At 37.6% G+C, this 72,089-nt stretch overlaps 1 long non-coding RNA gene and 1 other non-coding gene across 2 annotated transcripts; one reads left to right on the plus strand and one right to left on the minus strand.

The window, feature by feature from the left end:
• Positions 1 to 10,888: 10,888 nt before the first annotated feature.
• Positions 10,889 to 10,995, minus strand: LOC127098945 (small nucleolar RNA R71). Its single transcript, XR_007793628.1, has one exon. It is a non-coding gene; the product is annotated as a small nucleolar RNA R71 (small nucleolar RNA).
• Positions 10,996 to 35,903: 24,908 nt separating this feature from the next.
• LOC127093520 (uncharacterized) lies at positions 35,904 to 37,160 on the plus strand. The gene is made up of 3 exons (XR_007792562.1): positions 35,904 to 36,384; positions 36,463 to 36,586; positions 36,757 to 37,160. It is a non-coding gene; the product is annotated as an uncharacterized LOC127093520 (long non-coding RNA).
• Positions 37,161 to 72,089: the final 34,929 nt, after the last annotated feature.

Below are 72,089 nucleotides of genomic sequence, written 5' to 3' on the forward strand. Positions count from 1 at the left end.
CTGAGCAATCAACGTCGTCTTTGAATCTTCTGGAAAATTGGGTGGAAGCATTGGGCGAAACCACAAATCAACCAACCTAAACCTGCAAATGGCATTGGCAACGGTACAATTTCAAAAAATTCCCAATTTGGGCATTAAGACAAAAACAAAGATGAAAGTACACTGTTCAGATTACCAGTTCCGGATTATAGCATAAAACAGGCTAAACTCGTTTCTGAGCAGCAAAAGCGCTTCTGGAAACTTTCTCCTTTCGAACCTTTGGGCACCAATTGAAGCCCTAATTCGGAGCATAAATAGAGAGGCGAAGAAATCAGTAAGGGGACGAAATAAAAGGGAGGCGGAAGTGAAAAGATGGGAAATCCAGAAAAAACCTAATCCTAAAATCAAAGACAAACCTATTTGGGAGAGGGAAAGAGCGGGGTTGAGCTTCGTCATTACCGTCTTCACCGCCGGAGGTGAGCTCTCTTTTGCTTCAGCCTTTGTTTTTTTGTACGATTCAAGAGCGGGTGAGAGAAGTGGAGAGCGGCGGTGAGTGAGAGAGATGAGTGAGAGAACGAGAGAGGAGGACGATCGAGCTACTGTTTTGCGTCCTCATTTTTTTTCTTTTCTTGTTTATTTATTCAATGCTTTATTCTTTCTTTTTTTTAACAGACTTTTAAATAATGTTTAGAGTTTTTATGTAGGTCATTAACTATGATTTTATTAGTTTAGGATTTAGTTAATTGTTCTTTTAATATTCCCAACCTCTAAAATCCAACAGCCAGGCGGCTGGATTTTTTTGGGGTAACCCAACAGTCCCTTTTTTTTATTATTATTATCATTTTGGTTTTATTTTCCTTAATTTTCTTTGTTCCAATCTTTTCTTGATTTATAAAGCCCATTTGACATTGTAAAATGACAGCTAACCATTCGTGGCCTAGTGGTGATGGAGATAGCTCATTGCCTCTTTGGTCCTGGGTTCGATACCTGGGCATGTTATTTTGGTTTTTCAGCATTTTTTGTGACTTTCTCATATTTCCCTTTATCCTCACATTTAATTACTACTTAACTAATATGTTTCTTTTGTTTATTCATTTTTTATTCTTAATGTAACTTAGGTGATTATTCTTTCTTTGAGATTTATGTGAATTATTTATTTTTTATGTGTGAGTCATGTCACAATCATGATAAATCATCTCAATCTCATTGATAAAAAAAATACTCATTCAAAACCATTTTAAAACTAAAAATCATTTCTTTTCTCGATTCAATATCGAGCCCTTTTTCACACCCTTGTAAGTCGATTGCTTTTTTAAGCATCGCCGTCAACCTCACATAGCTTACTCTTGGGCTTTCTTACAATGAGCCGGTTCTCTTGCACTTACACTCATGCATTGCGTTATTTGTTGTTTGGGTCCGATTTATTTGTTTCATGATTTTTTTTAATCCCCATTTGACAAAATGTACCCCACTCCCCCGATGTGTAATAATCTTGTACTATTTTATTTCTCTATTGCTTGTCTGTTTAGTTAGATACTAACACAAGAATAAAACCAATCATTTCTAGAAAATACAAAAAAATATGACTCGATCCAACGTCGAGTATTTTTCTCAATAGACAAATCAACTCATTTCTCCCTCCTATTCCATTCCATTTCTTTCAAACTTTCATCAAACGCTTGATTCGACGTCAAGCCATTTTCTCTAATAAAAAACTCAAAAATATTAATCCCTATCTAAACACTTTTTCAATAAAGATGGAAGTGGAACGTGGTGTATACCACGCACTCCTGAGACTAGGATTCGAGATGTATATCTCGCCAATCCTAGCTCTCGCCATCATCCAAGTTTATCCACTTTGGTTTTCTCTCAAACACTCATTCAAATTTCTCAAACGTCCATCAATACTTGATCTAGGTCAAGTCATTTTCACAACAAAACTCAAAACACCTGATTCTTATTTAAACACTTTTCTCAATAAAGGTGGAAATGGAACATGGTGTATACCATGCACTCCTGAGGTTAAGATTCGAGACGTATGCCTCGCCAATCTTAACTCTCGCCATCGCCTAAAATTGTCAATGCGGTTTCTTCAAACCCTTTCTCAATCAAATTCCAAAATACTTAATTCCTATCTTAAACTCTTTCAATAAATATGGAAATGGAACATGGTGTATACCATGCACTCCTGAGGCTAGGATTCGAGATGTATATCTCGCTCATCCAAGTTCTCGCCATCACTCAAAATACATCCAACCAATCAAACTTTTTTCTCGCCGCCGTGCGATTAATCCAAAACCTTTTTCATAAATGAAAGATATATTGTCTTAAGTGATACAAAACAATGTTTCGGCCACGATTGTTGAGTAGAGATAAATGACGCTTTTCCGAATGTAGATTTATAAATCCGTTCGATGTGTGGTATGCGTCCACTCCTCATCTGTTTTGGGTAAAACAATGTTTTCGTCGATTAATACAGTATAGCTTTCGCTAAAATCGACCAACAAACAAACATTTTTCTACCCAGAACTACGTAAGCCTTGATTTCTCTTTTGAGATACGTAGGAGCAGGATTTGTAAATCTTGTCAGGCCCATTAATAAAAAACTTAAGTTTAGTCCTTCGTCAAAAATCCAAAACATTTCTTCTCTCTTATATTCATTCTTTCCCACCTAATAACTTGAAAAGCCTAACATTTCAAACTAACATTAACGCACACAACTAACCTAATGGTTCCCGTTGAGTACAACGGACGTGAGGGGTGCTAATACTTTCCCCTTGCGTAATCGACTCCCGAACCCTGATATTGGTTGCGATGACCATATCTTATCCTTTCATTTGTCTTGGGTTTTATCGATATTTCCCCTTTCCTTTTTAGGAATAAATAAAGTTCGGTGGCGACTCTGTTCAGTCCATCATTGCGAGCGTGCGATCGCGCTTCGCTTAAAGTCGTATCCCCATTTTATTCGAGGTGCGACAAGCACTTTGGAAGGAAGTTAATCCTGCCGCCATTTTCTTTTCCGCATTGCAATTTACTCAGCCCTCCGATTGGACCAGGTTTTTATTTCTTGTCTTTACTTTATTTATTTCCCGCACTCGCCTTTACTTTATTTATTTCCCGCACTCGCCTTTACTTTATTTATTTCCCCCACTCGCTTTTACTTTATTTATTTCCCGCACTCGCCTTTACTTTATTTATTTCCCGCACTCGCTTTTACTTTGTTTATTTCCTGCACTCGCTTTTACTTTATTTATTTACCGCACTCGCTTTTACTTTATTTATTTCTCGCACTCGCTTTAAATTATTTACTTTCCGCACTCGCACTACTTTTATTTATTTTAATGCACTTTTACTTTACCATGTCTAGCTAAATTTATAAGGTTAGAATGTAAGGATCATAATTGAACCGATAATCCGTACAATTGTTCGTAGAAACACTTAAGGGCTATTTTAACTTTCAACTTAAGTTTTCCCGTACTTCAATTCTGTTGGGTAAGATCGAAAGCCGTCCAACGTCTATTTAAACTTAATTGTTTTTTAACTATTTCAAAAACAGCGAAAGCGCTTTGTCTAGTTCATTAGGAGTTTTTAACATTAAGAAGAAAACAGATTTTAAAACTATTTTCGGACGCGTTTATAAGTTTAGAGTCTGGTTCGTAAGAACCTCTTTTGGTTAACAAGTCCAGGTTATAATACTTTTCAACTTAGTCAAGATACTATATTTCTTAAAAATAGGTTTACTACTCTAACGCATTGCGCGCCTTTTTATAAGTGACAATAAGAGGGTTTGATTAGGGAGTACAACTCGGTTCTGAATACGCGAAAGCGACAGTTCCTGTTAAATTAGTTCTTTTCAAAGTAGGAAACATTGCCCATAAGTAGCTCTATTAGCAAGTACTTGGATTATCCATTGATTACGTGAATTACATTCGACCCTGTCTTTATCAATTATAAATCTATTTCAACACTTTACTTTTCATTGCACACTACAAAAACACTTATTTCGATTGCCTTTGATAAACACCATAACGATAGATAACGATAGATTGACACTTGGTCTCTGTGGATTCGATAATCTTTTATATTACTCTGACGCGTTCGTATACTTGCGAAAAGCAAGCATCACCAGCCTGTTAACACAGCCTTCCAAGCCTTGTTATCAAGAGATTTTAGGAAAGCTACCAATCGAGGTTTCCAATAGTCATAGTTAGATCCATCCAAAACTGGTGGCTTGTGAACAGATCCTCCATCTCTCTCCATAGTACCAAAAAGTATTTTCCCTAGATCTCACCCAGAACCAGAGCAGGATGCCTGCTCTGATACCAATTGAAATTCTGGTATCAGATATGAGATGTCGAAGGTAATGTCATGACACTAATATCTGAGTAAAACAAGTAGGATAAAGATAAAGAATGGTAGTGCAAAAGACACAAGCAATTGTTAACCCAGTTCGGTGCAACTCACCTACGTCTGGGGGCTACCAAGCCAAGAAGGAAATCCACTAAATAGAATCAGTTCAAAGACTCTCAGTACACTTCAACAAGTTACAGTCTTTCTCACCTAATCTCTACCCGTGCAATTTCTACCTAAGCACTCTCAGATATGAGAACCCACTCACTCCCCCCCAATCACACCTGTGATTTTAAACAACAATTCCTTGTGAAAAGAAGACACTTTTCAATAACACACACTTGATCTTATTTAGCAGTTTCAATCAAGTAGACACACGCTTGATCTTCCTTAACAACTTTGATCAAGTAGACACACACTTGATCTTGCTTCACAGCTTTGATCAAGTAGACACACACTCTTGCTTACAAGCTTAGAGTGACAAATTACAACCACAAATCAGACCAATACAATCATCTATGGATGAATTGAATGGCTTACAAGTCTCACGACTAAACAAGACACAGACCCTTATGTTCTCTCAATATTTCGCTCAATATTGGTTGTGTATCAAATCAGGTTTTCCAAGTCCTATTTATAGAAGCATTCAGCTGGGCTTGGACATCTTGAAAACCCTAAAACTATTTTCCAATTAAATCTTCTCATAACAGCTGGTTAGATCTCCTTGGAAAATAAGTAAATCAGGTTGTAATCAATGATTGAATGCGCCTGCAAATCAGATATTCAATCATACATAGATTGCCATTAAATGCGCAATCACATAACACCTAACATTCATACTGAATGTTCTGAGTACAAGATGTCATGACGTCGGGTCTGACATCCTGGAACAATCCTACATAATTCCATTTATAATTTTCAGCAGGTACATAAATATCTTATGTTAAGACATCACATACAACATCTTGTGAACACTCTTTGTTTTACCAAAATTGTTGCCAACACTTAGAACCAACAAACTCCCCTTTTGGAAATTTTTGGCTAAAACATATATTTGTCCTTTTTGTTCACAAGAAAAACTATCAGTAGTTAAACAACAGTTTAAACAGTAGCAGAAGCAAACACAAAATTACTAGTTATAGAAGCAACTAGTAAAACACACAAATGCACAAGGGTACTTCTTCTCCCCATAAGTTTGTTCACTAAAGACATCTCCTTTGACAGCACCTGAAACAATCAGAATACCATTCTGCCATCTGCTTCAACATCACCTGTGCACCACATCTCCAGACAGCTCCACATCTTTAACTGCTCCACATAATCACTTCTCCCCCATTTTAGTCAAAATTGACCAAAGGTGACCAATTAGACAAAATAAATGTCAATTAGCATAGCAGAGAATGTCACAACAAATGTCATAACATATAACATGTTAAAACATAATTGTTAGGAGATACAAACCATCATTATACACAACTGTGATAGCTGAGATAATGAAAAATCCATGGAACTCATTAAGAGCCCAAATATTACATAAAGGCATCAGTAAGGACTGTCACAAATTACACACACTTCAACAAACCAATAAAACATTCAAGCTTCCAAAACAGCCAACTCATCATCCAGAACAGCTCACAGAACACACAGTGTTCAAAGCAGGGGGACCCATTACCATTTAATCTGAGGAAGAAGTATCATCTTCACCTTCAGAATCAGAGCTGTCACTAGATTGAGCATTAGACCTCTCACTTGAGGTATTGGCATCTGAATCTTTGGTCTCACCAGCCTTCTCCATCTCTTCCTTCTCTAGGCTACTAATAAGAACCTCCAAAGCCTCTTTTGTTGCCTTGGCAACCCTAATACCATTATCCAGTTCTTTACAAGTTTCCTTTAGTTGATCAATCAAGCTACCTTAAGAGGCAGGCTCCTTTTTGGCAGATATCATGACAACATCATTGACATGGCTTCCTTCAAACAACTTGTAGTGAATGGATAGTGGAGGCTTTCTTCTGCTAGGAATGTCACTTGTGTTGAGAATTTCTGGTTGCTGGCTCAAGATAATCCCACAGATGATAGATGGAAAGGCAATGGGCAGCTTCACTGCATTTGTGGAGGCATGTCTGACAATTTGATCAAACATAAACCTTCCAAAGTCAAAGTTTATCCTGGTTCCAATAGCATGAATGATTCTTCCAAGTCCAATAGAGATGGTTGAGATATGATTAGTAGGCACCCAGTTGGCTGAACCAATCTTATGTAAGATGATTCTTACTAGGCCACTCCTTCATTTGGCCAACTTTAATAGTCCTACAGACTTCATTGTATGTAGACTCTAAATCCACGCCTCCTTCAGTTCCTCTCCCTAGGAACTTGTTGATTATGGTTAGGGAGAATCTCACACATCTTCCTCTTACAAAAACCTTGCAGAATTCCTTACTGCTATTTTCAGAAATATCCTCAGGGTTATTCATAACAAATTCTTTTACTAACCCCTCATAACATTGGGGCAGAGCAACCATAGTCTTCATCAGTCCAGCAGCCTTAATCAATTCCATGACTTCCTTCACCTTTACAGCCTCCTTTCCCAGCTCCCTTTCAACAACAACCCTCCTTTGAATGACAAACATCCACTTGGAAGCCTCATCTTCTAGATGGAAAGAGATGTTATCTAAGTGTACAACTGCAACTTTGCCTGGGGACTTTTTAACAGCCTGCCTTTTAGCAGGGGAGATGTCTGGGACATCGTCTTCGACATCCTCTTCAGAGTCAGAACTCTCTGTCTTTCCTCTTCCTAACCTCCACTTTACTCCATGATTTGGAGGGTCCTACACCAGCAGTCTTCTTCCTAGTCCTGGCTGTCATCATTTCAGCCACGGTCTTCCCTTTTCTGGTCTTCAATTTCCTAGTAGCACTTGGTTTTACATGATGAACCAAGGTGTCATCCTCTTCCTCTGAACTCTCTTCCTCCAGATTAATAACATTCTCAACAGGCTCATGAGAACCATCTACTAGTTTCTTACTAGGCAAGGTTTTACCTAGAGAGCATAATCCTTCAGCAGCCCCTTCTTTCTCTGATCTAGATGAGTCATCATCTTTCTCAGCTTGGGGTTCCACCTTAGGTGAGGGGTCCCTTCTAGACAGAGGGGTAGAAACACCCTTGACTGCATGCCCTTCATTTAGAATCCTAGTTACTAGGTTCCTAATGGCACGATCTGTATAGTGCATGTCATCTTTATGAGGAGATTTATCATGAATGTTACCTTGATTTCTTCCAGCTGTGGAAGAAGGGCCAGAAACGTCGTCTGGAATAACAGAGAGAAGGATAACCTCCATAATGTCTTCATCTAGAAACTCCATGGAGGGAGTCCTTCCTTTGTGAGTGGGTTTTGATCCTGATGATGAGGGATGTTGTGACATTTTGTTGGACTTTTGAAAAAAAACTCTTTGCCCTAGTAGAGGATTTCTGAGAAGTTGGACGAAGATAGAAATGGTAATGTTGAAGTAGCGTGTGGAAATGGCATAGATACTAGTTCCAGTACTAGGTAATGATTTATCATTAATGTGGCTCTTTCTTTTAAGTGGGCAGACAATATTTTTATTACCTTTTCCACTCCACTTTAGTTGATATAACTTCACAAGAATCCAAATCCTCAATTTCCCTCTTAAACATTCAAACTGATCCAAAACCCTTACAAATTTGTCAGTTAATTGCATCTCACGCTTTAGTGCTCTGATTTTATCTTCCATAAATTTTCTACTGAAGTGATGGCAGAAGTCCATGTGCTTTATCCAGCTGTGCTTAATAGGATTTTTGGACATAGTTGTAGCACACAAGTTGTTATAGTACAATGTCATGACATCATGTGTGACATTGTATTCAGTCAACATTAGTTTCAACCAACCCTGTTGAGAATAGCTACTACCAGCTGCTATATATTCAGCACAGACACCATTTTTATCTTTCAAATATGTAGGAGCAGGTGTCATCCCAATCTTCTTAACATTGTTCTTGGCACTTTTGCTTTGAGATAGACACATAGACCCTTCTATCTGCTTTACTTGTAGCTCAAGTCCAACAAGGTTCTTTCCAACTTCAGAATGCATATGACTAGCAACATGTTCAACCATCTAATCCAACCTCCTATCTATTTGAGCCATCATGACCTTTTCTCCTTTGGATGTGATGTCAAGTCTGAATTTCTGGTGTGACATCCTTGTCTGACATTTCCCATAGACTTTCAATTTCGGAGTTCCTCTAGAAGATCTAATCATCTTCACCCCTTTCTCTAAGGTACACTTTGAGGAGTAACCAATTTGAGAGCTCCATATGTAACAATTGTCTTTGGTCCTGACTCCTTTCATGATCACTTCACTTTCTTTGTTGGTAATCAGACATTCAGTTTTAGTGAAGTTAACATTTAGACCTTTGTCACATAGTTGACTGATGCTTATTAGATTTGCAGTCAAGCCCTTAACCAGTAGGACCTTGTCAAGTTTAGGAACTCCAAGGCAATCTAGCTTTCCTATCCCCTTGATTTCCCCCTTTGCTCCATCACCAAAAGTCACATAGCTTATGGCATGAGGATGAAGGCCAGTTAGCAGGTCTTTGTTTCCAGTCATGTGTCTGGAGCACCCACTGTCAAAATACCAATCTTCTTTGGCTGAAACTCTGAAGATAGCGTGAGCTATTAGACTTGTAACATTAGTCTTAGGAACTCATTTCTTCTTGTTGACAGGCCTGTGATGTTTGGGTCTTGGCTGGTAATGAGTCTGATGATGACCAGGGCTAGGGTAACCATGCAGCTTATAGCAGAAGGGCTTCAGGTGACCAAATTTCCCATAGTAATGGCATCTCCATCTTTGGTGTTTCCCTTTCTGTTGTCTTCTCTTCTGATATTGTGACATATGATGTGACATCACAGGTTTGCTTTTACTATGGCTGCACTTAGGTTTGGCTTTAGGTTTGCAACCAGTGTAACTGCACTCAGACTTAGATTCATTATACCCAATGTCAGATATGTCTTATGTTATTTGTCCAGTTTGGAGAATCTTGTCTAAGGAGTCAGATCCATTGTTTAACATTCTTACATACTTGGTCATCTCTTCTAGTTTAGAATTCAAGAACATATCTTCAGTTTTTAACTTGGAGATGGTTTCCACATGGTCTGCCTTCTCATTCTCCAGCTGTACTATCTTCTGGTTTTCAACTTGTTGACTTTCATCTAGCTTGGCATTCAAAACCACTGCTTCTGTTTTTAATTTGGAGATGGTTTTCAAGTGTTCTACCTTCTCATTCTCAAGTTGAGTTATTACTTTCTTCTGGCTTTCAACCTGTTTACACACCTCTACATTTTTGTGACACAACTTTCTGTAGGTAGCGGCCAACTCTTTAAAGGTTACTTCATCATCACTTGAGTCTTCATCAGAACCCCATCTTCCAGTCAAGGCAGTTACCAGATTTGCAGATTCTTCTGTTTCACTCTCATCAGACCAAGTGGCAGCAAGACTCATCTTCTGCTTCTTGAGGTAGGTTCCACATTCAGTTCTAATGTGTCCATACCCATCACATTCATAACACTGTACTTCTTTTCCTTCATTGGGCTTATCATCTGACCTTGCTCTTCTTCCAGCATTGTTGGATTTACTGATGTCAGATGAGATGTTCTTGACATTAGCCTTAGATCTTACATCCAACTTTTTCAACAGTCTGTTGAACTGTCTTCCCAGCATTGCTACATCATTGGCCAAATCTTCATCAACATCCTGACTATTTTCCTCTTTTGTGTTTGACATGAAGGTCATGCTTTTGGTTTTCTTTTCAAAACCATCATTCAATCCCATCTCAAATGTTTGGAGGGAACCAGTTAGCTCATTAACTCTCATGTTGGAGATGTCTTGAGACTCTTCTATGGCAATCACCTTCATAGCAAATCTCTTAGGGAGTGAACTGAGTATTTTTCTTACCAATTTTCCATCTCACATCTTTGGCGCCGTTGCCGGGGACCAATTTCGTTAAATTTCATTTTCCTGTTGTTATATCGTTTAGACTTAGGTTATTTCCCGCCAGTCAATGCGAAGAACTCGCAGCACCGGAAGTTTAAGTTTAGTATACCCTCTGGCGGAACCTGAACGTTACGCTCGCGCATGTTTATTCTTTCATAGAGTTAAGAGAGCTATGGCCGAAGATCAAAACCAAAGACCTCTTAAGGACTTCGCTCAACCATCTAATGAAGAACCTAGTTCTAGTATAGTAAACCCAACTATCCCAGCCAATAATTTTGAACTTAAACCATCCCTATTGCAACTAGTGCAACAAAGACAATTTGCGGGTCTCGCTACCGAGAACCCTAACCAACATTTAAAAATATTTCTTCAATTAGCAGATACTTTTAAAACCAATGGAGCTTCTCCTGAGGCAATACGTTTAAGATTATTTCCTTTTTCCCTCAGAGATAAAGCCCTATCATGGTTAGATTCCCTTCCACCCAATTCCATTACGACTTGGGATAACCTTAGGAGAGTTTTTCTTGCTAGATATTTTCCCCCGAGTAAGACCGCCGTTCTTCAAAACTATATAACCAGATTTACCCAAAACCAAGGAGAATCGTTGTTCGAAGCTTGGGAGAGATATAAAGAGTTGTTACGAGCATGCCCACATCATGGTTTAGAAAATTGGTTAATCATTCAAACCTTCTATAATGGACTTCACTATAACACAAAGATGACCGTCGATGCTGCCGCAGGCGGTGCTCTGATGAATAAACCTTATCCTGAAGCTAGCGCCCTCATTGAAGATATGGCTCAAAACCATCAATCATAGGGAGTCGAACGAGCGACAGTTGAGAAGAAGGAAGCCCAAGGAGGAGTGCATGAACTAAGCTCTATAGACATGATGCAAGCTAAAATGGACGCATTAGCCTTAAAAGTCGAGCATATGTACACAAACCCGAATACTGTAGCTGCAGTTTCGTCGGATTGTGAGATATGTGGAACCCAAGGACACCAATCCGCTGAATGCAGTCTATTGAACGAAACCCACTCCGAGCAAGTGAACTACACCCAAGGGAACCCATATTCAAATACCTATAACCCTGGATGGAGGAATCACCCGAACTTCTCCTATAAAAACAATAACCCTATTCAAAATAATGCACCTCCGAGACCTAGTTATCAAGCCCTTAGATCAAATCAACCTATGCAACCTGTACCACCAAAGCCGAGCCTTGAGAAAATTATGGAAAATTTTATCACCGCTCAAACCCAACAAAACAAGGAGTTCATGAACCAAAACATTCATGTTAACGAATTGATTACTCAGTTAGGAACCAAGGTTGACCAAATAGTTACTCATACCAAGATGCTTGAAACCCAGATCTCTCAGGTAGCTTTAAACCAAGCCCCTCAGACTACACCTGGAGAACAATTCCCTGGACAACCTCAACAAAATCCGAGAGGACAAGCCAATGCCATTACCCTACAAAGTGGGAACGCTTATGATGAGCCACCAAACCCAAGATTGAGTGAACCCGAAACTTCTAAGGAATATACCAAATCCCCAGACAAAGTAAAGGAACCAGAAGAATCTGAAAACCAGGAAGGTCGAGAGAAAGGAGAAGAACCTAAAGATAAAATTTACGTACCGCCCCCACCATATAAACCACCTATACCATATCCGCAAAGACTGAAACAAACCCAAATCAATAAACAGTATCAAAAATTTATTAAAGTTATAGAAAAACTTCATGTAGAAATCCCTTTCACAGAAGCCATCACCCAAATACCTTCTTATGCAAAGTTTCTTAAAGACATCCTTACCAACAAACGTAGACTTGACGATCCGAAGCCTTTGGAATGTAATGCTATTTCCGAGGATAAATTAGCAAAGAAAGATAAAGATCCTGGAAATTTATCCATTCCTTGTCTTCTGGGTAATCATGTCATCGAAAAAGCTTTTCTAGACTTAGGAGCTAGTGTAAGCTCAATGCCTCTAGCAGTTTGTGAGAGATTAAACTTAGGAGAATTACAACCTACTAAAATGTCACTTCAGTTAGCCGATAGATCTGTCAAATATCCGATAGGCATTTTAGAAGATGTCCCTGTTAGGATAGGTCAACTATTTATCCCTACTGATTTTGTTGTCATGGACATCAAAGAGGACAATGATATACCAATCCTTCTAGGTAGACCATTCTTATCGACTGCAGGAGCCATAATAGATGTCAAGAAAGGAAAGTTGACATTTGAGGTAGGTGACGAGAAAATAGAATTTATACTTTTAAAATTTCTTATGGCACCTGTGATGGGAGACTCGTGTTATGCCTTAGATACCATTGATGAATGTGTTAGAGAATTAGAACAAAAAGAAATTATAAAAACAATTAAGTTACCATCAACCCCCATAAAGGAAGATGATGACTTTAAAGAATCCTACGTCGATGATAACCTTTACGAATGTTTATCCCTTACTCCAGATCCTATGCCATGCCCTAAGAAACCAACCTTAGAACTTAAGGAACTGCCTAAGAACCTGAAATATGAGTTCCTCGATGAAAAGATGAACCGTCCAGTTATAGTTGTGGGTGTAAGCCCTAGAGGCCAATACATTTTGGTACTTGTATCGAATAATAAAAGGCATTCTCTTTATTATGGTTGATTAATAAAGTCCCTGGAATAGATAGTCCGTTTAATGTATTAAGTGTGACTTAATCATGAGAACACATTAAACATAAGGACACTATTCCTAAAGTATCCGTAGTCGAGCTTTAGTGTGAAGTGGGATAACATTAAAGCATTAAGACTATTATGTTTGTAGACTGATGATCACATCTCATGGATCATGGATAAAGAGTTATCAAGTCTTAAACATAGGTATGAATATTAGGAGTAATATTTATACCGGATTGACCCGCTATGAGAATACTATATAGAACGTTATGCAAAGTGTCATAAGTTATTCTCATGGTGATAATAGTGTATTCCACTCTTCGACCTGAAACCACTATGGATCCTAGGTGTAGAGTCGAGTGCTTTATTGCTGATCCAACGTTGTCCGTAACTGGATAACCATAAAGACAGTTGATGGGTACTCCACGAAGCATGCTGAGGGACATGAGTGACCTAGATGGAATTTGCCCATCCTGCATAACAGGATAAATGTCTATGGGCCCAATATTGAACTGGACAAGGATGACACGGTCTATGCCTTGTGTTCAATATAGACATAAGGGCAAAAGGGTAATTATACACATAAGTATTATCACAGAAGGTTTTGTCAGATCACATGACATTTTCGTGTCTTGGGTAGCAGTGATGTGTTGCTAGATACCTCTCACTGTTTATTATGTTAAATACGTGATTTAATATAATTGCCAACGTCACGAAAACCTACAGGGTCACACACAAAGGACGGATTGATGAGAGATAGAGTAACTAAGGAATACCGTAAGGTACGGTGCCCTTAAGTGAGTTATGGAACATCGTAAGGTACGGTGTACTTGAGTAGAATACGAAATATGGTAAGATACCATGGGCTTAAGTGATTTTGGGCATATTATAAGATATGGGCCAAAATACACTTAAGTGGGCTTTTAGCTTGAAGTCCACACAAGTGGTTCTATAAATAGAACCCTTGTGCAGAAGCAATTTTGGCGGTTGCATTCTTTTCGTTTTCTCTCTCTCTCTCTCCCTCTTACTCAAAGCCTTCATTCGTACCAGCTAGCACTGAGATTGAAGGAACCCGTTCGTGTGGACTGAGTAGAGACGTTGTCATCGTTCAACGTTCGTGATCGTTTAGTGGATCTGCATCAAAGGGTTTGATCGTCACAAGAGATCTGCATCAAAGGGTTTTGATCGTCAGAAGAGATCTTCACCAAAGGTTTCAACCGTCATAAAAGAGGTAAATATTCTATCACTGATCATGACCATTCGTAAGGATCTCTAAAGGAGAAATTTTAATTTCCGCTGCGCTTTGGGTCGCAATTCTCCTTCAATAGTCAGTGCTACCTTGAGCCAAGAGGAAACAAACCAACTTTTAGACGTTTTACGAAGACATCCCTCAGCCTTAGGATATAGTATCTCTGGCCTAAAAGGTATAAGCCCATCTGTATGCATGCATCGGATTTCGCTAGAAGAAGATTCGAAACCCTCTAGGGAGCATCAGAGAAGAATAAACCCTATAATGAGTGATGTTGTTAAAAAGGAAGTTCTTAAGTTACTTGAGGCAGGTATAATCTACCAGATCTCGGATAGTAAGTGGGTGAGCCCTGTGTATGTAGTACCTAAAAAGGGAGGCATCACAGTCGTGCAAAACGATAAAGGCGAACATGTAGCAAAACGTTTAGAAGGAGGATGGCGGATGTGTATAGATTATAGAAAATTAAATAAAGCAACTAGGAAGGACCATTTCCCTTTACCATTTATAGACCAGATGTTGGAGCGTCTAGCCAGACACTCTTACTTCTGTTATCTAGATGGATACTCTGGATTCTTCCAAATACCTATTCACCCTGAAGATCAAGAAAAAACTACCTTTACATGCCCTTATGGAACTTTTGCCTACAGACGAATGCCATTCGGCCTCTGTAACGCCCCAGCTACTTTCCAACACTGCATGATGTCAATCTTCGCAGATTACCTTGATGGGATCATGGAAGTGTTTATGGACGATTTCTCGGTTTGTGGATTCGATTTCCACAATTGTCTTGCTAACCTTGAGAAAATCCTGGAGAGATGCGTGGAGGTGAACCTCGTGCTAAATTGGGAAAAATGTCATTTCATGGTAACCGAAGGAATAGTTTTAGGACATATAGTTTCCGAAAAAGGTATAGAGGTAGATAAAGCTAAAATAGAAGTTATAGAAAACCTAAAACCCCCAAAAACCATCAGAGAAGTCCGAAGCTTTCTTGGACACGCTGGATTCTACCGGCGTTTTATTAAGGACTTCTCCAAAATAACTAAACCGTTAACCGGACTTTTAATGAAAGATGTTGAATTCATTTTTGATGAAAAATGTAATGACGCATTTAATCTTTTAAAGCAAACACTAATCTCAGCACCCATTATGAAACCGCCCGATTGGTCGGAACCTTATGAGATAATGTGCGATGCTAGTGATTACGCAGTTGGAGCCGTTCTAGGACAAAGGAAAGATAAAAAATTACATGCCATTTATTATGCCAGTAGAACCCTAGATGTTGCCCAACTTAACTACGCAACAACCGAAAAAGAATTACTCGTTGTAGTTTTCGCTATAGACAAATTTAGATCTTATCTAGTAGGAGCAAAAATTATTGTTTACACCGATCATGCTGCCATTCATTACCTATTGAATAAAAAAGATGCCAAGCCCAGGTTACTCCGATGGATTCTATTACTACAAGAGTTTGATTTAGATATAAGAGATAAAAAAGGCACTGAAAATATAGCTTAGTTAGAACATTCCCATAACTAAACCGTTTCATTTATATGGGCACTGAAAATATAGGCGAAATCATCATTTATGGATACCATCCTTAGGAAACAGGTATATCTTAGTAGCTGTAGACTATGTGTCTAAGTGGATTGAAGTTATAGCTGCACCCACAAACGACACTAGGGTAGTAATCAAACTATTTAAAAACTATATATTCCCTAGATTTGGAACACCACGTTTAGTCATAAGCGATGGAGGATCACACTTTATATCGAGAATATTTGACAAACTTTTAAGAAAATATGGAGTTAGGCATAGAGTAGCAACACCGTACCACCCACAAACTAGTGGCCAAGTAGAAGTATCTAATAGGGAGATAAAACAAATCCTAGAGAAAACTATTTCTATTTCTAGGAGAGACTGGTCTCAGAAGCTTCAAGAAGCATTATGGGCCTATAGAACCGCTTTCAAAACCCCTACAGGAACTACTCCCTACCAACTAGTTTATGGAAAATCCTGTCACTTACCTTTTGAGTTAGAGCATAAAGCCTATTGGGCCATTAAAACTTTGAATTTAGACTACCTAGCCGCCGGAGAAAAGCATACCCTAGACATTCATAAATTAGAAGAACTTAGGCAATCTGCCTACGAGAATGCAAAAATATATAAAGAGAGGACAAAAGCCTATCACGACAAAAGAATAGTAAAGAAAAACTTCAATGTAGGCGATTCTGTTCTCCTTTTCAACACTAGGTTACGACTCTTCCCTGGAAAGCTACGTTCAAGATGGATTGGTCCTTTCGAAGTATCCAAGATTCTGAGATCAGGAGCCGTAGAAATCAAGAACCAAACTTGTATTCCATTCATTGTAAATGGACAAAGACTGAAGCTCTACGAAGGAGGAGACATTCCAGCATACTACTCAAGCCACACCCTGATTAATCCACCAATTCCTACTACTACAAGTGTATAAATTCTAATCGTCAAGCTAATGACGTTAAACAAGCGCTGCGTGGGAGGCAACCCATGGTTTTTCTTTTCATTTTACTTTTTTTCGCATTTATTTACATTTATTTTTATTTTTATTTTTATTTTATCTTATTTTGCATTGAGACTAAGATTTGAATGGTTTGCATTTTCAGGATCACTTTCCTAACTTTTACAGGATGCAGGGTTTTGATGACATGCATGTTGCCTATAGAGACAATGCTCAGAGGGAGCGCTACATTGCTTTGTATCAGCGCCCTATGGCACCCACACGTTACCCTGATCAGCACTGTATGGAGGCACTGGGTATCGAGCCGAGTATCCGATTCCTTAGCCACCAGCTTCACTGGGATGAATTTGCTGAAGACTTGAGCAACACATATAGGAACCTGACTTTGGAGTTCCTGAGTTCATTCGACTATGGCCCATATTCTGGACCAGATGGGTATGCTGCTTTCAGGCTTTTTGGAGTTGAGTACTCCTTCAGCCAGAAAGAGTTTGACGACTTATTGGGCTTCCAGACCACTCCTGATGCTATCCCGGAGACACCTATGGGATATTTCCTGGGTAAGGAAGTGGAGAAGTTTTGGAGTGATATATCAGGTGGCGGAAGCCAGGATCCATCTATGCAGTTATCTTATGTCATACATAACCCAGCCTTCAGATATTTTCAGATGATATTAGCACATTCCTTCCTAGGAAGACAGGATGCAGAGACACTACTGAGTGAAGAGGAGATCTTCCTATTATATTGTGCATCCCAGTCTCGCCCAGTAGCATGTGGGAACTTTTTATTGAACAACCTCAGCGTATCTCTAGATCCACCGAAGGAGTCATCCATGTTGGTGGAATCATCACACAAATTGTTGTTGCTTTAGGTCTGTCTCGCAAGCTGTTGCATCTTCGGACCTACTGTGGATACACTACCATGGACATCGATTTCTGTTTGACCAGAGGATTGATGAGGAGAGGTTCTTTCCATCCATGTCAGTTCCGATTGCTAGTCGACAATGAGGCTATCCATTATTTCACGCTGCCAGACCCTATGATGACCAGTGTGCATGATCCAGCGAATTGGAGTTGTGCTCTAGAGGGCCAGGGAGAGACCGTTGAGGCACCGAGATCACCACCCACTCCTGATTACACGCCTACACCACCATCTCCTATAATCACTGTTTTCTCTAATAATCATTCATTGCAGACACCCGACATATGCACCCAGATTGCTGAGTGTCGTAGAGAGATTGCAGAGCTTAAACAGGAAGTGGCGGACCTAACTTTACAGATGGGAGTGTCTGATCTTACCCATGCTACTGAAGCCGATTGTCTATATCAGGAGATCGCAGAGCTCAGGCAGGAGATAGCCGTGCTCCGTGGATCCACTCAGGCAGACGACACCCCTAATACCTGATCTCACCATTTCATTTTATTTCTCTTTTATATATTTATCGTATTTGCATAATCTATTTTATTTTATCGCATTTAGAATATTATATAAACTTCTACTACACATTAGTATTTCTATTTTTTATCTATATATATTTTATTTGCATTTTTAATTTTTCAGTTATTTATTTATTTATATTTAATTTCTGGTTTTGTTTTTGTTTCAGTTTCACTTCTTATTTTCGTTTTTACTTTTATAAAATTATGCAAGTCAAAGAAACTAGGAGAATCACAAGACAAATGCTATCCAGACCCCTCAAAGCCAAAAGACAAGAGAAGCCCAAACCAAAGGACCAAAATCTGGCCCAACCAGGTTTTGCCTTGTGGCGCCCGCCATAGGACCTGTGGCACCCGCCACAGCGACTGTAAATGGTCGGGGCAGACCCCTTTTTTTCACCATTTTTGCAACTTACAACCTCCCAAACCCATTTTTTCACCTTGGAAAAAATTCCTTGTGTTGGTGTAAGCCCTAGAGGCCAATACTTTTGGTACTTGTATCGAATTATTTATTAATAATTAAAGGCATTTTCTTTATTATGGTTGATTAATAAAGTCCCTAGAATAGATAGTCCGTTTAATGTATTAAGTGTGACTTAATCATGAGAACACATTAAACATAAGGACACTATTCTTAAAGTATCCGTAGTCGAGCTTTAATGTGAAGTGGGATAACATTAAAGCATTAAGACTATTATGTTTGTAGACTGATGATCACATCTCATGGATCATGGATAAAGAGTTATCAAGTCTTAAACATAGGTATGAATATTAGGAGTAATATTTATACCGGATTGACCCGCTATGAGAATACTATATAGAAAGTTATGCAAAGTGTCATAAGTTATTCTCATGGTGATGATAGTGTATACCACTCTTCGACCTGAAACCACTATGGATCCTAGATGTAGAGTTGAGTGCTTTATTACTGATCAAACGTTATCCGTAACTGGATGACCATAAAGACAGTTGATGGGTACTCCACGAAGCATGCTGAGGGACATGAGTGTCCTAGATGGAATTTGCCAATCCTGCGTAACAGGATAAATGTCTATGGGCCCAATATTGAACTGGACAAGGGTGACACGGTCTATACCTTGTGTTCAATATAGACATAAGGGCAAAGGGGTAATTATGCACATAATTATTATCACAGGAGGTTTTGTCAGATCACATGACATTTTCGTGACTTGGGTAGCAGTGATGTGTTGCTAGATACCGCTCACTGTTTATTATGTTAAATGCATGATTTAATATAATTGCCAACGCCGCGAAAACCTATAGGGTCACACACAAAGGACGGATTGATGAGAGATAGAATAATTGAGGAACATCGTAAGGTACGGTGTACTTAAGCAGAATACGAAATATGGTAAGGTACCAAATACTTAAGTGATTTTGGCATATTATGAGATATAGGCCAAAATGCACTTAAGTGGGCTTTTTGGCTTGAAGCCCACACAAGTGGTTCTATAAATAGAGCTCTTGTGCAGAAGCTTTGTAAGGAAATTCATACTCCAGACAACACAACTGAAGAGTTGGAATTTCGTATCTCTCTCTCTCTCACTCAAAGCCTTCACTCACAAACAGCTAGCACTGCGATTGAAGGAATTCGTTCGTGTGGACTGAGTAGAGACGTTGTCATCGTTCAACGTTCGTGATCGCCCCGTGGATCTGTATCAAAGGTTGATCATTGTCAGAGATCTGCACCAAAGGTTTGAATCTCCACAAGAGGTAACGATTCTATCACTGATCATGCTCATTCGTAAGGATCATTAAAGGAGAAATTTTATATTCCGCTGTGCCTTGGATGGCAATTCTCCTTCAGTGGTATCAGAGCCACTTACGAAACCATGAATCTGATAACTGTTTTTGTTCTGTAATAATATGATTAAAACAGAATGAATCAAAGGTTAAATTGAGATCGATCAAGTTACATATATGTGATATATGTAACCCTGATGCAAAATACATTATATATGATATAGTGTTCTTGTTTCATTCATTCAAAAACCTCGATGATTGTTTTCCTTTGAGCGATCAATGATCATTTGCTTCTTGATCCGACATTAGTATGGTGAAGCAATGACATGTTGATCAATCATACTGAATTAACAATCGAGACGTATTTGACGGTCTGAAATTGGTGCATCAGGGTTAGTGACGACACAAGGGTTGTGTTGTTAGAGAGTTATGCGATTGGGGTTTGATTGCACAAGAGTTGTGCGTCCTAAACACTTTTCCGAACAGTGTTAACCGGTTAACGCGTATGGTTAACCGGTTAACGTAATACGAAATAATTTTTTTTAATTTTTGGAACAGTGTTAACCGGTTAACGCATATGGTTAACCGGTTAACGGAATGCGAAATAAAATTTTTGAGATTTTCAAACAGTGTTAACCGGTTAACGCATTTGGTTAACCGGTTAACGCAAGGCAGAAAAGAGTTTTCTAAATGTTTTCAAACAGTGTTAACCGGTTAACGCATATGGTTAACCGGTTAACGCAAGGAAAAATTCACCGGTTCGGCTAGAAAAAGTGCTTTGAAGTATCAAGTGTTGATACGAAAAACGACGTCAATTTTTAAATGAATTGTTCATTAAAATTTTCGAGCGGGGCGCTGCCCCTTAGACCCCGCAAGGGGCGCTGCCCCACCGTCCGCTGACCGGGCAGCGGAACACCCGTTCCCGCTGTCCGGGCAGCGGACCCCCGGCTAACTCTGCGTAGTGTGATCGGTCGTCGAAATTTAATTTGATTTTATTAATTAAACGAATTAATAATAATAATAATAATAAAGTTTTTATTATTGTCTTGTGGTGATCGGTTATGGCCTTAGTTTTCCTTTGTTTTGTTTTGGATTTTAAAATACGACCTGCGTGTCGTGCCTCTCTCTTAATCTCCCAAATGTAACTTCTTTTCTCATCTCACTCCCTCGTATGTAAAACGAGTTTCTTTCATGTAATGTAATGATATGAAGAAAGCAAAGAAGTCAGTGCCAAAGGAAGACAACCTTGAAGATCTTGCTTGGAGAAGCTTAGATCGTTATAGGTTAGCTTAGGTTCTCTCATTGGCTTGGGAGAACAATTGCGCTAGGGGCCATAACTGTTTCATTCTGTTTATATGTATGTTGATGCATGTGTATGTATGTTGATGCATGTGAGAGACGGTTTATATGATAAACAAGCCGGGTGAGATCAGTAAAATTGCAATTCCCTCAAAACTAAATATTAAGTTTTAAGCTTTCCAAGTTTTAACACTCATCAAGACTAGTAATGGATAATGTAGGTTTCGCCTACGCGAGGTGCATGATCTATATATTGGTAAGGTGCGATGGGATAATTGTAATATCCAACTGTTAAAACAATGGGTCAAACTTAACTAAACAAATTATGAGAATATTATATATGTTGGCTTTCCAAGTTTTAGCACTCATCAAGATTGGTATAGGATATGTAGGTTTCGCCTACGCGAGGTGCATGTTTTGTATTAGTTAAGGTGCGATGGGATAATTGTAATATCCAACTGCTAAAACGATGAGTCAAACTTGATTATAATTTTCTTATATATGTTTAGAAGCAAGAGTTGGGAATAATCCATATGATGGATTGGAATAAGGAGTTATTCACCCAACTGAAATTTTCGAGAGTTGTATAAGATACAATTGGAAGGAGTTCCTACCTAAATAACCTAGTTTTGTGTAATCCGCCTACGCGGACTTAGAACGAAGTGAAATATGGATCTCGACCCACTAGAAAATCTTCCAACGGGATTTTCCGAATCAGATGATGAGGGTCATTTGTTTTGAGTAAAATAGTGGGAGCATGTTTAATTAAAGGCCTGATTAAATATGTCAATGATACTTATATTTTCTTTAATCCTTATGTAGATTACCATGACAGCAAACACCTCTAACAACATCCTGCGATCAATCCTTGATAAGGAAAAATTGTCTGGGACAAATTTTCTGGATTGGCACCGAAACCTGAGGATTGTCCTCAAACATGATAAAAAGCTGTATGTCTTGGAGACACCTGTTCCTGAAGAGGAACCTCCTAGTTCTGCACCTAAGGCAGAAAGAGATGCTTATAAGAAGCATGTCGATGATGCCAATGAAACTGCTTGTCTCATGCTGGCTACCATGAACTCAGAATTGCAAAAGCAACATGAGAACATGTCAGCGTTCGATATGATCGAACACCTAAAGTTGCTCTATCAAGAGCAAGCAAGGCATGAGAGGTTTGAAGTTTCAAAAGCCCTTTTTCAAAGCAAGTTAGCTGAAGGAGCCCCTGTAGGTCCCCATGTACTCAAGATGATTGGGTATGTGGAAAACCTTGAGAGATTGGGTTTTCCCCTCGAAAAGGAACTTGCGACTGATTTGATCTTGCAATCGTTGCCAGATAGTTTCAGTCAATTTGTCCTGAATTTCAACATGAATAATATGGACAAATCTCTTCCTGAACTGCTAGCCATGTTAAGAACTGCTGAGCAAAATCTGAAGACAAAAGGGAAGTCCATTCTGATGATCGGAAATGGAAAGAGACAGAACAAAAGGCCCATCAAGCAGGGCGATAAAGGGAAAGGCAAGGAAGTTGCAAATCCCAAACCCACCGTTGCTGCTTTGAAGCCTAGTGGAGGCATAGCAAAAGAAGGCACCTGCTTCCATTGCGGTAAGACCGGACACTGGAAGAGAAACTGCCCAAAGTACCTGGAAGATAAGAAGAATGGAGTAGAGACTTCAACTTCAGGTATTTTTGTTATTAATTCATCTACTTCTGCATAATGGGTATTAGATACTGGATGCGATTCTCACATTTGTACGAATGTGCAGGGGCTGAGAAGGAGTAGAGATTTGGCAAAAGGTGAAGTTGACCTACGAGTTGGCAATGGAGCAAAGGTTGCTGCTTTAGCCGTAGGAACTTATGTATTGACTTTACCTAGTGATTTAATAATTCAGTTAGAGAACTATTATTATGTACCTGCAATTAGCAGGAATATTAATTCCATTGCTTGTTTGGACAAGTTTGGTTTTTCATTTATAATAAAGAACAATTGTTGCTCAATTTATTTGAATGATATATTCTATGCTACTGCACAAATGAACAATGGACTGTATGTCCTTGATCTTGAAATGCCTATTAATAACATTAATACAAAAGGGTGAAACCTAACGAGTTAAAACCAACTAGGTAAGAATATTAAAACTCTTCGATCAGATCGAAGTGATGAGTATTTAAATCCTAGAGTTTGATGACCATCTGAAAGAGTGTGGGATCCTATCCCAACTTAATCCTCCAGGAACATCCCAATGGAAGGGAGTATCTGAGAGAAGAAATCGAACCCTGTTGGACATGGTCCGATCCATGATGAGTCACACCAATCTTCCAAACTCCTTTTGAGGACATACACCATTAACATCAGCTTACACACTTAACCGTGTTCCATCCAAAAGGTTGAAAAGACATCATATGAGATATGGAGTGGTAAGAGACCACATATGTCTTACATGAAGATTTGGGGTTGCGAAGTTTATGTGAAACGACAAATTTCAACTAAGCTTGAGCCCAAATCTGACCAATGCTTATTTGTGGGGTATCCTAAAGAAACAAGAGGATATTACTTCTACAATCCTTCTGAGGGCAAAGTGTTTATCGCTCGAACTGGAGTTTTCCTAGAAAAGGATTTTATTTCCAAAGGAACCAGTGGGAGGAAAGTAGAGCTTGAAGAAATTCAAGAATCGCAAAGCATTGATACACCTATGGAGGAATTAGAGCAGGAAACACAAGTAGTTGTGTAAGAGCAACCTGCTCAAATAGAACAAGACCAGCGTAGGTCAGGCAGGATACGTCACCTGCTTGAGATATATGGATATCTGATCAAGGTGATGTATTACTCATGGATCAAGATGAGCCTGTGACCTACTCATGGAATCTTCGCCTTGATGAAAAGACTGTATGGATTCATCAAGAACAAAGATGAGCCTTGTGTCTACAAGAAGGTTAGTGGGAGCATGATCGTATTCCTGGTATTATATGTAGATGACATATTACTCATTGGAATCGATATCCCTACCCTGCAACAAGTAAAGTCTTGGTTGGGGAAATGCTTTTCTATGAAGGACCTAGGTGAAGCAACCTATCAGAATCTATAGAGATAGATCATGAAATGCTTGGCCTAAGTCAGAGCACATAGACAAAGTGCTGAGACGCTTTAATATGAATGATTCCAATCTGGTTATGTGTTTTGCTTAAATGGTGGCACTGTGAGCTTGAAAAGTTCAACGCAAGATGCAGTTGCTGATTCTACATCTGAGGATGAGTATATTGCTGCCTTAAGTGCAGCAAAGGAAGCTGTTTAGATCAATAAACTTGGCATAGTCCCTAGCATTGTGGATCCCATTGGTCTCTATTATGATAACAATGGTGTTATCGCACAAGCTAAGGAGCCTAGATCTCACCAACGATCCAAACACATACTTAGGCGTTGTGTGAAAATATGTAAAGTACCTACACTTGACAATGTTGTTAACCCACTGAAAAAGCCTCTTGCGCAGCAGAAGCATGATGGCCATACTAGATCAATGGGCATACGGGGTATGTCTGATTGGCTCTAGTGCTAGTGGGAGATTGTTGGTGTAAGCCCTAGAGGCCAATACTTTTGGTACTTGTATCGAATTATTTATTAATAATTAAAGGCATTTTCTTTATTATGGTTGATTAATAAAGTCCCTAGAATAGATAGTCCGTTTAATGTATTAAGTGTGACTTAATCATGAGAACACATTAAACATAAGGACACTATTCTTAAAGTATCCGTAGTCGAGCTTTAATGTGAAGTGGGATAACATTAAAGCATTAAGACTATTATGTTTGTAGACTGATGATCACATCTCATGGATCATGGATAAAGAGTTATCAAGTCTTAAACATAGGTATGAATATTAGGAGTAATATTTATACCGGATTGACCCGCTATGAGAATACTATATAGAAAGTTATGCAAAGTGTCATAAGTTATTCTCATGGTGATGATAGTGTATACCACTCTTCGACCTGAAACCACTATGGATCCTAGATGTAGAGTTGAGTGCTTTATTACTGATCAAACGTTATCCGTAACTGGATGACCATAAAGACAGTTGATGGGTACTCCACGAAGCATGCTGAGGGACATGAGTGTCCTAGATGGAATTTGCCAATCCTGCGTAACAGGATAAATGTCTATGGGCCCAATATTGAACTGGACAAGGGTGACACGGTCTATACCTTGTGTTCAATATAGACATAAGGGAAAAGGGGTAATTATGCACATAATTATTATCACAGGAGGTTTTGTCAGATCACATGACATTTTCGTGACTTGGGTAGCAGTGATGTGTTGCTAGATACCGCTCACTGTTTATTATGTTAAATGCATGACTTAATATAATTGCCAACGCCGCGAAAACCTATAGGGTCACACACAAAGGACGGATTGATGAGAGATAGAATAATTGAGGAACATCGTAAGGTACGGTGTACTTAAGCAGAATACGAAATATGGTAAGGTACCAAATACTTAAGTGATTTTGGCATATTATGAGATATAGGCCAAAATGCACTTAAGTGGGCTTTTTGGCTTGAAGCCCACACAAGTGGTTCTATAAATAGAGCTCTTGTGCAGAAGCTTTGTAAGGAAATTCATACTCCAGACAACACAACTGAAGAGTTGGAATTTCGTATCTCTCTCTCTCTCACTCAAAGCCTTCACTCACAAACAGCTAGCACTGCGATTGAAGGAATTCGTTCGTGTGGACTGAGTAGAGACGTTGTCATCGTTCAACGTTCGTGATCGCCCCGTGGATCTGTATCAAAGGTTGATCATTGTCAGAGATCTGCACCAAAGGTTTGAATCTCCACAAGAGGTAACGATTCTATCACTGATCATGCTCATTCGTAAGGATCATTAAAGGAGAAATTTTATATTCCGCTGCGCCTTGGATGGCAATTCTCCTTCACCTTGAACCCACAAAAAGCTCATACTTTCCTAACCACCAAACCACACAAATCACTAATCCACTTTCCATTTTCGATTTCATCCGTCGGATTTTGTAAAAATCCAACCTTTTCACCAACCACTTCATCTTCTTCAAGAGCATTCAAATGGAGTTTAACGGATTCATTCTTCGAGGAGGGAAACCGGGGGAGAGACAAAGAAAAATCATTGAACGGTTGCAAAATCGAGAAATCCTCCCGACAAGGTATGTTGACGAAAACTGTCTCTATACTTTAGGTATCTACCATAGCATTTTCCATTTATTAGACAACTTAGGTTTGCATAATTTCTTTATCAACAAAGAACCCACCTATGAGCGGTTGACAATCGAATTTTTAAGTTCCTTAATTTATATTGTCAACCCTAACACTGCTAGCACAGTTGGTACTGTCAAATTTAGAATGTTTGCTGTTGAATACCAATTCAGTACCGATGAACTAGCCAGCCTGTTAGGGATCCCTCATGGGGAAGGTTCTATTTGTGAGGCCCCTTTGGATTCCGAATGGTCTGTTGAGGTATTTTCCTTCTGGGAGCATTTATCAAACACTTCCATAAACTCTTTTGAAGGAGTTCTTGCCTCAACTATCCATAACCCGGCCATCAGAGTTTTTAGATATCTGTTGGCATGCACTATTTTTGGCCGGGAGAATCCAAATAAGGTTAACGCTAGAGAGCTTCTATATTTGCAAGGAAGCCTCACAAATAGGAGAATTAATTCGCTTCCATTCATGCTCGCCCATATGATTTTAACTCTGAATAAGGCGGGACCGATTTCTTTTGGTGGATTGATTACGTCTATTGCTCGGGCACTCAACCTGAACAATGAGATGGCTACCCTAGACCCCTTACCTCCTCGCACAATTAACTTAAAATTTCTAAGAGACATGAAATTGTGTCGTTCAAGGAGAGAAGGAGGTTATACACTTATGGTTCATGGTGTAGCCATCCCATCTATTATTCTACCTTGCACTAGACGTACAAATATACGTGATGAGAGGAATTGGACCTACGATTTAGATGCTCTACCTGTTTTGGGTCCTCTTCCTCCTAACATTCCTGATGAGGCGGGACCAGACACTGATGATGAATATGATCGGCGAGAGAGATCTCCCGTACCCCATGTGCCCCCCATCATCCTTCACCACCACACACCGCACCATCTTCTTCTTCTGCAGGTACCACTCCTGGCTTCTATATTACAGAAGAGATGTGGCGTGACCACATGGCTAGAGAGCAAAGGCGTGACGACCTACTCTCTACCATCCAACAACAAATGACGGATAATATGAACTTCATGCAAGAATCGCAGCGGAGGACAGACAGGTCCTACGACACTGTTCTACAGTCCCTGCAAGTGATCACAGATACACAAGCCCGTCAACAACACTACCACCAGCAACACATTTCTCTCGTAGAAAACACTCAGGGTACCATTTTAGGTCACCTTCGAGACGTAAGGACCGCTCAGGATGCCCTGCAGGCGAGGATGGATCAGAGAGACCGTCGTCGTACCCGATCACGTCGTCCACCTCAGGATGGCGAGCGCACTAGTGGTCAGCAATAGGTTGCCAGGTAACTCTTCCTTATCTTATTTCGAAACATTGAGGACAATGTTCGATTTAAGTGTGGGAGGAGACTCTATCGTCTTTTCTTTATTTTGCTTTTCTATTTTTTCCTTTATCGCTTTTTCTTTACTGTTTTTTAGATAGTTTATTTATTGTTATTTCCTTTTAGTTGTCTATTTTGCTTCTTAGTATAATGCATGAGTCTGACGAGTCACCAAATATAGTAGATCTTTAGTACAATCCTACCTCCCCATACCTTTAGCCCCACAAAAAAATTTTTGCAAAAAGAAAATAGTGTTATTTCGAAAGTTTTCAGGTTTTAAGGACATGTTTTGAGTAAGGATGCAGTGACTTGGGAGAACTTTGCGAAACATCAGTATCTGTTTTAGCACCATAAGCTTCGTAAATATAGGAATCATTCCCGAAACCCCATATACCATGGTCTTAATCATCATTTCCGTATAAGTCATTAGTAGTTTATCTCAGCAGTCAGCTCCGGCCTACGCATCCTCTACGTAGGGGACCGATGCAAATAAGTGAATGATCCAGAAAAAAATAAAAAAATAAAAGAAAGCAAAAAGGCAACTCCAGTATAGGTGACCCTCACAAAGTCATTTAAACCAAAGAATTGTAAAAAATTGCTACAAAAAGAAAAAGAAAAAGAATAAGAAAAGCAATACCCACTGCTAGTTGGTTCAGAGGTATCTGGCACTGAACTCGGTAGGGCGGATTACGATCCGATCCCCCACAACTACAGTTGGGTCCAATAAAAAGGTTTACACATGTTTATGTGCCAGAAACCCCAAGCTCTGATCATAATCACTAACATGCCACTCTACTATGAAGCATGTACGGATAACGGGCTTAATGTTGAACAGCAGCCACAAACTTCCATTTGGCAGCACCACCTTCCACGTGAAACGAGATATTGTCAAGTTGAACAACAACCACTTTGTTTGGAGACTTCTTTACAGGCTTCCTTTTAACAGGGGGAATGTCTGAGACATCATCTTCGACATCCTCATCAGATTCAGAACTCTCACTTTCCTTCATCTTCCTGACCTCTACTTTACTCCAAGTCTTGGAGGGACCTATACCAGCAACCCTTTTCTCTTTCCTACCTGTCCTTATCTCAACCATACTCTTCCTTTTTCTCAGTCTATTAGCTACACTTGTTTTCACAAGATTGACCAACGTGTCATCTTCTTCCTCAGACCCTTCTTCCTCAATGTCCTGAGCAGTATCAGGGGACATACTAGGTAAGTTTTTTCCAAGAGAACATAGTCCCTCAGCAGCTACTTTTTTTTCTGTTTTAGATGAGTCATCATCTTTCTCAGCTTGGCTTTCCACCTCAGGTGAGGGGTCCCTTCTGGACAGAGGGGTAAAAATGTCCTTAACTAGGTTTCTTATGATGCGATCAGTAGAGTGCATGTCCTCTTTATCAGGCGATTTTTCAGGAGTGTTATCTTGCTTAGCTCTAGCCATGGAAGGGGAGCTTGGAACGTTACCCGGTATCATACGCAGAGGAGTCACGTCCATCAAATCTTCATCTAAAAATTCCATGGAGGAAGTTCTAGTATGAAAGGATTTTGAGCTAGATGTTGACGGATGTTGAGACATGTTGTTGAACTTTTGAGAAAACTTTCTTTGCCCTAGCAGAGGTTCTTTGAGAAGTTTGATGAAGATGGAAAGAATTGTGTTCAGGCAGAGTGTGCAAATGAAATAGATGCTATTTCCAATACTAGGAGATGGTTCATTATTAATGTGGCTTTTTCTTTTCATTGGGCAGACAATATTTTTGTTACCTTTTCCACTCCTCATTAATTGCCATATTTTCTCAAGACACCAATCCCCTAATTTTCCCTTTTCATATTTCAGTTGAACAACATACCAATCCCTTGCAGTCCTGTTGGTTAGTTGCATTTCATGCTGTAGAACTATGAGTTTGTTTTCTATATATTTTCTACATGAGTGATGAAAGCAAGTGATGTACTTGGTCCAGCTGTGCTGAATATGGTCTTTGGACAAAGGTGTACCATCCAGGTTGTCATAATATAATGTCATAACATCGAGTGTGACATTGTATGTAATTATCAGTATTTTCATCCAACTTGGTTGAGCATTGTTGCTATCATCTGATATCTTCTCAATTTCCTTTGCACTCATAGTCCCTTGTGTCTCAGCAAAGCTCTTACTACCTTCAGACTTCATACCATCAGTCATATGTTCAGGTGTTTGGACCATCATGACCTTTTCTTCCTTGAGGTTTAGCATCCTTATCTGACACTTTTCCTTTCCCTTGAAGATTCTTCTTGCAACTGTACTCATCTTAGAGGAGTTATCCGTTTGAGAGCTCCACATGTAGCAGTTGTTGTTGGTCCTGATTCCTTTCATAATTACTTCACTGTCTTTGTTCACAATCAGACATTCAGTTTTAGTGAAGATGATATTCAGACCTTGATCCCCTAGCTGACTGATGCTTATTAGATTTGAAGTCAAGCCCTTGACCAGTAGAATATTGTCAAGTTTAGGAGCTCCAGGACACTCAAGCTTGCCTATCCCCTTTATTTCACCTTTAGCTCCATCACCAAAGGTTACATAGCTTAAGTCATGAGGGTGAAGATCAGTTATCAAGTCTGAGTTCCCAGTCATGTGTCTAGAGCATCCACTATCAAAATACCACTCTTCTTTGTGAGCCATTAGACTTGTAACATTAGTCTTAGGAACCCATTGCTTCTTGTTGATAGGCCTGTAATGTTTGGGTATGGGTTGATAGTGAGTCTGTTGATGAACATGGCTAGGATAACCATACAGCTTATAACAGGAAGACCTAGAGTGTCCAGATTTCCCACAGTATTGACATTTCCATCTTTGGTGTTTGCCATCCTGCTGTTTTCTCTTCTGTTGTTGATGAAAGGGGGTAGGGTAACCATACAGCTTATAGCAGAAGGGCCTTTAGTGTCCAAATTTCCCACAGTAATGACATCTCCATCTTTGGTGTTTGTCTTTCTGCTGTTCTTTCTTTTGATGATGTGACATATGATGTGACATCTTGGAACTGCTCTTACTATTGCTGCATTTAGGTTTAGCTTTAGGTTTGCAGCCAGTGTAACTACTTTCAGCCTTAGTTTTATGGTACCCTATTCCAGATTTGACTCCTGTGATTTGTCCAATTTGAAGAATCTTGTCTAAGGAGTCAGATCCATTGTTCAGAATCCTTACATACTTGGTTGTCTCTTCTAGTTTTGAGTTTAAGAGCACAACTTCAGTTTTTAGCTTGAAGATGGTTTCCACTTGTTCTGCTTTTTCTTTCTCCAGTTGAACTATCTTTTGGCTCTCAACTTGTTGATCTTCATCTAGCTTGACCTTTAGAGCCACAACTTCTGTTTTCAATTTGGAGATGGTTTTCAAGTATTCTACCTTCTCATTCTCAAGTTGAGTTATGTCTTTCTTCTGGTTTAAAGACTGCTTGTTCAGCTCTCATCTTTTCTGACACAGCTCTTTGTAGGTAGAGGCCAATTCCTCAAAGGTTACTTCACCATCACTTGAGTCTTCATCAGATTCCCATCTTCCTGTCAAAGCAGTCACAAGATTTGCAGCCTCCTCTGTATCACTCTCATCTGACCAGGTGGCAACAAGTCTCATCTTCTGCTTCTTGAGGTAGGTACCACATTCTGTTCTAATGTGTCCATACCCATCACATTCATAGCACTTTACTTCTTTTCCTTCTTTGGGCTTTTCTTCTGACCTTACTCTTCTTCCATTGTTGATGTCAGATGAGATGTTTTTGACATTTGCCTTGGATCTGACATCCATTTTCTTTAATAATCTGTTAAACTGTCTCCTCAACATTGCAACTTCATTGGCCCACTCTTTATCCACATCTTGATTGCTTTCCTCTTCTGTGTTGGATACAAAGGCAATGCTCTTGGTTTTCTTTTCAGTTCCCTCAATCAATCCCATCTCAAAGGTTTGGAGGGAGCCAATTAGCTCATCTACCCTCATGTTGGAGATGTCTTGAGACTCTTCTATGGCAGTCACCTTCATTGCAAATCTCTTAGGAAGTGACCTGAGTATTTTTCTTACCAACTTTTCATCTGTCATCTTCTCTCCCAGGGATCCTGAAGCATTAGCAATCTCAAGGATACTCATGTGAAATTCACGAATGTTTTCATCTTCTTTCATCCTTAAGTTTTCAAACTTGGAGGTGAGCAGCTGAAGTCTAGACATCTTTACCCTAGAGGTGCCTTCATGAGTGACCTTGAGAATGTCCCAAGCATCTCTGGCCACTTCACAGTTATTTACCAGCCTGAAAATATTCTTGTCTACCCCATTGAATATTGCATTCAAGGCTTTAGAGTTTCCAAGAGCAAGATCCTCCTCCTCCTTGGACCATTGTTCTTCAGGCTTCTTCTCAGTGGTGACTTCTCCTTCTTTAGTAATGACAGGATGCACCCAACCTGTTAGCACAACTTTCCAAGCCTTGTTATCGAGGGATTTCAGAAACGCTACCATTCTAGGTTTCCAATAGTCATAGTTAGAACCATCCAAAATTGGTGGCCTATGAACAAATCCTCCATCTCTCTCCATTGTACTAGAAAGTATTGCCCCTAGATCTCACCCAGAACCAGAGCAGGATGCCTGCTCTGATACCAATTGAAATTCTGGTATCAGATATTAGATGTCGAAGGTAATGTCACGACACTGATATCTGGTTATAAACAATGGATAAACAAAAACAGAATGGTAAAGCAAATAACACAAGCAATTGTTAACCCAGTTCGGTGCAACTCACCTACGTCTGGGGGCTACCAAGCCAGGAAGGAAATCCACTAAAATAGAATTAGTTCAAAGACTATCCGTACACTTCAATAAGTTACAGTCTTTCTCACCTAATCTCTACCCGTGCAACTTCTACCTAAGCACTCTTAGATATGAGAACCCACTCACTTCCCTTATAATCACACACCTGTGACTTTAAACAACAATCCTTGTGAAAAGAAAATACTTTTCAATTACAAAACTCTTGATTTTACTTCACAATTTCAATCAAGAAGACACACTCTTGATCTTGCTTCAAAGCTTTGATCAAGAAGACAATTCAGTCCAATTCAATCATCAATGGATGACTTGAATGACCTACAGACACAAACCCTAGCTCTCTCTCTAAATTTCACTCAGTCTTGGTTGTGTGTACAAACAAGTTTTCTAAGTCCCTTTTTATAGAAGCATTGGGCATCATGAAAACCCTAAATATATTTTCCAATCAAATCTTTTTATAACAACTGTATAGATCTCCTTGGAAAATAATCAAATCTGGTGGTAATCCCTTATTGAATGCGCCAGCTAGCCATATCTTCAATCAACCAATGATTGCCATTAATTGTGCAATCACAAAACACAAGACATTCATACTGAATGTTCTGTGTACAAGATGTCATGACATTGGGTCTGACATCCTAGAAAAATCCTGCATAATCCAATTTCCTTTTATAGCAGGTACATCCATATCAGATACCATGACATTGTGTATGTCATCTGAAACAATCCTGCATGAACATGTCTTCCATATAAGCTCCAACAGGTACAACCAATATCAGAAGCCTTGTCATTTTATGTGGCATTCTGAAACAATCCTGCTTGCATATGTTCTTTAACTCCAGCAGGTACATAGGATATCTCATGTTAAGACATCACACATGACATCTTGTGAACACTCTTTGTTTTATCAAAATTGCTGCCAACACTTAGAATCAACAAATTCCTTGTGAATAGAAGACACTTTTCAATAACACACACTTGATCTTACTTAGCAGTTTCAATCAAGTAGACACACGCTTGATCTTGCTTAACAGCTTTGATCAAGTAGACACACACTTGATCTTGCTTCACAACTTTGATCAAGTAGACACACACTCTTGCTTACAAGCTTAGAGTGACAAATTACAACCACAAATCAGACCAATTCAATCATCTATGGATGAATTGAATGGCTTACAAGTCTCACGACTAAACAAGACACAAACCCTTATATTCTCTCAATATTTCGCTCAGTATTGGTTGTGTATAAAATCAGGTTTTCCAAGTCCTATTTATAGAAGCATTCAGCTGGGCTTGGACATCTTGAAAACCCTAAAACTATTTTCCAATTAAATCTTCTCATAACAGCTGGTTAGATCTCCTTGGAAAATAAGTAAATCAGGTTGTAATCAATGATTGAATGCGCCTGCAAATCAGATCTTCAATCATACATAGATTGCCATTAAATGCGCAATCATATAACACCTAACATTCATACTGAATGTTCTGTGTACAGGATGTCATGACATCAGGTCTAACATCCTGGAAGAATCCTGCATAATTCCATTTATAATTTTCAGCAGGTACATAAATATCTTATGTTAAGACATCACATACAACATCTTGTGAACACTAATTGTTTTACCAAAATTGCTGCCAACACTTAGAACCAACAAGAACATATGCCAGAGTCCATGACTCTCAAGGCAAATATTAAAATCGAATAGCCAAGGTTTAACACCTCACAAGGCACATAAACCATATTCCAGAGTGCATGACTCTCAAGGCAAAGATCAATATCGGAGAGTCAAGGTTTAACACCGCATAAGGCAAAGAAAGTTAGATGCTAGAGTCTATGACTCTCAATGCGAAGATATAAATCGAAGAGCCAAAGTTTAAAACCTTACAAGGTTAAGGATGTGCCAAGGTTTAACACCTCACAAGGAAAAGGAATTAATTAGAAGAGGGTGTACAACCACAAGTTGCAAATGGCAAAAGATGCTCCACTATTGGGGTGTTGAAAGATTGAGGTTTGCTTAAAGAAGACTTATTAGTTGCATGATTCAAATTGCACTAGAGTTTAGGAGCAAGGGCGAGTGCTTTGAATAGCTAGGGCCTACGCCCCATACACAAAGTCACTCTAGACAAGGATATGAGAAACTCCATCTCATCATTCCTTATTACTTAAGATTCGTAGCTTGCAACTTGAATCAAAATCAACAAGCTGCTGACAGGAGATCCTGCGTTGATCCTATTGATGTTGTGTTATTTGTTGTAGAAGGAGACTTGATAATTGTTTGATAGGATTTGTGTTAAAGCCTATGAATAAGGGCGAATGCTTTGTATAGTTAGGGCCTACGCCCCGTACGCAAAGTCATTCTAGACAAGAATGAGAGAAACTCAGCCTCATCATTCCTCAATACTTAAGACTTATAGCTTATAATTTGAATCACACTTGTCAACTGTTGACACCTTTGTTGTGCTGGAGAATGTAGTCCACTTTGCTAGCTATGCTTGATTGATATTGACTTGAAGTCTTGATCTCGCACTTGAACCTTGAGGTCTTGAGCTCTTGAGATTCAGCATATCCAAAATATCTCGAGCTCAATGAACTTGCCATATCAAGTGATCAATGGTCTTTTGATCACTTGAAATAGGCTTAGGACTTACAACACACTTACAAAGGACTCGGTTGACCAAAGTGACCTTTGGTCAACATTAATCGGTGCGATAAACATAATAGTTAAATTATATACAATAATATCCTATTTAATTAATCAACTAAATAAAATCAGATAAATCTAATTAGGGCCCTAAACAAGGGGAGCATGTATTAAGATCAAGATTCTTCTACCTAGGGGGCAAAATAGTCATTATGCTAAAATGAATTAGTAACAAATTAAATTCTAATCTAAATAATTCTAATTTCCTAAAGGAAATTCTAGTTCTAAAATCTAATATCTAAATGAACTAATACTCTAAAAGCAATCCTTCTATTTAGATTAAGACTTATTAAACTAAATGCTTAATTAAACTAAACTTCTACAAATCTATTACTAATTAATCTGATCTTAATATCTAATCTACAGGGAAGAATTAAATTAATCAAAGCTCTAATTAGCTCAAAACTTTAAATCTATTTCCAAAACATGATTATTCTCTAAAATCATAATTATCTAAACTAATTATCATGATAAAACACAAAATGAGCATGATTAAATACAAGATCAATGGGCCCTAACAGATAAAAGGGGGTGCAGGCCTGGACATTGAATCATTGCACAGAGGGGGGTGAACCCAAACATATGAGGGTTGCATTTGGCAGAATGAGTTTGGGCGTTGAAAAAAACATTGGGCCCATGGGGATGGTGGCCACAAAGGGAAAGAAACAAGCGTTCATCAGTATGTTTGTCCACTTCACAAAGTCCAACCTGTCTGAGTTCCCACCACCTGAGAAAGAACTCCGCCGCGCTGGGAATCGCCTCTGGCGGCACCGGAGGACCACTGCCCATAAAACCTACATCGTTCTAACCACCTCACATTCCTCTACCATAAACCGACCTCTATTTCTTCCGAATTTTAAACCATCCATCCAAACCCAACCGAAATCAGACGAACCCTAACTCACAAATCTTGAATTGAACGCGAGCAATGGTTGAATCGGAGTCCAAACCATAGGGGTTTGGCTCCACGATCTATAAGTCATATCAAAGTAAGGAGAATTGATCGAGAAAGAAGAATTTCACCAACCTACGAGACAAAGAATTATCCTGGTGAAAAATTACACTCAAAGCGAACGCGAAGTCAGAGGCGTCTCTAGGTAATCTTCTGAAACTTTCCTTCTCTCTTCTTTAATCCTCTCTTATTTCCTCACTTCTTCTGCTTCCACCGTTGCAAGCAAGGTGAATTGAAGATGATGCGGCAAGGTTGAAGAGGTAGAATGAAGAACGTCACGATTCTGATTCTTGATTTCTCTGATGAAGACCGAAGGCTCAGTTTGAAGGATACTCCTCCTCTTTTAGGTATGTGGAAATTTTCTGAAGCTTGTTTCTTCTTATATTCTTTCTTCATGCCGTGAGAGTGCGAGACTTGGAGAGCATCGCTATGACTCTTCTGGTTGTGTACGGTAGTGTATTTGCAGACAGAGTTGAGGTTCGAATGGTCATGGAATTCTATTTTGTGGTTGTTGCAGGTTGAATAGAAGATGAAGAACAAAATGAAAAGGGAAGAAGAATCGAAGGATGGAAGCTTGAAGAATGATTAGAGGTGAGTGAAGATTGAAGCAAAATGAAGTAGTGTAAACATAATGAAGATTCAGAAGACTAGATGAAGATGAATGACGATCTATTTATACAAGTTTTCCTTCTTAATTCTGTTAGAAATTTCATTTAATGCATCTCAAATTCACCTCAAATTGAAATGAAAAAGAAGTTAGAGGTTTTTGATCTGTTAGAAACTGTTAGTTAGTTTTAAGTTAGTTACAAATGAAAGTTGAAATGAAATTAATTTGATTTGCATTTGGTTTTAAATTTGGTTTGGGTGCCGTGTTATCTGAACCTCTACTGAACTATTCCATATAAATCTTACTGTTATTTACATTGCCTTGTTAACTTGTGAATTAGTGAAGCGTTTAGTCCAGGTTTTATTTTTTGGCAGCTAGCAGGAAAACCATGTGTTAGCACAATTAGTTATTACCTTTTGACATTGTCAAGTTAGGGAGTTAATTCAAGTTGGCTCTATTGGACTTGCTAAAGAATCAAATATTTGTTAGATGATTAGTTATGTTAGGAGAGTAGAACTTCGGTTTCGTGGTTTTGTTGTTATGTTAGTGATGTGTTATGAATGTTAACTAAAGAAGCTAGTTATCAATTCACCTAATTTCCTATTAGCTGAATGTTATGAAAGTTGGTTCAAATATTAATGGTAACTTAATAGACTGACTATTATATGATGGTGATGAATGTATGCTGCTGTTGTTACTTGTTAGTATGGATAGTAATTGAAATCCTGTTAACAAATGTTCAGTGAACTGTTAAACCAATTAGAATGCGTTTTTGTAGGAATCCTGTTATGACTATTATGTGGCTAGTTATTTTGATACTATGTGAATGCATTCTTGTTAAAATGTGTAATTATCTTTATGATATGACATGCTTGCTTGCTGCAATGATAAAATCGAATTAGTGTGAAGCTACTTTTAAAAAAAGAGTGAATACTATATCAATTAGCTAAATTCATTTGAAAATGTGCAGTGTTAACCTTTGAATGCGCTTGTTAGTTGGTTGGCGTGAGGTTAATTTGCTGAGTTAGTTTTAAATAAAGTTAATAATTTGTTAAGGTTTGAAATAAGTGTTAGTTGACTCGTTAAGGGTAGTCTAGTCAAGTTGTTGTTGTTATGTGATATATGTATTACTACTGTATGAAAAATGGATTAGATTTGTATATGGAATGGTTAATCGGAGGATTACTTGTTTTTGTATGGAATGTGTCATGAATTATAAAATGGGTATTGAGCATCTAAAATAATTCAAAACTAGTCTAAAGATTAATTTAAAATCAAAAGCCAATAAAAATCAATTAAAATCAAATTAATTTATAATTAGGATTAATTTGATATTAAATCACTTTGAAAAGTCTAAAGTTCATTAATTTAAAATTACCATTAATTTGAAATCAATCTAAAATTCATTTGAAAATTAAAATCCATTAATTTAAAGTTTGAATCTTTTTGAAATTAAAATCAATTTAAAAATCAATTAAAAATTAAATTGAAATTCCCCAATCAATTTGAAATTAAAAATTAATTAAAATCAACCTGAAAATAAAAAGTCAATCAATTAAAATTAATTTAAAGTTAGAAACAATTTTGAAATTAAAATAAAAGCACAAAGATGTGAGTCGAAAGGGCATAGATAATGATCAACGTTATTAAAGTCGAGACAATATGGTCTTAGGAACGGATGGTTGACTTTGGTCAACTGATTGACCAAAAAGTTAAAAGTTGACCTCAATCAACCAAGAGGCGTGAATTAGGGATTTTACTAAGCACAATGTGACAAATCAAGCCGTAAAGCACATTATGATTAAGACTCCCCCTGATTAGGGTTTGAATCAATCACCAGCTTTGAATCTATAGATTGACCATGTCAGCATGAGTGCATATGAATGAAGCACTAATATGTGCAGGTGAATCTCAAGTCATGGGTCGGATGAAAAGTGAAAAGGGGAGGACAAATTTTAGGGTACGACAATTGCCCCTATTTAATCGACTTAGACCTGAATGGTCGAATTGCGAGAGCTTTTCGGGTTTCAAGGTATGAGTGGATTAAATATCGAAGTATCCAAAAATTTACCTGTTGAGAAGGGTCTAATGGGATATAAGGATGACAACTTGATATTTACAAGCTCATCTGATGGGATCTTTGATGTACTGTGAGGATATTAATGGTAAATGAAGATCATGATATGCATGCTAAATTGTATCTTTGAAATATATGGCCAAGTATGCTGATCAGGGAGCCCATAAGTGAAAGTTCCAAAATATCCTTGTGAACAAGGGGTTTCACAAATGAATCATCAGTTCAACAACTGGAAACAAAGTCAAACACGAAGGTTTGAAAAAGAAAGGTCATCAACCTTACCGGTCGAAAAAAAAGTTTGTAAATCATGTAGAATGGTTAATCAACCATGAAGGTTGGAAAAAGATTCACCAACCACGAATGTTGGAAACAAAGATCATCAACCCTAACGGTCAGAAAAAAGGCCATCAACCTTAAAGGTTGGAAAAGCTCCGACAACCATGAAGGTTGAAGAAAGAGGATCATCAACCCTAAAGATCGGAAAAATATACCAACAACTGCAAATGTTGGAAGCAAGAGGATCATCAACCCTAAAGGTCGGAAAAAGATACCTAACAAATTGGGCTTCAAAATATGCCAAGCAAGTTGGATTTGAAAGTAGTATCAAACTAGATGGTTTTAAAAAGTACCAGGTAAGTTTGGAATTGGAAGATGCTAATGAAATACTGGACTTGATTTTCCAGATTTGCACACACGACTTCATGCTATGCTAGATGAATGATATGCATGAGTGAAGCGACGTAATTTATACATGATGATGATTTATGCATTTGTTAAGCCAGATACTCATATAGAGAGCGGTGGTAATTTTGGGCTAGGATTTGGGATCATCCAGACGTGATTCTCCGACACCCGCTTCAAGCTAAACTGCTGTTGTGGATTATGTTTGAAACCCGGAAAGAGTTTGTACCAGTGTAGCCCGCCTCTGCCCCAATATACTGGGTATCTGCACCAACAACCTCAGTCATAAGTTATGGAGTAGTCCCATCATCTGAGTATCTCAAACTGGCTTTCCCGGGCGTCTTGAAAGTATATTCCCTTGATTAACCATCTTGGGAGTGATTGATTTCTCATGCTCTTAGGGTGACCTGCCCCAATATGAACTTCGAAGTAAACTTTACCCCTGTCTGACTGATTTAGAGAGATTTGTAGAATCTCGACGTGGTTGCCTTAGATTGATTGACTCTTGAAGAGATCTGAGCTATGGGATATTAGGAATTTGATCAACTTTCCCATATGTAAGCTTCCTTGATATCAAATGACTATTCGAATGTAAAATACTCATTTTGAAAATGATAATTGTAATGTCATGCCCATGCAAATTTTGAAAACTCAAGTGTGTTCACTAAAATTATGACATCTAGTGAATGAATCACTGATTAGAATGCCATATTAGTATCAATACAAATGACAAACACATCTTTAGGAGTCAACTTAACGTGATCTTGCCATAATATGCTTTCGAAATAAACCCTGCTTCAATTAGGTCTTTTGAGGGTTGTAACGTGGCCTGGTTCTCGATTCTAGAAGGAAAGGATATAAGGCTCAAAACCCATTCTAACCCACCCGTTCTCCATGATGTTCTCCAGTCCTAGATTCAGTTAGCTTGAAATAAGTGCCCATCTTTCAGAAAAGGATTTTGAATAACATCAAAGATGGTTATGGAATCCCTGAGAATTTGGAGCGACAATCACTCACCTTTTGCTTTTGTTTACAGTCACATGGATTTTCTCTTGCTGAGGATTTTAACATTGATCCTCTGATTCTTTTGTTTTGTTTACCCTTATTTTTGCCTGGGCTGATCCTTTGGGTCTGCAGCCCACCGGGATGCCCTAACTTTTGCCTAAGTTAATCTTATTTTCAAGCTTTTGACTTAGCAGGCTTTTCATTTGCTTTTGATTCTCTTTTATTTTCATTTTGTATGGAGCAAATCGTGTAACACTACTTTCTTGATTTATTGCACGATTTGTGAATATCTCACTCCTTTTGTAGGTAAGGGATAACCATTTTGAATTTGTGATTCCATCCTCTTGAGAGGAATATGATATGATTGATCACTTGATGGGATATTCTCTTTATGAATTTTGAATGCAAGTCTAAACTAACTGAAGACTACCCTGCCCCTGTTTAAGCATGAGGCTTTTATGTATAAAGAAAGAAACTCCTACTTTAAGGCCCGAAGGGGTTAACAAGGGATTAACTTCCCTATATATCCGGTGTTTAGGGATTGAACAATTCCTTACATCATCAACACGGTCTTATTCAAAAGCATACAGACAACAATCTTGCGTATTTTAATTTGCATCGTTCTCTTTTAATTTTTATTTGACAAACAGTTTGATAATGATAACATAAAATATGAGTGAACACGAATGGATCTAAGCAAAACATGCACGTTTATTTCATTATTATTATCATCTGAAAACCAGACAATTTTTACAAATGAACAAAAATTAACAAACAGGGAAGTATTACAAACGAGACATGATTGAATCAATATGATATTGCTAGCCTTGATACTCATCTGAAGAAGCAATTGAATCTGAGCAACCCTCACCACTAACTGCATTCACAATCTGTCCGCAGTGGTCTGGCAACGGGTTGATTATGACATTGGGTCCTACCTCAGAGAATGACAGAACCTTTTGATCAATAAACTCTTGTACTCTGGTCTTGAACATCCATCAATCTTCAGTTGAGTGCCCTATATAGCCAACGTGAAACGCACAAGAAGTGTTAGGATTGTACTTCAGACCATAAGGATAAATAGCCGATGGTATTTCTTTTGGCACAATTTCCCCTTGCTGAACAAGATAAGCTAGCAACTGAGCATATGTCATAGGGATCTGATAACGTTGAGGATGCTTTCTATCAAACTGTCTGGTCTGCCTTTGCCCTTGATGGTTACGTAGCACAGTTTGTTGACTTTTCAGAATTTGAGTCGGAGCCGACTGCTGATACTGGGGCGTAATACCATGTGGGGATGGGTAACATGACATAAGCACCAAAGGTATATGTGTCTGAGAATGAATCTCAGGAACAACCATTGGTTGGAACATTTGAGCAGAATGCACCAAGCCAGGATTGACTATCTGATGAGAAGTTTGACCATGATGAACTCCAAAAGGGATATAGGGTGTCTTCATCTTGCTTATCAATCACAACCTGATTTGGGAAGTTTGTTGTCATGCTATCCAAGAATAGCCCCAAAACCATGTAAGCTTTGTCAATGCTCTTAGTCTTTTCCATGATCCTTGGATGACCGGTGTCAGCGAGTCGTTGTCTTTCTGACGGAGGAATGGATATGGTGAGTTTTTTGGTTAACATGTATGTAATGCAAATGAATGAATGCATAAGTTGGGAATGAAATGAAAATAATTATGCAACACCCATAGATTCAAAGCATTGATGGTATAATAACTCAGGGTCAGAACTCCAACATATATAACAATGCAAAACTGATATGCAATAAGATATGTTAACAACATGAAAATAATCCGGATAATCTGCGCATATTACCCGATGCGGGATCAAAGGTTCGACGTCCATGAGAAGAAGGTATGTAAAGGCTATGGTTTCAAATTAATCAAAGTTCTAATTAGCTAAAAACTCTAAATTTAATTCCAAAATCTGATTATTCTCTAAAATCATAATTAGCTAAACTAATTATCATGATAAAGCACAAAATGAGCATGATTAAATACAAGATCAATGTGCCTTAACAGATGAAAGGGGGTGGAGGCCCGAACATTGAATCATTGCACACAGGGGGTGAGCCCAAACATATGAGGGTTGCGTTTGGCAGAATGAGTTTGGGCATTGAAAAAAACATTGGGCCCAAGGGGCCGAAGGCCTAAGGTGGTCACAAAGGGAAAGAAACAAGCGTTCATCAGTATGTTCGTCCACTTCACAAAGTTCAACCTCTCTGAGTTCCCACCACGTGCGAATGAACTCTGCCGCGCCGGGAATCGCCTCCGGCGGCGGCGGAGGACCATTTCCCATAAAACCTACATCGTTCTAACCACCTCACATTCCTCTACCATAAACTTACCTCTATTTCTTCTGATTTTTAAACCATCCATCCAAACCCAACCGAAATCAAATGAACCCTAACTCACAAATCTAGAATTGAACGCGAGCAATGGTTGAATCGGAGTCTAAACCATAGAGGTTTGGCTCCATGATCTATAAGTCATATCAAAGCAAAGAGAATTGATCGAGAAAGAAGAATTTCACCAACCTACGTGACAAAGAATTATCCCGGTGAAAAATTACACTCAAAGCGAACGTGAAGTCGGAGGCATCTCTAGGTAAGCTTCTGGAACTTTCCTTCTCTCTTCTTTAATCCTCTCTTATTTCCTCAATTCTTCTGCTTCTGCTGTTGCAAGCAAGGTGAATTGAAGATGATGCGGCAAGGATAAAGAGATAGAATGAAGAACGTCAAGATTCTGGTTCTGGATTTCTCTGATGAAGATCGAAGGCTCGATTTGAAGGATACTCCTCTTTTAGGTATGTGTAACTTTTCTGAAGCTTGTTTCTTCTTTTATTCTCTCCCTACACCGTGAGAGTGCGAGACTCAGAGGGCTTCGATATGACTCTTCTGGTTGTGTACAACCGTGTATTTGCAGACAGAGTTGAGGTTCGAATGGTCATGGAATTCTGTTTTGTGGTTGTTGCAGGTTGAATAAAAGATGAAGAACAAAATGAAAAGGGAAGAAGAATCGAAGAATGGAAGCTTGAAGAATGATTGTGTTAGTGATTTTAGTATCATCAATGTATTTTAGTAGTAATGTGATTTACTACAGGCCGATGCAATTATGCGTTAAAGCTTGGAAACGAGTTAGGGGTAGTGCGGAGTGCACGCTCGTCGAGCCAACGTATAATTGAATGCGAATAATTGAAACGGGGTTCCAAGGGGCGAAGCCCCTGGCGGGATGCGGGGCAGCGCCCCGTTCGAACTTTTCTTTTGAATAGTTGAATCCTTTCCCAACCGACGTAACCGTTTTTGAACAGTTGCGTCTTTTCGGTTTCTGTTATTGATCTCCTATATAAGGAGTCATTTGGCCTCAGTTTAAAAAAAAAATAACGAAACCAAACTTTCTCTCTACATTCCTGAATATTTCTCTTTGCCAGAAACAAATTGTTCTTCAAGAATTATCCCTACAAAGATTTCGTGAACCCAGGCAAGAATAAGGTCGAAATACTTTGTTCGGAAAGTGTACGAACACGATTCTTCGAAGTTATCCAGGATTATCATACCCGAATCTCTAACAAACGAATAAAGTATTTTCTGATAATCATGGCTGGAGGAAGCACCGTCAAGGAGATGACTACAAACTTCGGAAAATTGGACAAGTTTCAAGGACAAGACTTCAGGCGTTGGAAGAAGAAGATGCATTTCATGTTGACAACGTTAAAGGTGGTGCACGTTCTGTCTACACCGATTCCAGAACTTCTGGAGGAAGACACGGTTGAAAATCTGAGACGCAGATCAAAATGGGAGAACGACGACTACATATGCAGAGGGCACATTCTTAACGGTATGTCTGCTCCCTTATTTGATATTTATCAAAACATAGAATCTGCAAAGGAATTGTGGGATTGTCTCGAATCCAAGTACATGGCAGAGGACTCATCCAGTAAAAAGTTCCTGGTAACCGATTTCAACAATTACAAAATGGTTGAATCGAGGTCTGTCATGGAACAATTCAATGAACTCCTCCGAATCCTTGGACAGTTCACACAACACGGATTGAAGATGGATGAAACAATATCTGTCTCAAGCATCATAGACAAGTTGCCTCCTTCGTGGAAGGATTTCAAACACAATCTGAAGCATGGAAAAGACGATCTGTCTTTGATCCAACTTGGAAGTCACTTGCGCATAGAAGAATCTCTAAGAGCGCAGGAGGATGACAAAGGAAAAGGCAAAGAAATTGTTGGACCCTCGGTTAATATGGTCGAAGAGGGTGGTAAGAACGGTAACAACAAAAACATAGGAAAGAAGCGTGCTTTCAAGAACAATAAGGGTAGTTTCGGTGCTAACAAGAAACCGAAACTAGAATGCTGGAAGTGTGGCAAAACAGGCCACTTCAAGAAGGATTGTCGTTCCGGCAAAAAGCATGATAACGCGAATGCAAGTGGTTCAGGAAAGGGGTCCAAGGACCAATCCGAAAACCAAGGTCAGAAATCAATTCGTGATTTGAATAGTTTGATTAAACATTCAGTTTCACTAAATTCTGAAGCATTCTATGTGCAGGATGATGCTATCGCGTGGTGGATTGATTCTGGCGCTACAACACATGTTTGCAAGGATCGTTTCTGGTTCAAGACTCTTGTTCCAGTGGAAGATGGTTCTGTCCTCTACATGGGAGATGATCACTTCGTTCCCGTTGTAGGCAAAGGAAACGTGGTGCTAGAATTCAGTTCTGGAAAGACTATTACTTTGTTTAATGTTTTGTATGTTCCTAAACTACGTAAGAATTTAATTTCTGGTCCTGTATTAAATAAGCTTGGATACAAGCAAGTGTGTGAATCTGATAAATATGTTTTATCGAAGTCTGGTGTGTTTGTAGGATTTGGATATTATAATAATGGTATGTTTATGATGAATTTGAATGGAGTTCCTAATGATTCTGGTTCTGTATTTATGTCCTCTTCGAATGTTATCAATTCATCGTTATGGCATGCTCGTCTAGGACATGTACATTATAAAAGAATGCATGAAATGTCTAAAGATGATTTAATTCCTGTTTTTGATAAAAATGTAGAAAATTGTAAAACTTGCATGTTAACAAAGATCACTAGGCAACCTTTTAAAGGTATAACAAGGAAATCTGTCATTCTTGAGTTGATACATAGTGATTTATGTGATTTGCATGCTACTCCATCATTAGGACATAAAAAATATTTTGTCACTTTCATAGATGATGCATCTAGATTCTGCTATGTTTATTTGATGCACGCTAAGGACGAATCCTTAGATAAATTCAAAATTTATAAAACTGAAGTTGAAGTGCAACAGAATGTGTTGATTAAAACATTACGTACAGATAGAGGTGGTGAATATTATGATCCTGTATTTTTCCAATCCGTAGGAATCATTCATGAGACTACGACACCTTATACACCTCAACAAAATGGTGTGGCTGAAAGGAAAAATAGAGTGCTTAAGGAAATGGTGAATGCCATGTTATCTTACTCTGGTTTGAGTGAAGGTTTTGGGGAGAAGCTATGTTAACAGCTTGCTATTTGTTAAATAGGGTTCCTAATAAAAGGAACAAGACTACCCCATATGAACTTTGGTATAAGAAACGACCCAACTTAACATTTCTACGTGTTTGGGGTTGTAGGGCCGTGGTTAGACTCCCGGACCCAAAAAGGAAAACTTTGGGTGAAAAGGGTGTAGCTTGCATCTTTGTTGGATATGCTGAGCACTCCAAGGCCTATAGGTTTTATGTTATAGAACCTAATGACTCGATTTCTATTAACATAATTATAGAATCGAGATATGCCATATTTGATGAGAATTGTTTCTCTTCTATACCTAGACCAAAGGACTCTATACCTAATTCAGATGAATCTCTAAGGGATGATCATTCAAATGATGTGCCAAGTGAGACACTTGAACCCCGTAGGAGCAAAAGAGCTAGAAAATCTAGATCTTATGGATCTGATTTTCAACTATATTTAGTTGAGGGATCAAAGGATCAGATTGACACTCAATACTATTATTGCTATAGTATAGAGAAGGATCCAAGAACGTATGATGAAGCTGTGAATCTCGAGATTCTGCTTTCTGGAAAGAAGCAATTGACGAAGAGATTGGTTCTATCATGGAAAATAATACTTGGGTATTATCTGATTTACCACCAGGTGGCAAACCATTGGGTTGCAAATGGATCTTCAAAAAGAAGATGAAAGTCGATGGTACAATTGACAAGTTTAAAGCTAGATTAGTTATCCAAGGCTTCAGACAAAAGGAAGGGATTGATTATTTCGATACCTATGCTCCTGTTGCCCATATCACTACTATTAGATTGTTGATTGCCTTAGCGGCTATTCATAATCTAGTGATTCATCAAATGGATGTCAAAACAGCATTTCTGAATGGTGATTTGGAGGAAGAAGTGTATATGAAGCAACCTGAAGGATTTGTAATGCCTGGTAATGAGCATAAAGTGTGTAAGCTAGTTAAGTCGTTGTATGGGCTGAAACAAGCTCCGAAGCAGTGACATCAAAAGTTTGATGAGGTTGTTTTGTCTAATGGTTTCATTCTAAACCAAGCTGACAAATGTGTATATAGCAAATTTGATACTTCCGGTAAAGGAGTTTTCATTTGTTTATATGTTGATGACATGTTGATCTTTGGCACCGACCAAAATCAAGTTGATAAAACGAAGAATTTCTTGTCATCAAAGTTCTCCATGAAGGATATGGGAGAAGCGGACGTTATTCTTGGTATTAAGATTAAACGGGAGAATAAGGGGATTGTAATTACGCAATCTCATTACATCGAGAAAATACTCAAGAAGTTCAATTATGAAAGTTGTTCTCCAGTAAGTACTCCCATGGATCCGGGAGAAAAGCTTATGCCAAATACATGTAAACCTGTGGATCAACTCGAATATTCAAAAGCTATAGGCTCTTTGATGTATGCTATGATTAGCACTAGACCGGATATTGCTTATGCGGTTGGAAAGTTGAGCAGATTTACTAGTAATCCTAGTAGACATCATTGGCATGCGATAACTAAGGTATTCAAGTACTTGAAGGGTACAATGAATTATGGATTGTCATATATGGGATTTCCTTCGGTGTTAGAGGGTTATTCGGATGCTAGTTGGATAAATAATGCTGAAGATTCATCCTCTACAAGTGGATGGGTGTTCTTGCTTGGGGGAGGTGCCATCTCATGGGCTTCCAAGAAGCAAACATGTATAACTGGTTCCACAATGAAATCTGAGTTTGTAGCATTAGCTGCTGCTGGTAAAGAAGCGGAATGGCTAAGGAATTTGGTATATGAGATTCCGATATGGCCTAAATCGATATCACCAATTTCTATTCGTTGTGATAGTACTGCCACATTGGCTAAAGCTTATAGTCAAATATACAATGGAAAGTCTAGACATTTGGGTGTTAGACATAGTATGATTAGGGAATTAATCATGAATGGGGTGATATCTATTGAGTTTGTTCGGTTGCAACAAAACTTAGCTGACCACTTGACGAAGGGGTTAGCTAGAGACTTAGTGAAGAAGTCGATAATTGGGATGTGATTAAAGTCCATTTAAATCTATTAGCTATGGTATACCCAATTCCCTTCTAATACAACATTAGAAGCAGAATTCAATGTGAAAAGATCATAGTTAGAGATTGGAGCAATTGTGTTTATCTTCCCAAGGTATGTGCTCAGACCTGCAAGTGATGGCTAGGTTGAATTATATCTTCTTAATGGTTCTTTTGGAAAATTGCAAATGCAGGTGCAAGATTAAAAGAATCACCTATGTGAGCATGAAGTTTTGCCGCTTCAAGAAGCTTGGACTTGGCTTCCTATATGCTTATTAATGGATAAGGACACATGGCTTGTAAAGTGTCAAGTATGAATAGTAGAGTATTGTAAGAAACATATGTGTACTATATCTTCAGACACTCAAATGGATTGACGGGTTCAATCGCTATGACACCCCGATTTTCGAGTATTTGGAATGTGTATTTGTACTAAGATAAAAATTCAATCGCAAGACATTTTCATTTATGCATTTGTTTGATCGTTATACCTGTGTGTTATACCCTTGTATATATTATTGTATATACTGAGTAAATCAAGGATTACACTAAAATGGGGGGGATTTGTTGGTGATTTTAGTATCATCAATGTATTTTAGTAGTAATGTGATTTACTACAGGCCGATGCAATTATGCGTTAAAGCTTGGAAACGAGTTACGGGTAGTGCGGAGTGCACGCTCGTCGAGCCAACATATAATTGAATGCGAATAATTGAAACGGGGTTCCAAGGGGCGAAGCCCCTGGCGGGGTGCGGGGCAGCGCCCCTTTCGAACTTTTCTTTTGAACAGTTGAATCCTTTCCCAACCGACGTAACCGTTTCTGAACAGTTGCGTCTTTTCGGTTTCTGTTATTGATCTCCTATATAAGGAGTCATTTGGCCTCAGTTTAAAAAAAATATATAACAAAACCAAACTTTCTCTCTACATTCCTGAACATTTCTCTTTGTCAGAAACAAATTGTTCTTCAAGAATTATCCCCACAAAGATTTCGTGAACCCAGACAAGAATAGGGTCGAAATACTTTGTTCGGAAAGTGTACGAACACGATTCTTCGAAGTTATCCAGGATTATCATACCCGAATCTCTAACAGATTGGAGGTGAGTGAAGAAGATGAATATTTATGAAGATTGAAGCAAAATGAAGGAGTGTGAACAAAATGAAGATTCAGAAAACTAGATGAAGGTGAGTGATGATCTACTTATACAAGTTTTCCTTGTTAATTCTGTTAGAAATTTCGTTAAATGCATCTCAAATCCACCTCAAATTGAAATGAAAAAGAAGTTAGAGGTTTTTAATCGGTTAACTATCAGTTAGTTTTAAGTTAGTTATCAAATGAAAATTGAAATTCAAGTCGAAATGAAATTTATTTGATTTGCATTTGGTTTTAAATTTGGTTTGTGGTGCCGTGTTATCTGAACCTCTACTGAACTATTCCATATAAATCTTACTGTTATTTACATTGCCTTGTTAACTTGTGAATTAGTGAAGCGTTTAGTCCAGGTTTTATTTTTTGGCAGCTAGCAGGAAAACCATGTGTTAGCACAATTAGTTATTACCTTTTGACATTGTCAAGTTAGGGAGTTAATTCAAGTTGGCTCTATTGGACTTGCTAAAGAATCAAATATTTGTTAGATGATTAGTTATGTTAGGAGAGTAGAACTTCGGTTTCGTGGTTTTGTTGTTATGTTAGTGATGTGTTATGAATGTTAACTAAAGAAGCTAGTTATCAGTTCACCTAATTTCCTATTAGCTGAATGTTATGAAAGTTGGTTCAAATATTAATGGTAACTTAATAGACTGACTATTATATGATGGTGATGAATGTATGCTGCTGTTGTTACTTGTTAGTATGGATAGTAATTGAAATCCTGTTAACAAATGTTCAGTGAACTGTTAAACCAATTAGAATGCGTTTTTGTAGGAATCCTGTTATGACTATTATGTGGCTAGTTATTTTGATACTATGTGAATGCATTCTTGTTAAAATGTGTAATTATCTTTATGATATGACATGCTTGCTTGCTGCAATGATAAAATCGAATTAGTGTGAAGCTACTTTTAAAAAAAGAGTGAATACTATATCAATTAGCTAAATTCATTTGAAAATGTGCAGTGTTAACCTTTGAATGCGCTTGTTAGTTGGTTGGCGTGAGGTTAATTTGCTGAGTTAGTTTTAAATAAAGTTAATAATTTGTTAAGGTTTGAAATAAGTGTTAGTTGACTCGTTAAGGGTAGTTTAGTCAAGTTGTTGTTGTTATGTGATATATGTATTACTACTGTATGAAAAATGGATTAGATTTGCATATGGAATGGTTAATTGGAGGATTACTTGTTTTTGTATGGAATGTGTCATGGATTTTTAAGAATGGATATGGGTTATAAAATGGGTATTGAGCATCTAAGATAACCCAAAACTAATCTAAAGATCAATCTAAAGTAAAAGCCAATAAAAATCAATAAAAATAAAATTAATTTATAATTAGGATTAATTTGATATTAAATCACTTTGAAAAATCTAAAGTTCATTAATTTAAAATTAGCATTAATTTGATATCAATCTAAAATTCTTTGAAAATTAAAATCCATTAACTTAAAGTTTGAATCTTTTTGAAATTAAAATAAATTTAAAAATCAATTAAAAATTAAATTGAAATTTCACAATTAATTTGAAATTAAAAAATTAATTAAAATCAACCTGAAAATAGAAAGTTAATCAATTAAAATTAATTTAAAATTAGAATCAATTTTGAAATTAAAATCAAAGCACAAAGATGTGAGTCGAAATGACATAGATAATGATCAACGTTACTAAAGTCGAGACAATATGGTCTTAAGAACAAATGATTGACTGATCAAAAAGTCAAAAGTTGACCTCAGTCAACTAAGAGGTGTGGATTATGGATTTTACTAAGCAGATGGTGACAAATCAAGCCGTAAGGCACATTAGCATTAAGACTCCCCCTGATTAGGGTTTGAATCAATCACCAGCTTTGAATCTATAGATTGAACAATGTCAACATGAGTGCATATGAATGAAGCACGAATATGTGCAGATGAATCTCAAGTCATGGGTCAGATGAAAAATGAAAAGGGGAGGACAAATTTTAAGGTACGACAGCACCCGAGGACATGGAAAAACAACATTTATTACACCATGGGGAACATTCTGCTATAGAGTGATGCCTTTCGGTTTAAAGAGTACTAAAGCAACGTACCAAAAATCCATGACTACTCTTTTCCATGCCATGATGCACAAAGAGATAAAAGTCTATGTTGATGATATGATTCCCAAAAATCGAAGATCATGTTGAGTATTTGTTGAAGTTGTTTCAATGGTTGAGAAAGTTTAAACTCCAGTTGAATCCTAATAAGTGTACTTTTGGTGTCTGTTTGGGAAAACTATTGGGTTTCATTGTCATCCAAAAAAGGTATTGAAGTAGATCCTAATAAAGTCAGAGCTATTCAAGAGATGCCTACACCAAAGACAGAAAAGCAAGTCAGAGGGTTCCTCGGGCGTTTGAATTACATATCCAAATTCATATCTCACATGACTGCCATGTGTGGGCCAATCTTCAAGCTTCTCCATAAAGATCAGGATTGTGTTTGGATAGAGGACTGCCAGAAAGCTTTTGACAACATCAAGGAGTATCTAGTTGAACCTCATATCTTGTCTCCTCCAGTGGAATGAAGACCTTTGATTATGTATTTGACAGTGTTAGAAGAGTCAATGGGCTGTGTGCTTGGACAACAGATGAAACTGAGAGAAATGAGCATGCCATCTACTATCTGAGTAAAAAGTTTAAAAACTGTGAGCCTCGATATTCTGCAAAATGTTTACACCTGTATATGATCAATCATACCACTTGGTTGATATCCAAAATAGAGTCAATCAAGTATATCTTTGAAAATCCTACTTTGACTGGAAGGATAGCTCGTTGGTAGATGCTATTGTCTGAATACGATATCGAGTACTGTACTCAGAAGGCGATTAAAGGAAGTATTCTTGTAGATCATTTAGCTCAGCAACCAATTGATGATTATCAATCCATCAAGTTTGACTTCCCTGACGAAGATCTTATGTATTTGAAAGTCAAAGGTTATGATGAATTATTGAGCAAGGAAGGGCCAGAGCCTGGATCCCGTTGGGTTTAATGTTTGATGGAGTTGTTAATGCTTATGGTTATGGAATTGGGGAAATCATTATTACTCCTAAGGGTTCTCATATCCCTTTCACTGCAAGAATGATGTTTGATTGTACGAATAATATGGAAGAGTATGAAGCTTATATCATGGGTCTCGAAGAGGCCATCGATTTAAGAATTAAAATCCTTGACGTGTATGGAGATTCAACCTTGGTCGTTAATCGGATTAAAGGAGAACGAGAGATGTGTCATCCTGGCTTGATCCCTTATAAAGGTTATGCAAGGAGGTTGTCAACTTTCTTCAATAAATAGAGTTTCATCGTATACCTCGCGAAGAACATTAGATGGCAGACGCTATTGCTATTATGTCTTCTATGTATAAAAAATCATTGGAATGATGTGCCCAGTATCACGATTATGCGCCTTGACAGACTTGCTCATGTGTTTGCAGCAAAAGAAGTTATGAATGATAAAACTTGGTATTATGACATTAAATGTTTCCTTCAAAGTCAGGAGTACCCACTTGGAGCATCTAGCAAAGATAAGAAAACTTTGAGAAGATTGGCTGACAATTTCTTTCTGAATGAAGATATGTTGTACAAGAGAAACTTTGACATGACTTTCCTCAAATGAGTGGATAAACACGAAGAAGACGTGTTAATGTAAGAAGTTCATGAAGGATCCTTTGGTACTCATGCCAATGGACATGCAATGGCTAAAAAGATGTTAAAGGCAGGTTATTATTGGATGACAATGGAATCTGATTGCTGTAAATATGTGAAGAAGTGCCATAAATGTCAAATTTATGTTGTTAAGATTCATGTGCCTTTGACACTTCTCAATGTTATTTCATCCCCATGGCCTTTCTCTCTGTGAGGAAATGATATGATTGAAGCCAAAACTTTGAATCAAAATTGTTTCATCCTGGTAGCTATTGATTACTTCATCAAATGTGTGGAAGTAGCATTTATGCTAATGTGACCAAGCAGGTTGTGGTCCGATTTATCAAGAATTAGATTATTTATTGATATTGTGTTCCAAGTAAGATCATTACTGACAATGGGTCGAACTTGAATAACAAGATGATGAAAGAGATTTGTGATGACTTCAAGATTAAACATCATAACTCTTATCCTTACAGACCCAAGATGAATGAAGTTGTTGAAGTTGCAAATAAGAACATTAAGAAGATTATCCAGAAGATGGTTGTGACATATAAGGATTAACATGAGATGATCCCGTTTTCTTTACATGGATATCGTATGTTTTTCCATACTTCAACAGGGGAAACCCCTTTCTCTCTGGTGTATGGCATGAAGGCAGTGCTCCTTGTGGAGGTGGAGATCCCATCATTGTGAGTCCTAATGGAAGTTAGTTTGTCTGAGGCTGAATGGTGTCAGAGCAGATATGATCATTTGAATTTGATTTAAGAGAAAATAATGATGGCTTTGTTTCATGGCCAATTATATCAAAAGAGAATAAATAAAGCATTTGACAAGAAGGTTTGTCCCTGCATATTCAGAGAAGGTGACCTTGTACTCAAGAAGACCGTGTCTTTCAACACTGATTCTAGAGGAAAGTGGACTCCTAATTATGAATGCCCATATGTTGTTAAGAGAGCTTTCTCCAGTGGTGCAATGATTCTTACAACTATGGATGGTGAGGAGATCCCTCTTCCTGTGAATGTTGATGCAGTCAAGAAATACTTTGCCTAAAAAAATAAAAAAGAACAACTCGCTAAGTTGAAAACCCGAAAGGGCGGCTTAAGAAAAAATGAGCGTCTCGGTGGATTGAAAACCCGAAAGGGCGGTCCAGGAAAAAATTAAAGACATAAATAGAAAGTAATCATCCCGTTGGATTGAGCCCAAAAAGGCAATCTAGGCAAAAGTTAGGGATTATGACAAGTAACTGCATCAGGCCAGACTTGATCATTTAAAGCAACAATGCTTATCACAAGTTCCTTTTCCGTCATCCTCGACCAAAGTCCAGAGCATGGTGGAATTCAAAGTTGTTAGAGAACATATTGGTCATTGTATCTCAATGTAGCTCTTTCCATGTATTTACCATTTTCCAACTTTGTAATGATCCATGGAGTCACGCCATTTGCGGACTACCATTCTATCAATAAAATTTATGCCTTTTGCCCATTTATTCGCTATTCTTATTTTGTTTTAGTTTAGGAAATTGCATTTATTTTTTATGATAATTTTTTAAACAAAAAAAATATCTAAACAATCATATTTTTGAAAATTTACGAAAAAAGATATGTATTTTCCTCGACTTGTGAATATAAAAAAGGAATGTTAATAGAAATCCCAAGGATGGTAAGATCCTAAAGAGTGGAATTCAGTGACTTCCCCAGGTCGAGTTTTCTTTTGTTACACGTATAATAGTATCCCCAATAACATATTGCAAGAGTGGTAGAATCCCTAACAAATCTCTGCCAGCATCTGCATCTTTTTGAGATTAATCGAGTATCTGGTTGTACTGTGTTATCAACCTCACACCCTTTATGCTTGTTTTGTCAATATAATGATACACATGTATATAACATCATGATGTTTATTTGCGCATTTTGCATTTCTCGATGCTCCCCCCGCTCTCTAGAACTTTTATCCCCATAGAGTGTGTGTGTCTTCTCTATGATAGAGTGTCAACCTTAAGCAGAAAGGGTTCATCCTTTCTAATTCCCCACTAAATCTGATCCTCGTGGAAGATTTTGTTTCAGTTTTTCCTCCAGTTCATTATCTGGATGGAATCAATCTCCAATTGAGTTCATGTCTTCATTGGATTGAGTCCTCTTTGATCGATTCTCTCCAGTTCATTCCTGGGTTGAACTTTGGTCCCCTTTGATTGGTTACCCTTGTTAGGCTATCACTTAGCTGGTAGTTGGTAATCATTCTTTTGAGCTTATTATCTTTGTTAAGCTATCACTTGACTGATAGTAGGTAATACTTCTCTTACCTTGGGTTGGTTACCTTTGTTAAGCTATCACTTGGTTGGTAGTTGGTAATCATTCTGTTCAAGCTTATTACTGTTGTTAAGCTATCACTTGGCTGATAGTAGGTAATATTCCTTTTACCTTTGATTGGTTACCTTTGTTAAGTTACCACTTGGTTGGTAGTTGGTAATCAGTCTCTTTGGCTTATTACCTTTTATAAGCTATCACTTGGCTGATAATAGGTCATATTTCCTCTTCTATTGGAGTTGGGGTTTTCCCCTGTTTATGGTATCTTTTACCCTGTGGAACTTTGTTTGTCCCCAGCCAATTCTCCCTATGGAAACTGCTTCTCCCCAAAGAGATACTGATTTGCATTCATATCATATCATAAATATCTTGCGGTATCTTAGGGCCAAAAATTGGGTCTTTGATATTTAAGTCTCCTCAATCTTGTTGAGACAAAGATCTCAATCTTCATATCTCCAAATTTAAGAAACTTAAATAGGCATCTATCATATCCTAATTTTTAACCCTAAGATCCCACATGTTGCATCATTGCACACAAACATGGTCACATCTTGTCCTTCCCCTTGTCCATCTTTGGTTTTTTTTTTGTAGGGATCACCAAACACCTCTTTGTTTTGTTTTACCTTTGTGTTCATATGATTAATTGCTTATCTAACCATTAATCAAAATACCAAAAATATGTTTTGTTTTCCTTAAGTTTATTGTGAAAGGTAGGGCTTTTCAATCAAGAGCATCTCAAACTTTTATGGCTTACTTCTCAAAGAAAGTCAAAGGTTCATGTGTTTATTTTCATGCCTTCTTCAATAAAAAACTTTAAGCTTTGAGAAATTTAATCAAGATGAAATCAAGTACACCTTGTTTTGAGTTCGTATGATCACCCTTGTGCTTTGAAATGCAAAAAAAGTCCAAGTACACAAGCTTGTTCCAAGTGGTTTGACCCAAAAGTCAATAATTTGAAGTCAAAGATCCAAGAATCACAACTTCTTCATACATGACAAGATCCAATGACTCTTCTCAACATCCTATACAACTTCTTTATACATGACAAGAGCCAATTATACTTGGAGGATCATCAAAAGTTTGGAGACATTATAGGTCATTTGTGGACTTAGTGAAATTTGACCTATTTTCAAGTGACTTCTTCTCAACTTTCAAAGATCATAACTTCCTTAATTAACAACATATGAGGCTAATTCTTTTTGAACAATGTCATTTGTGATACCCTCTACTAGTTTTCTTCAAGGATTAAGGTCAAAATATGCTTGGAAGACCATGAAGTTCATTGAAACATTATAGGTCATTTTCAGCCATGAAACACTCAAATTTTTCTAAGTTATATGATCAGTTTTTCATGCCAAATTCAACATGAAATAACTTTGTGCTCAAACATCCAAATGCAGCCTCTCTTGGTACATTGTAATCTTTGCCATGGTGCTAACATATTGCAAAAAGAATGAGAACAAAAAGCCTTCTGAGCATGGTGCCCTATTGGGTTGAACATGGTGACTTGTAACTAAAAAAATTGCCATTGCCCGAGTTTTGAACTTCACTAATCTTAATTCCAAGTCAACTTAGCATGTGTTTTGAACCTAAACATGTTTAAACAAGTCTCCAGAAGTTAATTGACCCTTAAAATGCATCATTTGACTGAGTTTTGATGAGTTTCAAGTCACACTTTTTACACATTCAAAGCAAATTCATTTTTCACGAATTTTGCATCATTTCACACGTATTTGGATCCAATCACATTCCCTATAAATAGAGGGATGTATTGCCTTCATTTTCAAGCTTTGGAGAGTCAAGAAATCCCTGCTGCAACTTGAAAATTTTCTAGAAAATTTAACTATCGTGTTTTGAGTTTTAGCTTGTTTCAATCCAATTTCTTGATTCCATTAGCACCTTCGGCATCCTCTGAAACTTTTGCAATAATTCTCAAGCTTTGAGACCTCCTGAAGTGCTCTAGCCAGACCGAGCTTCATCAACTTCTGATCACCATTTGGACAAGGTAGTTCTGAGCATCATTTGAACCCAAACAAGTTTCCACAATGTAGTTTTTCACTCTCTGATGCTTTCCCCTAACTTATCTGGTGTTGATTGATCGTGTTCATCATTTAATTTTATTTTTCGTGGCTTGCTTGTTTCTGAAACTTCTCTAAAATTTCGTTTTCTCAGTTCACATAAATGAATTTGAAGCATAAGGTTGATTCAAGATGAGAAGAGGATCACAATGATGGTGTCCCCGTGTCTTGAATTTACCAAACGATGACACTCTGGTGAGAGCTCACCGGAGAAGACGACCAGAGCTTTCTCAGGTTGTCTAAGTTTGATCAGACACGTTGACAAAATGAAATGTTTTGATTGGTTGGATTTAAACTGGATCATGTGTTTGAAATTCATTTAAAAAATACCTTTGATGCCCTGTTATTTCCTTTAATTGCTTTTTTTTATTTGTGTGACTTTGTAAACTTCTGTTGGCCTTGGATCATGATGGTTTGGACTTCAAGTCTCATCAAACTCAATGGATCTTGGGTGTTGATGGAGTGAAAACCATAATTCACCAAAATGGATTATGGATTTTGATGATGACTCGATCAAACTTTGACCCAATTTGGGCGTGACCTCTATTGTGTCTCTCTTCTTCATCTCTTTCTTTTTCCTTTGATCAATTGATTGACTTGTGTCTATCTTACTCATGATGTATGAATTGGTACTTGATGAACTTTCATCATTTCAAATCTAGCTCCTAATTGATCAAAGATCATTTAAGGTACTTTGGATTGATGCATAAGTTTATCCTAAGTGTCATGAAGTATGGATTGAAGTAATGGACCATCCTAATTAGCCTTTGTGCTTGATCATCCCCCTTTTTTTGTGGCATGGATTTAGGAGAATGATTTACATATTATTTCTCTATCATGTATTAACACAAACATTATTATTGACGGACTCAAATAGTTGTGACTTCTACATAAGTCCAATTACGATTTCTTAACATATCGTTAAATTTGTCCCAAAAGCAAAAGGCATTTTTATAAGTGAGATTGTAAGTCTCTTATTCCTCATGGTATTGTATGAGAATTTTGATAATTTTCCATTTTGTGAGAGCTAGTGGCATACTTGTTGATTTTATCCAAGTTTGAGCCCTTCTCACATATTTTCATGCTTGCGAGTGGATAGTTAAGTGTTCTCCAAAAAGTGACCAAAAAATCTTTTCATCTTTACTAACATCCTTTACTAACTCTTCACTTGTATTAACTTCTATTTCAATGTCATTTACTTTATGCCTTTATTTTATGTCATTTACTTTATGCTTTATGTTTATCATTTCATATCATACTATTTGTTATTATGTCATTCTGTTCTTTGTCCATTTGGACCTTTCTTTTATATCATTGTAAAGAAAACACCAACAAGAAAAAACCTAAAAAAGAACTTGTTTTCCCTGATTTGTGGACTTGTGGTTACTATCCTTGGTATCATCGTGGAACTATGGACTTAGAATTAGGATCTTGACCCGTGTTTTGGGACTTGTGATTTTGAGACCCTAGAGTTCATCTGATACCTTTGACTTTGGACTTTCTTTTGGAGACTTGGTTGAGCTATTTTGGTTTCATCTGCTACATGGATTATTATTTGCTTGCTTGAGGCTTAATCCAAAGGAGGGAATTCTTGCTTGACTTACGTCATAAAGCTTGTTGTCCAAAATTGATCATTGCTCTTTGACATTTATGCACGATATTCCAAAATTCCAACTTGATAACATTATGTTTTAAGCCATTATTCCACAATCCACTACATGAATACAAATCCATGAATAAACTCATGTCATAAACCATCCAAAAGCTGCTGCAGCATGGCCTCTAACTAGACCTGCACCAGCCCATCAAAGCCCACCATCATTAGGCAATGCAAAGTATTCATGAACCAAATGAAATCTTACAAAGACTTACCATGAAACCAAGGATGAGCATTTGCAAATAGCCAATGAACCAAGCTGAAACCATGAGTCATACATGCATCATATGTACAAACTTTTCCATATTCAATAAAATTCACTTTCCTTTATCAACTATTTTTCATTATCAATTTTCATTTCTTGTATTTTGTTTGCAAAATAATTGATTTTTATCATATAATGCCACAAAATATCTAGAATAATAAAAATCTAAAATAAAAGAAAAACTTTGTGCATTACTTTGTTTACTTGAAAAGTTATAAAAGAGAGATCGGTGGTCTACAGAGAACGCGTGATACAAAAAAGCATCTCAAGAACTGCCTGACCAAACCACAAATCATTCTCCTCCCTGACAAGGGTTGTGTTTGAAATTCCTAACAAGTTGTGGCAACATGAAGTCCTCTCCTTTGTGACAGGCGCTCTGGTTCAAATATCAAAGGTCGGAGAGTCGAAGTCTACCATCATACAAAGAGTCTGACCCTTGTAGATACCATTCATTTCTCTCACAAAAATAATCCATGTTGTTGCATAGCATACATAGCTTCATGCATCATGAAAAAGAAATCATACATTATATATATCATGCACATCAAACATTTCTCCTGTGACATATCTATTTCCCCAACAGAACATCTAAGGAGATCCCCAACAGATAAGCCTATAAAAGATATGTTTTCCATTTCATGTCCCCAATAAACAAATCCCCATAATGCACTTAATTTCCCCACACCGCACTCATTTCGTTCTCAATGGAGAATTTTTTGGATATTCTTGTATTTAATCTTCTTCTACCTTAAATGCCCGAACATCTATCACCATATATACATCTAGGTCCAAGATGATTAGCTAGGACAAATGTCATACCCCCAAATCCCCCCCCCCCCCCCCCACCTTTCACTTTCATCTGACTTTTGGTCTATGGTTCATCTGCATATTCTTTGGCATCATAATACATTCATTTTACCATTGCATTTTTGAAGTAAACATCATTGATTCAAAGGCCTTTTGATGTTTATAACTAACATGGAGTTATGGTTTCCCTAAGGACCAAATCTAGGGTATCTTGATATTACATTGACTATTGATGACCATTCCTCTTGGATTCAAAGCCATGGAACCCTAACTCTTGATATTTGACACCTATGGACCATGTGGTTTACATCATGGCATTAGGATTTGATTGTGGATTGCAGATGTACTTGGTCAACCATGGAAGATTGATTTTGACTAATTAATTTCCTTATGGGCTTGTTCATTACACTAGTTCATTATGTGTTTTGTGTTGATTCAAGACAAGGCAGTGAGATTCATAGTCAAGATTCAAGATTCATATTCATTTCAAGAGGTCAAGTTTTATTCAAAGCCTTCAAATTCAAATTTTCAAGATGTCAAATTGGAGGGAAAAATGTGTTTCTTATAATGAAAGTCACATTGCCATTCAAAGGTCAATTTCATTACAAAGCATCCAATCCATATTACAAAAATACTAATTTTTACATGTTTTTGACCTAGGGTTGAATTTTGATCAAGTGTTGACTTTTTAATTAAATAGTTGACCAAAGTCAACTGTCTAACCCTAGGAGTTAATCCCCACTCTTCTTCATTCATAAGTCATAAGTCATCCTTTTTGTGAAGAAGAGTGGGGATTAACTCCTAGGGTTAGACAGTTGACTTTGGTCAACTATTTAATTAAAAAGTCAACACTTGATCAAAATTCAACCCTAGGTCAAAAACATGTAAAAATTAGTATTTTTGTAATATGGATTGGATGCTTTGTAATGAAATTGACCTTTGAATGGCAATGTGACTTTCATTATAAGAAACACATTTTTCCCTCCAATTTGACATCTTGAAAATTTGAATTTGAAGGTTTTGAATAAAACTTGACCTCTTGAAATGAATATGAATCTTGAATCTTGACTATGAATCTCACTGCCTTGTCTTGAATCAACACAAAACACATAATGAACTAGTGTAATGAACAAGCCCATAAGGAAATTAATTAGTCAAAATCAATCTTCCATGGTTGACCAAGTACATCTGCAATCCACAATCAAATCCTAATGCCATGATGTAAACCACATGGTCCATAGGTGTCAAATATCAAGAGTTAGGGTTCCATGGCTTTGAATCCAAGAGGAATGGTCATCAATAGTCAATGTAATATCAAGATACCCTAGATTTGGTCCTTAGGGAAACCATAACTCCATGTTAGTTATAAACATCAAAAGGCCTTTGAATCAATGATGTTTACTTCAAAAATGCAATGGTAAAATGAATGTATTATGATGCCAAAGAATATGCAGATGAACCATAGACCAAAAGTCAGATGAAAGTGAAAGGTGGGGGGGGGGGGGGGATTTGGGGGTATGACATTTGTCCTAGCTAATCATCTTGGACCTAGATGTATATATGGTGATAGATGTTCGGGCATTTAAGGTAGAAGAAGATTAAATACAAGAATATCCAAAAAATTCTCCATTGAGAACGAAATGAGTGCGGTGTGGGGAAATTAAGTGCATTATGGGGATTTGTTTATTGGGGACATGAAATGGAAAACATATCTTTTATAGGCTTATCTGTTGGGGATCTCCTTAGATGTTCTGTTGGGGAAATAGATATGTCACAGGAGAAATGTTTGATGTGCATGATATATATAATGTATGATTTCTTTTTCATGATGCATGAAGCTATGTATGCTATGCAACAACATGGATTATTTTTGTGAGAGAAATGAATGGTATCTACAAGGGTCAGACTCTTTGTATGATGGTAGACTTCGACTCTCCGACCTTTGATATTTGAACCAGAGCGCCTGTCACAAAGGAGAGGACTTCATGTTGCCACAACTTGTTAGGAATTTCAAACACAACCCTTGTCAGGGAGGAGAATGATTTGTGGTTTGGTCAGGCAGTTCTTGAGATGCTTTTTTGTATCACGCGTTCTCTGTAGACCACCGATCTCTCTTTTATAACTTTTCAAGTAAACAAAGTAATGCACAAAGTTTTTCTTTTATTTTAGATTTTTATTATTCTAGATATTTTGTGGCATTATATGATAAAAATCAATTATTTTGCAAACAAAATACAAGAAATGAAAATTGATAATGAAAAATAGTTGATAAAGGAAAGTGAATTTTATTGAATATGGAAAAGTTTGTACATATGATGCATGTATGACTCATGGTTTCAGCTTGGTTCATTGGCTATTTGCAAATGCTCATCCTTGGTTTCATGGTAAGTCTTTGTAAGATTTCATTTGGTTCATGAATACTTTGCATTGCCTAATGATGGTGGGCTTTGATGGGCTGGTGCAGGTCTAGTTAGAGGCCATGCTGCAGCAGCTTTTGGATGGTTTATGACATGAGTTTATTCATGGATTTGTATTCATGTAGTGGATTGTGGAATAATGGCTTAAAACATAATGTTATCAAGTTGGAATTTTGGAATATCGTGCATAATGTCAAAGAGCAATGATCAATTTCCTGAGGGACTCCCCTGCCCTTCTTCATGTGGGCCTTAATGCGCCCAGGCCCAAAGGCCTTACTCACAGTGCCCCTATTTTTCCTCACTGCACCCTCCTCTGATTGCATTAAGGGGACGACAACATTATCTTGGGCTTGCTGATTAGGCCCAATGCCCTCTTCTCTTAGCACACTCACCTCTGGTCCAGTACCCCCTACAACATTATTTGTTTCTTTTTCTTTTGGCACTTCTTTTTAATTAGTAAAATACACATGAAAATTAATTTTCTACACTTTAGAAATGCTTGAAAAATAAAAATATGATTAATGTTAGATGTAATTAGGATTTAATTAGAATTTAGCTTTAGATTAATTCCTTAATTTTCAAACAATTCCATTTTTTATGCTTTGAAGCTTTAAATAAATTCCTCATATCCTTAGCATGATATTTACCCCTAATTAGTTGATCAAAACATATTTGATCAATTGATTATGCTTATCTATGACTTGCCTTGACCATCATTTGTTTCCTCTATCCAGTCAAGGGATCATAAATCCCTTGATCACTTGATTGGGTTGGACTTGTGTACCCGCACTGCACTAGACCACTCAAGTCAATCTCAAGCTTCACATGCAAGACTCTGAAGATTCTGGACATCAAGCATAACACAAATATTAATTTTAAACACTTGTCAGTTATTATGTGAATTACACGCCACGAGTCTTAAGTAGTAGAGACGGGATGAGAGAGAGTATTCCTATCCTCATTCAGAATACCTTTGGATACGGGACGCCTGACCCAATTGTTCAAAGTATTCATCTCTACTCATAGACTTTAGTGTAATTCATGTCGAATAATTGCCAAGTCTTCTCCCCCACAGATAACACTTCACAGTCAAGAGTTTGAAGACAAAGGGACATCAAGATTGGATTACTGCTTCATCATTCAAGCACAACAAAAGATTCTCCTTTCAACACTTGTCAGTTATGACGCAAATTGAATGCCACGAGTCTTAAGAAGTGGAGAAGGAATGAGAGAGAGTATTCCTATCTTCATTCTTAATATCTTTGGATACGGGACGCCTGCCCCAGTTGTTTAAAGTATTTACCTCCATTCATAGACTTTAGTGCAATTCAAATTGAGTAACTGTCAAGTCTTCTTCACAGACAACACATCAACATTGCAATAACCTTCATCAACAATACACTTCTATTTGGACCAAACACTACATTCTTTGGACTTCCATGCATTCTTTGGGTTAAACACCTCATGGTCAAATACCCCTCTCCGAATAAATACCCTTCATGCATTGCCCTGTGGAGCCTCATGCTCTAGAAACTCTCATGCATTACCCTGTGGAGCCTCATGCTCTGGAAAACCTCATACATTGCCCTGTGGAGTCTCATGCTTTGGCAACCCCCTTATCGTAGGTCTTGATCCTTGGATCTATGCAAAATCCTACAACCTTGCATTGGCCACACCATCTGTTGGTTAACGTCACACACTCTTTGGTTCAAATACATCTACCCTAGGGGTCTAAACAACACAATTTTGGTTCAAATCATACTTTCACCACACCTCAACAACACTCTCATCATTTCACAACTCTTCTACACTTCAAGCAACTTTCTTTTACAATCCAAGCAATTCTTTCTTTCTTTTTTCTTTAATCCAAGCAACTCTTTATCTCTTTTTCCTTTATCACACAAACTCTTTTCAAAATTAATTTTATTTCTTTTTCACAAAAAGAACTTTTATAATTTGTTCCTTAGCTGTCAGGCTAAAAGCTTATAGCATCCGAAAAAGGATCAGAATCAACTAACGTCTACACACTACTAGGATACGATTATAATTGTTCCCTAAAAACAACCATCACATCCATATTTTATACCAAGAACTACGAAGATATGATTTTCTCATTGCACTATGAGAATACATAAGCACGAGGGTTAGAATCCTCAACGATCACACTAATCAATAAACTTATTTTTTTTCCTTTTCGCGAGTAACCTTTAGATAGTAACACCCATGCGCATAAAGAACAATCATAATGGTTCCTGTTGAGTACAACAAATATGAGGGGTTATAATACATTCCCCTTGCATAACCAAATTCCTTATCCTTTTTCTCTTCCCTTGAGTTTTATAGATATTTTCCCTTTCCTTCGGAAATAAATAAATTTGGTGGCGACTTTGTTGTATCTTCGAGCGTGCGATGCACTCAGGTATTTTTCGTGGTGTGACAACATGAAGTTGGTTTCACCATAGACTTAGTACCTGAGACTAGTACTATGTCAATGGATCCTTATAGGATGTCCGCTTCAGATTTGAGTGAGCAGAAGGAGCAATTAGAATAGTTGCTTGAGAAGAAGCTTGCCCGACCGACTGTTTCTCTGTGGGGATCGCCTGTGTTGTTGGTGAAGAAGAAAGATGGTACCATGAGGCTGTGTGTTGATTATCGACAACTGAATAGAGTGATAATTAAGAATAAGTATCATCTTCATAGAGTTGACGATTTGATGGACCAATTGGTTAGTGTTTGCATATTTAGTAAGATTGATTTGCGTTTGGGTTATCATCAGATTCGTGTGAAACCAGAAGATATTTTGAAAATTGCATTCAAAATGAGATATGGTTATTATCAGTATTCGATGATGTCGTTTGGTGTGTCTAATGCACATGGAGTATATAAATAAAACATTCCACCCGTACTTAGATCAGTTTGTTATTGTGTTCATTGATGACATCTTGATATATTCGAAGCCTGATGAAGAGCATGTGGGGCATTTAAGACTTGTGTGTGCATACCTTGTAAGATAAGAAGTTTTATGCGAAATTGTCCAAGTGTGAGTTACGGTTAAAAGAAGTAAGTTTCCTTGGTCACATAATTTCGAGTAGTGTTATTGTTGTTGATCCATCGAAGATAGATGTTGTATTGAAGTGGGAGACTCTGAAGTCTGTTACAGAGATCAAAAGTTTTCTTGGTTTGGCTAGTTACAGAGATCAAATCAAGAAAACTTTTGATCTCTATAACAGACTTCATAGTCTCCCACTCAATACAACATATATCTTCGATGGGTAGTTACCACATGAATTTCATTGAAGGCTTTTCAAAGTTAGCATTTCCTTTGACTCAGTTGACTCAGAAGGGTCAGGCTTATGTTTGGGATGTGCATTGTAAAGAGTTTTTAAGAATTCGAGAGGAAGTCGACGCCTGTTCCAGTTTTGATTTTGTCGAATCCAAGTGAGTCCTTTGTTGTATGTTGTGATGCTTCTAAGATGGTGTGATGATGTAAAATGGCCAGGTTGTGGCTTACGCTTCTAGACAATTGAGGGTTCATGAAAGGAATTATCCTACGCATGATCTAGAGTTGGCAGTAATGGTATCCATGTTAAAGATTTAGAGACATTATCCGTTTAGCTCTAGATTTGAGGTGTTCAGTGATCATAAGAGTTTGAAGTATCTATTCAATCTGAAGGAGTTAAATATGAGGCAGAAAAGATGGCTCGAATTTCCGAAGAATTATGACTTTGGCTTGAGTTACCATCCGGGTAAAGCCAACATGGTAGCTGATACATTAAACAGGAAGTCGTTGCATATGTCGATGCTTATGGTCCAGGAATTGGAATTAACAAAGCAATTCAGAGACATGAGTTTAGTATGTGAAGAGACTCCTAATAATGTGAAGTTGATCGGTGGTATCCTTGAAGAGATCAGAGAAGTTCAAAAGATCAATGTGGGATTGTTTAACCGACTAGTGTTAATCAATCAAGGTAAGTGAGGTAATTTTAGAATTAATGATAATGGTGGGATGAGGTTCAGAGACATGGTTTGTGTACCAGATGTGCCAGAATTTAAGAAAAGTATTCTTGAGGAAGGTCATAGAAGTGGTATGAGTATTCATCTCGGTGCTACTAAATTGTAATAAGACTTGAAGAAATCATTTTGATGGCCAGGAATGAAGAAGAAAGTAAATGAGTTATTTGTGCTTGTTTGACTTGTCAGAAGTGGAAGTTTGAACACCAAACGTTGTTGGGTCTGATGCAATCATTGAGAATTCTTGAATGGAAATGGGATAGTGTTTCCATAGATTTTTTGACGAGTTTGTCGAAGACGACAAAAGGATGTGATTCCATCTGGTTTAGGTTGAATGACTGAATGAATTGACTCATTTCAGTCTGATTAAGATTACTTATCCTTTATAGAAGTTGGCTGAGTTGAACATTGAGAAATTTATTAGCTTGCATGGTATTCTGTCAATCATTGTTTCAGATAGAGATCCGAGATTTACACCGAGGTTTTGGCAGAGTTTGCAAGAAGAGTTGGGTATTAAGTTGAAGTTGAGTTCTGCTTATCATCCGTAGATAGATGGTGAAACAAAGAGAACCATCAAATCCGTGGAGGATCTGTTGAGGGCTTGTGTGCTAGAACAATGAGGTGCTTAGGATAACTACTTTCCATTGATTGAGTTCACTTGCAATAATAACTTTCATTCTAGTATTGGAATGGAACCGTTCAAGGCTTTGTATGGCAGAACGAGTATGACACCCTTGCGTTAGTATGAATCTGGTAAGAGTGTTGTACTTGGACCTAAGATAGTTTAATAGACTACTAAGAAGATCCAGATGATCCAAGAGAACATCAAATTTTTGCAGAGTCTCCAAAAGAGTTACCATAGTAAGAGGAGGAAAGCACTTGAGTACCAAGAAGGGGATCATGTATTTTCTTAGAGTTACTCTAGTAACTGGTGTTGGTCGAGCTTTGAAGTATCGAAAGCTCATGCCATGTTTTTTCGGTACATACCAGATCCTGTAGAGGATTGGAGAGGTAGACTATCAGATTGCCTTGCCACCGCTGCTTACTAATCTTCATGATGTGTTTCATGTGTCTCAGTTGAGGAGATGCATTTTGGATCTGAATCATGTGATCCAAGTGGATGACATACAGGTGAGAGAGAACCTGACTGTTGAGGCATTGCCCATGCGGATTGAGGATCGGGAAGTGAAGCAGTTGCCTGGTAAGGAGATTGTCTTGGTGAAGGTAGTGTGGGCACGACCAGCTGGTGGAAGCATAACTTGGGAGTTGGATAGTCATATGAGATAGTCGTATTTGAATCTGTTTCCTTCAGGTAATTTTTTAGACAAAAAATTCTCAAAGTGGGTGAGAGTTATAACACCACAAATTCGATTAATTAATTTAATTTAATTATTTAGATTTCTATTTAATTATCCGGTGTTTGGTGTGCCTTTAAGTAAATTAGGTGATTATGTGTATTGTTGGGGTGCAATGGGATTGGTAGGGTATGGTGAGAGCATGGTAGAATAATTAGAACAATTGGTATTTGAATTGATATTAGAAATAAAATGAATTTTTTTGGTAAGATATGAGGAATTTGGCAAATTATGCCATTTGAGGGAATTATGTGGTAAGAGGAGAGAAACTGAAAGTTAGTTGGGTAAAAATTGTAATTGTGAAAAGATAAATAGAATATTATATATTTAGAAATTAGAGAAAATTAGGTTTAGTGGAGAACCTATTGTCAGTACGTTAAAATAAGGAATTTAGAGAAACAAGAACATTGGAAGGGGGAACTAGGGTTTGAAAGGGAGAATCTAGAGGAGCTGCTTGCTTTTGCTGTTTCTGTTGGAAATCTAAGGTAAGGGGGAGAAAGGGCTTTCACCATGGATGTATTGCATGATAGGGTAGATAAAAGAGGTCATTGCTCTCATTATGGTTGTATATTTTGTTTTGGATGTGTTATTGTTGTGTTCAGATCTAATTGTGACTAATTATGCTGATTAATTGATTGGTTGTGACTGAATTCATGTTTGATTCATCATGTTTATGCATGTGTATTCTTATCTCATTGATGAATGTATGAAGCTTTGGACATGAGTGTAAATGTTGGTGAAGGTGATGATTGAATTGTATGAAAAATTACAAGTTAATTGATGTATATATTATGGTAATAATATATAATTGATGTATGAAGTTAGATCTTCAAAATAAGCGGTTTAGGTGTATTGGGGCATGTTTTTGTGGGGTATAAAAGTGATTAAAACTGCTGAAACATGAAAAAAAATCGAGTTTCTGGAAAAAAAATTGATTAGACCAATCGATTGATCCTAGGGAGCAATCAATTGGTTCCTTTTGAAAACACAAAAAAATTAGACAGTAGCTTTGGAGCAATCGATTGGTTCCATATGCCAATCGATTAGTCCCTTTAAAAAATTGAGAAAAACAAAGTCAGAGAGTTAAGAATAATCGATTGGTCCTCTGTGTCAATTGATTGGTCAGTTATAGCAATTGATTTGTTCACTTGTTGTTTTAGTCATAACCTGCCCTACATGACTCCAATGGAGGCGTGATTTGAAGTGTTGGAAAGCTAATGCGCAGAGCTACCTCATGGTAGTGCTTGGTGCGCTAATTAATGTGTAGACATATGTTCACTATAGGAAATGTATATTTTGGAATGTATGAATAATTTCATAAATTGTTATGCTTACTTAACGGTGAATTGATGCTAAATGATTTAACATGATTGAATGTCACGTGAATATGCATTTTATGTGGTGTGGCTACTTGGTGTTGTTTATTTTTTATCGTGGAATTAATAAATTATTATGTATTGAGTATAATTCTATTCGTAATTGTGGTGATTGTATGGTGATGATTTTGGTGATTATTTTGGTGATGATTTTGGTGATTGTTTTGGTGATGATTTTGATGATTCTTTTAGTGATGATTTTGGTGTTAATGCATGTTGTTAAGAGTCATGCATCATGGTGTACGGATTTAGGTCCAATTTTGGTGTGCTTTGGTCTGGTGGTATAGATTCAGGAGCGAGTAGCTGGTTCCATATGGGAATTGGTCAAGCGTTACTTATGGTGATAATAGCGATTTGGTATGCTCTGATCTGATAGTGTGGATTCAGGAGCGAGTAGATAATTCCAAAGAGGGATTAGTGAAACGTTACTATATGGTGATTAGTAGCGATTTTGGTGTGCTCTGGTCCGATGGTGTGGATTCAAGAACGAGTAGCTAATTCCAATGAGGAATTAGGGAAGCATTATTATATGGTGATTAGTAGCGATTTTGGTGTGCTCTAGTCCTATGATGGGGATTCACGAGCGAGATGGAAATGTATTGTCCATAAATGGTACCACATGCATAATGAGTCAGTTGTGGAGTACATTACATACATGTTTGTCTATGCAATTGATTGTTCATGACATTGTTGATTGGTTGGGAATACTTGATGTAGTTAATGAGTTGTTATGAATAATGTGTATACTTGATAAATATGCATGTTGTTATGAATGGGTGTGAGTCATTGGTGATGTTGATTTGAGTATTAAGTGTGTGTTATTTTATATATTTCTCTAACTTCGTATTCTTTACACTATTCATATTGAATGTTGGTTCTCACCCTTTGCTTAATGTTGTCCACCATGAATATCTTGCAGATGCTTAGGAGTTATCATTGTTGTTTTGTATGGAAGGTGGCTTGTTGGAGTTACTCTTCACTTTTACTTATCACTTTATCATACATTAGTAGTTTTTAGTGCTCTGATTATGTAAAATCAGGGACGGGAGTTTGTTATGTTTTATGTTGATGTGGCTTTCATTTTTTTGGGAAGTATAACTTTATTTATCAAGTTGGTATGAAATGTTTTTCCGTTGCATAGTTTTCAAATGATTTGATATGTTTTGGAAGGATTGTCGTTGGTGACACCTTAAACTGTCGTGTAAACCTTTAAAATAAGTTTCGGGGTTTAGGGTGTTACATGGTGATATCAGAGCAGGTCGATCCATCCGACCAAGTTTTGTAATATTGTTTATTCTTTAGTATGCGACATGTGTGTTTGAAACACTATCAGTGCTCTCTTGTTTTTCAAACCACTTTCATGTAGCAGCAAGATTAAAATAAGTGCGGGAGAAACTTCTACTTCTCTGGGATGTTTCGGGTGTGGAGGGTTGGTTTAACGTGTCGCCGATTGCAAGAGTGCAGGTTGTTGGATGGGTAAATTTTGGTTCTTGAGTTTGTTGAATAGGAAGACTCAAAGTTCATATCTGTTGGGCGTGTAAATTTTCGTTTGAAAATTTTGGGCGAAATTTTGGGATTGAATTAATGTTATCCTTGGAATGAATTGGTTGGAGTTTAACCATATGTTTATCAATTACTTTGATGAATCAGTGAAGTTTCTTGAATCCGAAGAGAGTATATAGTCGAGTTTCATGATCTTGAGGCAAGTAAAGATGTCCTTGAGAGAGAGTGCTCAAGTGTTCATGGTGCCTGCGTCCTTGAGTGGAGGAAGTGATAAAATGGTTATGGATATATCTATGGTGTGCGAGTTTCCTGAAGTGTTCCAAGATGATATCAGTGATTTTCCTCCGAAGCGTGAAGTTGGATTCGCCATAAACTTAGTGTCGCGGTTGGAATATTTACAGATTTGTCACCATATTTTATTCATTCCTAAGGAATTGGGGAAATAATGATAAAATTCTAAAGAAAATGTTAAGACAGTCATCACAACCAAATATGGGTTCAGGAGTCGGTTAAATGGTGAAAAAGTGTTAGGCACCCCTCACCTCCGTTATACTCAAGAGAAACCTTATCTAATTCTATGGCTGATTATTTGCTAAAGGGTATACCTGTCATTCTTATTCTTATTAATTGATTTTATTCATTTATAAAGAGATGATGCATGTACAAAAGTGTAAATGGGGAAAAAAGTTAGTTTTAGATTATGGGACTCGCCAGGGTTTCACAACCCCGTGCCTACATATTCTCATTGAATGATAAGAAAGTCAGAGTCTACGTAGTTCGTAGTTTATTAGTTGGTTACTTTTAATTTATGAAAATGATTTATCTTGGTTTAAACCGGGACAAAAATGTTAATTTGTCGCACGGGGACGAAAAAAAGAAATTAATTTGATGAGTGACATGTATTTATCTTATTTTTTTATTACGTGAAAAGATGTTAATTTGTTAATTAGATGATTTATGTATAAGACAAATCATTATTTACACACGAGAAACTTATTTACATATAAGAACTTTTTATTTTGGTTTCTTAAGATGAAATTTATTATTCAAGTGAAATAAAAGATATTTTCGTTTGTATTTTTTTTAGCATTTTAGTAAAATCAAATTAGATGACCTTGTAAACCAAATAAAACTTAACTATATATTTTTTGTATTTTTATTTTGTGTTAATGATTAGAAAGAAACCAATCCTAAATTAATTTAATAAAAAAGGACCTAATAAAACTAAATTAATTAACTAAAACTAATTAATTACAATGGAATTTGATTTTTATATTTTATAATATTTGTTTTTTATT

This window comes from Lathyrus oleraceus, chromosome 6 (assembly GCF_024323335.1).
Source record: "Lathyrus oleraceus cultivar Zhongwan6 chromosome 6, CAAS_Psat_ZW6_1.0, whole genome shotgun sequence".
In the NCBI taxonomy this organism is placed as follows: domain Eukaryota; kingdom Viridiplantae; phylum Streptophyta; class Magnoliopsida; order Fabales; family Fabaceae; genus Lathyrus; species Lathyrus oleraceus.